The 56,006-nt window shown below is 33.5% G+C and overlaps 7 protein-coding genes and 1 long non-coding RNA gene across 13 annotated transcripts; 1 reads left to right on the plus strand and 7 right to left on the minus strand.

The window, feature by feature from the left end:
- Positions 1–2,482: 2,482 nt before the first annotated feature.
- LOC140983755 (uncharacterized zinc finger CCHC domain-containing protein At4g19190) lies at positions 2,483–5,330 on the minus strand. Its single transcript, XM_073450883.1, has 7 exons — positions 5,075–5,330; positions 4,842–4,904; positions 4,616–4,755; positions 4,332–4,445; positions 3,997–4,198; positions 3,230–3,344; positions 2,483–3,144 (listed from the first exon to the last, which is right to left on the minus strand). The coding sequence occupies exons 1-7, from the start codon at positions 5,282–5,284 to the stop codon at positions 2,720–2,722; spliced, it is 1,269 nt and encodes a 422-aa protein (XP_073306984.1). The 5' UTR covers positions 5,285–5,330; the 3' UTR covers positions 2,483–2,719.
- A 3,644-nt stretch (positions 5,331–8,974) lies between these two features.
- On the minus strand, positions 8,975–11,998 carry LOC140984884 (ABC transporter G family member 14-like). Its single transcript, XM_073452562.1, has 5 exons — positions 11,641–11,998; positions 10,559–11,351; positions 10,032–10,211; positions 9,763–9,950; positions 8,975–9,674 (listed from the first exon to the last, which is right to left on the minus strand). The coding sequence occupies exons 1-5, from the start codon at positions 11,803–11,805 to the stop codon at positions 9,030–9,032; spliced, it is 1,971 nt and encodes a 656-aa protein (XP_073308663.1). The 5' UTR covers positions 11,806–11,998; the 3' UTR covers positions 8,975–9,029.
- Positions 11,999–26,668: 14,670 nt separating this feature from the next.
- On the minus strand, positions 26,669–29,074 carry LOC140983758 (pentatricopeptide repeat-containing protein At1g03540-like). The gene has a single exon (XM_073450887.1). It carries the CDS (start codon positions 29,027–29,029, stop codon positions 27,185–27,187), a length of 1,845 nt encoding a protein of 614 aa, XP_073306988.1. The 5' UTR covers positions 29,030–29,074; the 3' UTR covers positions 26,669–27,184.
- Positions 29,075–32,608: 3,534 nt separating this feature from the next.
- LOC140984058 (lysine-specific demethylase JMJ32) lies at positions 32,609–34,801 on the minus strand. Its single transcript, XM_073451219.1, has 4 exons — positions 34,015–34,801; positions 33,219–33,394; positions 33,059–33,129; positions 32,609–32,976 (listed from the first exon to the last, which is right to left on the minus strand). The coding sequence occupies exons 1-4, from the start codon at positions 34,696–34,698 to the stop codon at positions 32,759–32,761; spliced, it is 1,149 nt and encodes a 382-aa protein (XP_073307320.1). The 5' UTR covers positions 34,699–34,801; the 3' UTR covers positions 32,609–32,758.
- Positions 34,802–36,995: 2,194 nt separating this feature from the next.
- LOC140984244 (acyl-CoA-binding protein-like) lies at positions 36,996–40,027 on the minus strand. The gene is made up of 4 exons (XM_073451511.1): positions 39,859–40,027; positions 37,711–37,828; positions 37,544–37,606; positions 36,996–37,263 (listed from the first exon to the last, which is right to left on the minus strand). Exons 1-4 carry the CDS (start codon positions 39,868–39,870, stop codon positions 37,190–37,192), a joined length of 267 nt encoding a protein of 88 aa, XP_073307612.1. The 5' UTR covers positions 39,871–40,027; the 3' UTR covers positions 36,996–37,189.
- Positions 40,028–40,879: 852 nt separating this feature from the next.
- Positions 40,880–43,825, minus strand: LOC140984633 (anamorsin homolog). The gene is made up of 7 exons (XM_073452184.1): positions 43,596–43,825; positions 42,987–43,134; positions 42,178–42,338; positions 41,992–42,072; positions 41,659–41,818; positions 41,435–41,568; positions 40,880–41,083 (listed from the first exon to the last, which is right to left on the minus strand). The coding sequence occupies exons 1-7, from the start codon at positions 43,614–43,616 to the stop codon at positions 40,880–40,882; spliced, it is 909 nt and encodes a 302-aa protein (XP_073308285.1). The 5' UTR covers positions 43,617–43,825.
- A 610-nt stretch (positions 43,826–44,435) lies between these two features.
- LOC140985428 (uncharacterized) lies at positions 44,436–44,970 on the plus strand. The gene is made up of 3 exons (XR_012176758.1): positions 44,436–44,701; positions 44,789–44,857; positions 44,947–44,970. It is a non-coding gene; the product is annotated as an uncharacterized lncRNA (long non-coding RNA).
- Positions 44,971–45,463: 493 nt separating this feature from the next.
- On the minus strand, positions 45,464–51,837 carry LOC140984129 (protein Brevis radix-like 1). Of its 6 annotated transcripts, XM_073451337.1 has the most exons (8): positions 51,638–51,837; positions 51,409–51,481; positions 51,220–51,302; positions 50,103–50,332; positions 46,830–47,164; positions 46,325–46,454; positions 45,830–46,155; positions 45,466–45,748 (listed from the first exon to the last, which is right to left on the minus strand). In XM_073451337.1, the coding sequence occupies exons 4-8, from the start codon at positions 50,223–50,225 to the stop codon at positions 45,664–45,666; spliced, it is 999 nt and encodes a 332-aa protein (XP_073307438.1). In that variant the 5' UTR covers positions 50,226–50,332; positions 51,220–51,302; positions 51,409–51,481; positions 51,638–51,837; the 3' UTR covers positions 45,466–45,663. The 6 variants fall into 6 exon arrangements, with proteins under 6 accessions (XP_073307443.1, XP_073307441.1, XP_073307442.1 ...); XM_073451339.1 differs by lacking the exon at positions 51,409–51,481 and having other exon boundaries at positions 51,220–51,294; XM_073451338.1 differs by lacking the exon at positions 51,409–51,481.
- Between the last annotated feature and the right edge of the window lie 4,169 nt (positions 51,838–56,006).

Genomic DNA, 56,006 nt, shown 5'->3' on the forward strand with positions numbered 1-56,006 from the left:
ATATATATAGACACACACATATATTTGAGGAGGTTGGAATTTTATTATATTTGAAATAATTGTGAGATGACGACGACGATATGAATAATTTTAGTTTTTCATTTTTTGTAAAAATAATAATAATAATATTGTGATTTTACCGACTTATTAAGATGGACATAATCATATAATGTTACTCTAATGTTTGTTAATTTGATTGATTTATATATGACTTTAAGTTAAATGAAGAAATAAATTTGTGGTTAGAGGTTCATACTTAATTTTTTAAAATTCAAATTAAATAAAGTTAATTTATTTAATTCATAGATTGATGCAACACTATGCAATCTTTTTTCCCGCTATTAGTTAACAATTGATAGATTTTTTAATTTAATTTAATTTCATTAACTTATCTAATTGATACGGAACTAAGCATTATGTTGAAACATTTTCGTTTTTGTGATTGGAACCAAACTAAATTCTAGAGGTAAACTGAACTCAGTAGTCTAACTGATTAATAACCTAATTGATAAATCAGTATGAAACGTAAGCTAAACTTTTTCATGGTCGACTGATTTAGATCTACCGAATATTTATCATTCCGAATAAAATCTTGTCACTTTCTTGTAAATCAGTCCGATCAGTGATTAAGGATCAAACTCAACTGTTTAAACTTTTCGTTTTTCACCGATCATTGATTAAGTTTCAGAGCTGCAGTCAGAATTTTGAATATATTAGAAAGGAGGACGATCTGACAACAAGGACATCCACATGAGTAGTGAAAGAATATATTTGGAACATGTTACCGCTGCCAATTGAAGGTATAAATAAATCTATTGACTTGAATCAAGACATGGTTCTGACTATCAATCATACAAAGTAAACTGATCATAATCTCTCGATGAAGATTTTAAATCCCAACTAAAAGTTAGTTCACCCAAATAATTCATTATCAAATCAGTTCTAGGATCACTTTCGTGCTTAGAAGTTTTCAATACTATTTGTAATTGAAAATAAGAAGTCTTACTTCTCAAATTCTTTAAATCATAGTTGTACAGAGTGTTTAAGTCCAGACGAACAATATTCATTTGATCGATGTAGATATACGCTAAATTTCAAAGTTAACATTTGATATTTTTTTATTGTGAAAATTATTTGCATACCAATAGATCAACTATTTTGATAAATAAATTTTTGTTAAAAAATATAAATAATTTTTTATAAGATAATGTGATTATCTGAAAATTTTGATTTTTTTAAAGTTATAATAAAAATATAAGAATATATGGAATAAAATATTAAAATATAAGAATGAAATATCACTTGATTCGAAAAATGAAAATAAGGAAAAATTAAAATTAAAACAAAAATAACAATTGGTAAAAAATTAAAAAAAAACAAATGTAACGATTAGTTTAATGAATTATATTTGCAATTTCTGTTTTGTTAAATTTTTGCATATTTTCTACATTTCATGTTTTAAATAACTTAGTTTAGGAATTGAGATCATCACGGATAAAAATACTCAAATAGAATAATCAATAAAAGGACATCATTGCCAAGATTTGATAATTACGCTCCATTTGTGAATAAATTTGACACATATTTTATACATAAAATCGAGTGTAGATAACACAAAATAAAGTGTAAATATCATCTCTCATCATTGCCAATATATGCTATAAAAATTAAAGATGAAATATATTTAACAAAAATTGAAGTGTAAATATCATTCTTCTGATAATATATATTAATTATTATATACTAATATAAATATAAATAGACAAACTCAATTAATAGGAGTAGATAGTCTCAAGGTAAATAAAAGGAATACGTGTTTGTAAATCTGGAAATAAACTTTATGAGTATTCTCAATGTGTAGCAATTTATATGTTATATGATATAATAAGATTGGAAATACACATTCAATCCCAAACTCATTCTCCAGTGGATCTTTCGGGGATTAATTTAACTGGATTGTAGAGATGATTTTGAAAATCTTGTATTTCTTTGTTGAGTTCATTGGACATAATCAGCTGGTGTTTAATGGCATTCCATTATCACGTGACGAGGTACATGACCAAATTATCGCATCAAGGTGTTTAAACTTTTATCGCGCTTTATGTACGAGAAAACAGTACTCCAACGGGTCTTTGATACGAAAGATTACTTTATTGTTAGGATATTAGGGAGAGACCATTATGAGCATTTGATCTTTGCTGAAAGACTAAGTTTGACGGTCTGCTTCTCACTTCACTTGGGGGAAATGCTGGTATTCAAGGAATAATAATAATAATAATAATAATAATAATAATAATAATAATAATGGAATACTTATTTATTAATCGTATTATGGAATACTTATTTATTAATCGATTCCAAGATATAATTGGTAATTCGAATTAAATTATAGGAATGGAATTGGATTAAATTATTTGTAATTATTAATCGATTGGTTCATTTTTTATAATTTGCAGGTTTAAAAACATGGACATCATCAGTGAACTTGATTGGTCACAATTATTACAATCCATTAGAGAGATCACAACTTGAAGTTAACACAAATTCTACCAATGGGCTAAGACGAATGCCCCAGACTAGAGGTGGGCGGGCCGAAAACAATTTTGTATATTCTATGCCCGTAAAGATCTTTTAATAAGACAAAATGTACATAAAATTTGCATATATTTAATAGATTTCTCTCCCACTCCATTCCCACGCACCAAATGCAACTCAGAGATTAATCTGACGATGAACCCAAATGACGATGCCCGTGATGGCGACGATGATGTTGATGCCGGTGTCTATGTCGGTGCCGGTCTAGATGCCGACCGTGTTTAGCTCTACGCTGTTCATCAGAATCTGAAGCCTCTGAAGAACTTGAATGACGAGACTTGTGCCTGCGGCTCCTCTTTTGATGCCTGCCATCTTCTGAGCTTTCTGGTGAACTTAATTCCAAATGCTGTTGCTTCTTTCTCTTGTGTCTCTTCTCCTTTGATCTCTTCCGTTTAGCATCGCCAGAAGAAGGTCTACTGCCGTGATCGTCACTTAATTCAGCACTTACTGGCAACGACCTTCTATGTTTGCTCTTGCTAGACTTTTTCTTGGCTTTTCTTGAGGAGAAGTTGGTTAGCAAATCAGGTATGCTGGCTTCTCCAAGGAACCCTGCATGTTGAATGATAAAATTAACATTATCGAACCTTGAAAATTATCATCACTAGGTAGATGCACTAGATTTAAAAAACATCACCTCCATACTCATCAAATATGTCCTCTGCAACTATCTGCTGATTGGGATCATCAGGATTGAACCCTCCGTGTGGAGGACTCATTCCTGGCTTCTGTTTCAATTCCCACTTCAGAGGCTGTGGTGCAGCTCAAAAAAATTAGACACCGAGAGAGACTAATTTATGGAACTACAACTGAGCAAGCTCTAACTAAAATAATAGCAAAAACATTTACAAAATTCCAGAAGCTAAAAAATGAAGCCGAAACGAACATGAACTTCCTTTTTGTCTGGCTTCGATTTCTTAAACCCAAGCACTTTTTCAATGTACCTCAAGGAACAGCTAAAAGATAAGAACATAGAAACGTGAAACTGCAACCTGTGGCAGATAACTGTATAAGAAACTATTTAGGCCGTTCATAAATTCAAAACTCTTGCTATACAATTTCGTAGTGTTCAAAAGAACTAGGATGCAGAACGTCATCTACCTATCATTTTGAAGATTCACTTTTGATCAACCGGCAAAAAACCTGATACATACTCGTGATATCATGTAAGCAAGGGTAATAGGGTATGCTAGATTCTTACTCTGAATGTGCCTAATCATATACTGCAGTTAAGTAAACGTGAACACTGTCTGATATTGTGTGTATAGATAGACTTTCAAACCAATCTAGCATCTACATCTGATAGAAAAAATCATATTTGCTACTTAATCAACAGCAGCAGTCCGGAATTAATATATTTACATGAAGGCATAATACAAGTAAAGCACGGAATTAAAAATTTACCTCACTAGATTCAGTTTGAGCAATGATAGTTGTTAACGGATCGTCCCTTTTCAATCGACTCTCCTCATTTGGCATTATAGCATCCTTCAGTGGGCATTCACGATCACCACTCTGGTGGCCGAAGTTACCACATCTAAGACATTTCACATTGCGGATCTCAACTCCAAATGGCTTTGCCCTGACTAAAACACCAGTTTCTAACCTGGACGAGGATGACATTTTTGTTTTAAGTAGTAAAGAAGGGATCTCGCAATATAACGCTCTAAAAATCACATAAGAATCGAGTGATTCTGCCACATAACAGCCCCTACAGAAGGAAAAGCATGCAAACACACCTTGGAGCATTTTTAAGGACTTCAAATTGTTCTTCTGTAGGTAACGCACGACCATATAGGTCTTTTGGCCTTGATTTCTTTTTCTCCACCGTAGAGGGTTTAGTTTCCACATTCCTAGCAAAGGAGTGGGATTAACTTTTGTGTTTCAACATCAGAAGCATGACTAAGAAACAGCTTAATTCTCAAAACAAAAATAGTAAGATGGATACATTCAACATGATAGTGAGCTATCTATCTCGTGCATGGTACTGGAGTGAGATACAAACATTGGGCCAAACTATTACATTGAAGATGTGGCTGCATCAAGAGATGGATCCTGTTCGTGAGTTTTCTTCTCGTCGGCAACCTCAGCAGCTTTAGCACTTTCTGCATTGTAACCAGGAGGTTTCACATACATAAAGCTCACTGCTTTCATCATCTCCAACTGCACAACGAGTAAATGAAAATTCGGTAGAGTAAAATTCTAGTTTTTACACCAACTTCTGTGCTTCAGTGATAATTTAAAGTTACCTTTTCTTTCTCTTTCTGGGAAATGAGAGCGGTTTGCCTGAGAAACTCCTGCTCCTGTGCATACTGTTCAAGAAAAAAATTGATCAATTTACTCAGATGTTTCTCGGTCATTACAACATAACAATGTTTCATGACACACTTTCACAATTCAATTTAAAACCCTAATTTCAAACTACATTAAAACCGCCAAAAATGAAACAACCGAACATCAGAATGAGCGCATACGCACGAACCTCGCGGGAAACCTCTTCGGCACGGCGCTGCTTCTGCGCGTGAGTCTGCTCAGCGATCCATTTGCGGCGCTGATTGGGGTAAGAGAGTGGATGCCACGGCTTCTGATTGAGGAAGTTGTGTGACCATGCCGTACCGGACTTTGTCCTGTAATCAACTTCCCCTTCTGTTTTCTTCCCCAATCTAAACCCTCCTCTCTCCTCATCCTCCATGATCGAATCGGAATACACACAATTGCTTTTTTTTTTTTGTTATTTAAATAAATGATTGAGGTGGCATTAAGTTACAATTAAAAAAAGAGTGAGTCTCATGTGAGACCGTCTCACGGATCTTAATCTGTGAGATGAGTCAATCTTACTCATATTCACAATTAAAAGTAATACTCTTAGCATAAAAAGTAATACTTTTTCATGGATGACCCAAATAAAAGATATGTCTCACAAATACGACCCGTAAGACCGTCTCACATATCTTTATTAATGAGACAAATAAATCATGTTCATATTTACAATAAAAATTAATATATTTGATATAAAAAGTAATATTTATTCGTGGATGACCCATATAAAATATCTGTTTCACAAAATTGATCTGTTAGACTGTCTCACAAGAGTTTTTGTGAAAAAAATTTATGATGGCTGTAAAATAAAAAAATAACCTTGATCAATTTTTTTAAAATAAAATCACATCTTCAAATATATTTCTGGAATATATTTGAGAAGATTATTTTTTTAAAAAAAAATTGATCAATATTATTTTACGAATTTCCCCGTCAAGAAATTAAATTTATTAAAAAAATATTTAACATCTATTTTTATATCAAAATTGTCTCATAATCGAGTTACCCTTACAATATAATATTGTAATGGTTTCTATTAATAAAATTATACAAAAGATATTTAAAATAGGTATTTTTTTAAAATCCCAACAAAATAGTTAAATATGCGTTCAGACTTTGTTTGACCAAAAATTTTTCTGCAGTATTTGATTCTCACAAAAATATTTTGAACTTCATGTGCCTACAATTATTTTTCGGATGAAATTCGGTAAAAAGATATTGAAAATCTGAACATATATAAGATATTGCAGAACAAATTGTTTTAGGTCGGATAAAAAAAATAAAATTTTGAGTATAAAATTCAAACATCTATAGTAATATCAATAATTATCATGCTTGTTTGTATGCTCAAATATAATATATTATGGCAAAAACTTGTGTGAGACGGTCTCACGGGTCATATATGTGAGACGGATCTCTTATTTGGATCATCCATGAAAAAGTATTACTTTTTATGCTAAGAGTATTACTTTTTATTGTGAATATTGGTAGGGTTGACCCGTCTCACAGATTAAGATCCGTGAAACGGTCTCACATAAGACTCACTCATATATTATTACCCGATATGAAATAGTTTATAATGAAATATCATATATTAATAACACATATTTAATGTTTTGAACTAATATTCATCCAAAAAAATATGTGTCATTATTACTAAAAAAATTTATACATGTTTGGGTACTCAAAAATCATATATTAATGTCAGATCTAAAATATTTAGTACTAAAATATCATATATTAATATTAGATTATCAAGGTTTTGTACAGAACTTTCATCCAAAAAGACGTGTCATTAATATCAAAATTTGTTATAAATACTTGTATACTCAAAAACCATATATTAGTGTCAGATCTATAACATTTAATTCAGAAATATCATATTTTTGTTCCAAATTTTCAATGTTTTATACCGAATTTCATCCAAGAACACATGTGGATCCAAGGAGTGTGTTTTGCCCAAATCTTAGGCAGAAACTGTAGAAAAAGAAAAAGTGATTTGATAAATACTGAATATATATTTAACTATTAAGATATAGATTTATTGATCATTTCATCTTTAAAATAGGATATCAAATTGTAAATCTTATAATAATAATAATAAATAATACAACATTATTAAATAAAAAATATTAAATCTAATCATATAAACGAATATATCTTTGTGAAATAATTCTAAACATATTCGTGTTATTCATATCCGTATATAAGGTTCGAGATATTAAAATTTTTCTCCATTTGAATTTAAATATTTCAAATAATCAAATGGCCAAAAAACCATTTTAGATTTGAGTGGGTCTCTTGTGAGTCGGTCTCACAAATCTTTATCTGTGAGACGGGTAATTTTCTTAGCATAAAAAGTAATATTTTTTTCATCGATGACCCAAATAAGAGACCCGTCTCACAAAATATGACTCTTGAGATCGTCTCACACAAGTTTTTGCCTTTGAGTTTTTGATGGATGAGTGGTGAGATTGTTAAGACGATTGTGTAACATGTGTAGAATACAATGTTCATATTAGGTTAATGATATGCTAGCATTATTGAAGGGGCGTAGCTATAATGAACACATCCACAGTCTTTTTCAATTGCGAGATATGGTTTGAATGGATTTTCACTTTGAATTGGTATTTTCTCCATCCTTATTAGGTTCGACTACTATAGTTATTCTGAATTCACAAACAATTCCGACCAGGTTTCATAATTTTTCGAATGAAAAAAAAGCTCGAATGGTATGACTCCAGAAATTTTCATTCGAGGGACGGACCTAATTAGATATATTTGAATTAGTGGAATAGGTGAACGTTTGATCAATAATTAGGAGTTCGCTAACCCCTACCTATATCTTCTCGACTGATTCTGTCGCATAGGACTTGTCCAGAACAGTTTACTTGGCTAGCTTAGTTTGTAAGCTATTGCATTAGTCAGATTTACTCAGTGAGCATCGGAGGGTAACGGCTACGGTTCTCACGTCATCAAAAGAAAGATATGGGAGGATATCGTGACATATCAATTGATTTTTCACATAAACTTTAACCTCATGGATGTACACTTATGATTAAGACAATGAAGAAGACCACGAAGCCCACAAATATTTCCAAAGAAGTCACAATGGTATGATGTATATAATCATTGTTTTAAAGGTGGAACAAATTGATGAACGAGATGATTAATTGTGAACATAGTTCCAAAGTAATGTTATTTGAAGAGATTTTTAAGAATTTTTTTCCTCAAGGTGGAGTAGAAAGAAAGACATAATATATGTCGAAGAAGATGAGATGTTTTAGATCTGTTTGGACAAGTACTTTTAAAACGTTTTTATTATTTTGTAAGTGAAAAAACTTAAATTATATGTTTAGACAATATTTTTATAAAACGTGTTTGGAATTTTATTTTAAGAAAAAATATTTTTCAAGTATAATTTTTAAAGAATAATTAAGAGGTATTGTTGATGTTTTTATTAGAAAAAAATGCGGTCAAACAACAATGAAAATGTTTTTATAGAATAACATTCCAAATATCTATTTCATTATTGTTAACTATAAAAACGTTTTTTAAATAGTTGTATAAATACATTTTGAATTGCAAAAAAAAAAAATAGTTCCCAAACGCCTTAATTTAAAACTTCTATAAAAATTTTGTAAAATTGTTTTGATAAAAATGTTTGACAAGTATTTATCTAGACTGAGCGTTGTGATTATGCTAAAAAAATGAATGTGAATATTATAACAAACTACATAAGAAGTTGTTGATTAAAATCAAGCAAGAACCGGATTGCTCATGTGGATGAGAAAACATTACTGCTTATCGTCATGATTTTTTTTAATGATTTGGTCTGTTTTAGTTGATAAATGTTCTTAGACATAGTTATTATTCGAACAATTTCAAATATTATTTAAATTTCAGATATATGTTTTAGTAGTTAGCTGCACACTTTTCTAGTGTATATATATATATATGTTATATCAACCACTACCAAAGGTTAATACATTTAAGTTTTAGCAGTGCTCTGTAATCAAAACGTGGCCATGGAAAATTTGCATGAACTAAATCCACTCCTCAGTTGAAGAAATAATGAACTTATAAAAATACTTTTGCTTGCGAATGTTAAGCATCCATCATCGCAATCGGTGCAAAGCTAGGTATGCCATAAATCTGTATCCCACCAACATCAGCACCATGATGGAAATGTCCGTCCACAGATGGCTCAAACCAACAGATTTGATGGCAGGATAATCTGCGACTCGGCAATAGGCCCCATTTGAGCACTCATAGTAGTCATTCTCATTGTACTGAATCCCAAGAAGCAGCTTATAAAAGTAATAGCTGTAGCTCAGATATTTTAGCCAGACCATGAATGGAGGGATTTGTCTGACGTAGTATCCTCCGGCAATAAGGAATACCAAAGTTGTAACCGAGGCTAAAGTTGCAGCTTGTTTTACGTCCATGAGTATGGCGCCAAACGCCAACCCGAGACTTTGGGAAACAAGGACGCTTAAAAGAACAATTAGAAGGGAGAAGATAAAGGTGGCAGGGTCAGGTTTAAGGCCACCCATCCAATAAAAGATGAAGGTAAATATGGTTGGCAGCCCAAGTTCGAGAGGAAGATCTCCCACTGTTCTGGCTAGATAATAGGAGGAGAGGCGGTACATCCCAGATGACCTTTCCTTCTTCAGCATGTTCCTTTCTTGGGGAAAAGTGAAAACAGCATTGTAAAGTGGGTAAAAGCCCCAAAACACAGAGAAAAAGGATAACATGGCTATCTGCAATGAAGTAACTCTTAATTAGCATACTCGAGAATAAATCATATCTAGAATTCTACTTTAAACATGGATGTGCTGAAAAGCATACACGATCGTCAATGTGAGACGGTGGAGTATGCCACCATAGAAGACCACCAAGTATCGCCACGCTTAGAACTTGAAAGGTTCTTAACCTGTTGAAGGCTTCAAATCTTCTCTCTCGAAGTCCTCGTAACAGTAGGACATGAAATTGATGCCACCAGGTTGTGCACCATTTTTCGAATTTCACTTCATCCCCTGCATCATTTGAAAACTGTGAGCCTTAAAAGCTTGCGAAAATGCGCAAGTTCTCTGATTTTGAGGGAGAAGAATGGATACTTGTCGAGTTTTCTTTTTTGTAGTTGTAGGTAGTTACGTCTGAACTACACAACTCAGTTTTCAGCCTGGTAGAAATGTTCTTTTCATAAGCAGAGATGAGAAATTCTCTTACAGATGCTGCATCTTGCGGCCGACTGTTATCGCTGTGGTTGCTAGTCTGCTGGAAATCTGGTCCAATCCCTGGAAATATGACAAATTAGAACCTTTCTTTTTTCTCATATCGATATTCTAGAATATGCAAGTGTCTGAATTCATAATTATAATTTCTGGCTAGCCAGAGACATTTATTAGATAGATTAGCACAGCCTGTATGATGTCATTATACTCAACTGAAATATAAACAATCTGAGGGCGGGTCTCATTTTGTTAAACTCCATTAATTATTTTCGGAAAGAAACTTTGTATAGAGTAATTGACATCTTTATGCTTCTTGAGCAGGAAAGTTGAATAAATGGGACAAGGTCCTTTATTATAAACTATGTGCTTGTGCTAAATACTTGTTATGGAAAGCATGATTTTCTAATTACCATTAGCAAGATCAAGCAATAGATCAGCCGGGTTGACAATTATGGGTGTTGAAAACCCAATTGAAGAAAAATACTGCAAGGTAGTTGATGCAGGACCATAGTAAATCGGGCATCCTTCAGAGAGCAATACTACCTTATCGAACATATGATAGAGTCGGCTAGAGGGCTGATGAATGGTGGTTATAACAGTTCGACCGCCACTAGCAAGTCCTTTGACTGTGTTCAGAATTCGTTGAGCTGTGGTGGAATCTAAGCCTGAAGTGGGCTCATCTAGTAATAATAAGCTTGGGTTGATGAGCATTTCTTGACCTATGCTCACCCTTTTTTTCTCCCCTCCTGATATTCCTCTAAAAAGCGGCCCTCCTATCATGCTATTATGACACCTAGTTAACCCCAGTTCTGTTATGACATGCTCCACATGCTGTACTTTTGCTTCTCTGGTCAGACTTTTGGGTAGCCGTAGTAGTGCAGTAAATAAAAGAGTTTCAAACACACTAAGATGTGGGTATAGAATATCATCCTGCGCAACAAATCCTGTTCGACGTCGGATGGAGCCTGAAAAAGGCTGGCCATTGTAAGTGATCTTGCCTGACAAGTTCCCAGAGAGACGACCTCCTAGGGCTGTAAGAAGTGTGGTTTTTCCACTGCCTGATGGACCTAGCATCGCTAGTATCTCCCCCGGTGAAACCATCCCTGTGATCCCATTTAGTATGACTTTCTCTTTAGAGTTTGACGTTCCTCCACAACAAGTTCCTTTCCTCTCATATTTAACTTTGTAAACAATCTCTTTGAACTGAAACACAAGAAGAATATTCAGCAGGTGTAACATGTCGCTAATACGTTCCCAAATTAAGAAAGGTTGTAGTATTTTTTTATCTTCATCTAGCAAACCATTAGTTGTTAGTAGTGACATACTAACATATATATTTTTTGTGAAAATCTGTCCTATCAACTGCCTATAACATTTTTAAAAAATGCAAGCAGGCTGGTGTCTTGCTGGAGTCTGTTTTAATGTGTGCATGTGATTCTCGGTGTGAAACTACTTTTGTTTGTCTAGACGTGTGCGGGTGTGGGGGAAAGACCTTCAAACTTATGGGAAACAAAGTCCGCTGTAGAAAGGATTGTGAATTGTTCTCAGATTGGTAAGCCAGATATGCCGTGTCGCAGGTCTCCAGCTTCTTTGGTAGGCCTTTCTCCAGTTCAGTGCCATCATTTTCTGGGTTTGGTACTACAGAACAGAGGGGCATGGTTAAATCTACTGATGCTCAAACTGTTTTCTGTCGCGGTATATTGTAAGAGGTGGAGATTTGTGTGGTGTATTGGTAGAGGATGGAAAGGAGGCAGAAGTTTAACAGCAGCTTTTAGCTTTGGTTCACAAAGTGAAAGGATCAATACACAAATATATAACAGTGGACACAGACGAAAGAATCTCATACACTAAAGTTTTTTTAATGTAGGCCTAACATCTCTGGTAGGATCTCCCATCTTTTCTAGTAAAAAAAAGGTTCCACTCTAGTTTATGTTAGTTGATTTATATTTTATAGCAATCTCTTCCTTCTCTTTTTAGCATATCTTAATATATAAAGCATCTAATGCTTTATTATTTTGCAATATTTTTTCTGGTATTTTCTTTCCAAAACCAACACTGTTTATATCTTCATGCAAGTGCTTATTACATTGTTAGTGGGAAGTGAGAACCATGCCACTGAACAATATTATTTTCTGAAGCCCCACTGTTCTTTTTGCTTGCGAAGAACAAGTTGATATTAACCTATCTCTAGTGATTATGGAGGAAGTTGGATTAAAGGAAAAAAACAAATATAGCTATATTTTGTGATTTTTAAAGCATTTCTTAGGTGTTTATTTGGTTCTGATTTGAACATAAAGATTTCAAGTCTTGTATTCTTCCTAGTGGACAACTATACCCATTTTAGGTACTGATTAGTTTGATTTATGTATGTTTCTGCGAGTGGATTCTTACTTTATATGCATTTCAGTTCTTGTCCACCGCATTAACTCTTCCTGTTTGGGTAAACTAAATCGAGACCCTTGAAGCTATGCTTGAATACTAAAACGTCATCTCTCATTTGAAAATTTTACTATGGCATCTATTCTTTTCAAGACAGTGCATTTGTTACACGTGACCAAATTTGCGACATAATAAATAAAAATATATTTATTTTTTGAGAAATTATATTGGATATGTTTTTCAAATCTATATTTTTATGTCAAATTATCAATTTAGACAATTGATTTCTCGTGTTAAAATTATTGATTAGTCTTCAAATTATTCCTTAATTATATCCTAATTACTCATAAAGTGCCTTAACCTACCGAATTCATAATGTTTTGACCCACTAAACCACTATCTATTCACGTTTTTTTTTCTCATTCATTGGTGTATAAAATTCTCCAGCCATTCTCATTTACAAAAAAATTGTATTCTTCATTATTTTTTTGTAAAAAAATTACAATTTAATTTATTTTTCCTAAATTTTCATTGTCATATTTTGTCTACATAAAGTTTAACACACTAGTTTTTTTATAAGTGGTCTTATATATGTATATTCGATAAAGTTTCGCACACTTATTTTATTTGGTAAGTGGCATTATGTTTTTAAGATATCTACGTTTTAAAGCGATCTATGTTATGCTTCATTTGATATTCGATCATTCTCATTTTATGATTCGTTTGTTATTCGATTATGCTATGGTGTTGGTGAGATAAGACATGCTTTGGTGTTCGTGATCAAGTAGACGATGATGAATAAGACATGCTTTGGTGTTGGTGATAAAGTTTCGAGATATGAAGACTTCTCGTTTATGTTCTTCTTAAGTTTTGATTCAAGTTATACAACGCTTCCGCACATTTTATTTCGTTTTGGAATTTATCACTGTAAGACAAGTTTATTTTGAATTAATTATGAAATAGACTGTTTTTGGTTTATACTGAACTACGAGGCTTGTTGTTCGGAGATTATGTGATTGTTGAACAACGCCGGCGTCAACTAACCCCGGTTTCGAGGCGTGACATTTGTAACCAACTCCAACAAGAGTTCAATGCATATAGTCGTGAAAGGAAACTATTTGTGACAACTTGAGCTCAACAACCAAAACCTGAGTGCAGAAATCGCCAACCAACAAACTGTACTCGAGCATATGTAACAACTGCTAAATGCACAAGGAGAAGAGGTTAACGAGATTATGTGATTGTTGAACAATATCGATATCGACTAACCTCGGTCGCAGGGCGTGATAACATTTACACCCTCACTGATGTTACAATAAAATGTTGGGGAATTACACCCCCGAAGCGATGCCGACCACGATGATAATATAGCACCCAAATATTGCGAAATAAAATAACCAACAAGAACACAAAAATTTATGTGGTTCACCCAATATAAGCTACGTCCACGGAGCACTGCAACTCTTATAATTGGAAGAAATATTACAACAAGTGTATACACAAATACACTCAATATTTCTCACACTCCCAACCCGAGTATACCGAGAAAATAATTTCTCTAACTCACACAAAGAGAATTCCCGCACTCAAGAAAAAAATACACTCTCTTTTTTCTATGCACTCTCTTTTTATCACAGCTAGAAAGCTTTTGATTTTGGGATACAATAACTGAAGGAATTGAGCTCTATTTATAACTAATTCCCTCGTCCAGCTTTATAATTTTTTCGATGTGGGATTGTGAGAAAGCACATTTTTTTATTTTATTTAATGTGTGGGCCCCACACCATTAAATTTTTACCTAACAATTCTCCCACTTGAAGACTTGATTTCAATCATGTCTTCACACCAACAGTGCAGCAGCTCATACCTCCTTTGTTAGTCTAAGAGACCAACTGAAGTCAAACACAACTTCAGTTTTCCAATGATAACAGCCTTCGTAAGCATATCAGCTGGATTCTTGCTTCCAGGAATCTTCTCAAGCTTCAAGACTCCATTCACCCGATCTCTAAGGATCCCCATTCCAAGGATTTGTTTTGCAGCACCCAAATCCTTCAAAGCAAATTCCTTTGATAACTCTTTCTCGAGTTCATCAATCTCCTCCAGGCAAGCTCCTGCTATCAACATATCATCTACATATATCAATAGTATGATATAATAACCATCAAACTTCACATAACAACAGTGATCAGCCTGATACCTCATAAAACCATCATTTTTCATTACACCATCAAACTTCTTGTACCACTGTCTTGCTTGTTTGAGACCATACAAGCTCTTCTGAGGTTTGCACACCATTTTCTCTTTCCCTCGTACTTCAAATCCCTGTGATTGATTCATTTCTTCATCTAGCTTTCCATGAAGAAACCTCGTCTTTACATCTAACTGTTCCAGATGTAAATCTTCTTTTACCATCAATCCAAGTACACTCCTGATAGTAGTTAACTTTTTCACCAGAGAGTAAATATCAGTGTAACCAATTACTTCCTTTTCACCTTTTACAACAAGTATTTCTTTGTACCGCCTGCTACCGTCATGTTCTAACCGGTACTCCCACTAGCTATGTAAAACCTTTTTATCTTCAGGAAGTTCTGACAACTCCCACATGTGATTGGATGACATTGAATCCATCACATCTTCCATGGCTAACTCCCACTGTTTAAAAGTCTCATAAACATCCGATTTATTTTTCACAAAATAAACCCAAAATTTCCTGCTCGAATCGTCAACAGTAGTGCCATAATATCTTGAGTGATCTCCAAGGGATGTCACAGGAGATGGTCCACATATATCAGTATGTGCCAGCTCCAAATCCGCTGATTTCGGTTCTCTAACCTCTTTTGAAAAGCTCACTGTTTTATGCTTTCCAAAAAATACAGCTGCACACAGCTTGTGTTCAACGATCTTTAATTCCGGTAGCTTTCCGTTTGAAATAAGCATCTTTATTCCATTCTCACTCGTATTCCCAAGCCTACTGTGCCATAGACTTGAATTAGCTCCAGCATCCACAGCCACTAATTTATTTTTCAAACTGGAAGTCATATAAAGTGTTCCAGTTTTCTTTCCTCGAGCAACAATCATAGCTCTCTTTTTCACTTTATGGGAACCATCACCAAAGGTCACCTTATGACCTTCGTCGTCAAGCTGTCCTACTGAAATCAGATTGTGTGTCAACTCTGGTACATGCCTTACTTTGTTGATTTTCCAGACAGATCCATTTGTCATCTTCATCCGGATATCACCCATACCAATTATTTCCAAAGGTTTTCCATCAGCCAGGAAAACTTTTCCGTAATCTCCCGCAATGTAATTATCGAATACATCACGATTACCAGTGGTATGAAACGAAGCTCCCGAGTCCATAACCCAAGAATCAACCGGGCTTTCCATGGATAGTAATAGAGCATCATGTACCTCCTCAGTAACAACATTAGCGTCGTTCTTTGTTGATCTGCAATTCTTTTTCAAGTGACCAGTCTCACCACAGCTCCAGCACTTCACATTCTTTTCAAAGTTGCTTTTGTCTTTTTCATTTCTTGACTTAGATCTACCATGCCATTGGTTAAAACTCTTTTCGCCACTCCTGCCCCTTCCTCTATTCTCGATATTTAGAGCAGATCTCAATGATGTTCCTTAACCCGAATCCATCCTGCGAACTTCTTCAGCAAGAATTTGATCTCTAACATCATTGAATTGTAGCTTTTTTTTTCCAACAGAGTTGCTAACCGCTGCCCGCATCGGTTCCCAATTGTCTGGTAAAGACGCCAAAAGAATAAGTGCCCGAATCTCATCATCAAATTTAATTGCAACCGATGTCAGCTGTGAAACAATTGTGTTGAATTCATTGATGTGTTTAGTCACCGATGTATCTTCTCTCATCTTCAAGTTAAATAACTTCTTCATGAGATGTACTTTATTATTTGCCGATGGCTTTTCGTACATGTCCAACAAAATGGACATCATCTCCTCCGTTGTTTTTGCCTCCGCCACGTTATGTGCCACGTTCTTCGTTAGGGTCAATCATATTACACCTAACACTTGTCTGTCAAGAAGCTTCCAGTCATCATCCTCCATCTTTTCTGGCTTCTTTCCAGATAGAGGTTGATGCAACTTCTTGCTATACAAATAATCAATAATTTGTAGTCGCCAGAACGTAAAATCTGTACCATCGAACTTGTTAATTCCCGGTCCCGATCCATCATCTCCGGCCATCACTTCTCTAGCCTTAGCAAAAAATCTAAAAAATCTTTTCTGATGTGGAAGATCAGATAAAGCTGCAACCACAGAGCATACTCAGAATTCTCAAGAATTTTCACAACAAAGCTCTGATACCAGTTGTTGGGGAATTACACCTCCGAAGCGATGCCGAGCACGATGATAATATATTACCCAAATATTGCGGAATAAAATAACCAACAAGAACACAAAGATTTACGTGGTTCACCCAATATAGGCTACGTCCACGGAGGACTGCAACTTTTATAATTGGAAGAAATATTACAACAAGTGTATACACAAATACACTCAATATTTCTCATACTCCCAACCTGAGTATACCGAGAAAATAATTTCTCTAACTCACACAAAGAGAATTCCCGCACTCAAGAAAAAAATACACTATCTTTTTTCTATGTACTCTCTTTTTATCAAAGCTAGAAAGCTTTTGATTTTGGAATACAATAACTGAAGGAATTGAGCTTTATTTATAACTAATTCCTTCGTCCAGCTTTATAATTTTTTCGACGTGGGATTGTGAGAAAGCACATTTTTTTTATTTTATTTAATGTGTGGGCCCCACACCATTAAATTTTTACTTAACATAAAAGAGTGTAAATGTGAGGCTACACATATTACAGGGGGTGTTGTGACTTTTCAAATCGTGGATGTTTTCCTGCCAATGCAAAATCTCAGGAAACGTGGATATAATTCGACATTTTTATTTTACTAGCGGGAATGTTATTCGAGGTCTCATTGAGATATCTTCATTTAAAAAGTGTGCAAGAACAACAATGATGCCCATCTGCAGGAACTTTTACATTACAGTTGGTCAAATATGCATCAGCTTGTTTTCAACATATGATCAATATTTGATCATTGTGACTGATAACATGTGACACTTTTGGATCAGATCCGACCATGTATGACTGATAACACGTGACACTTTTCTCTATTAGTATTCACTGAAAAGGTGGAGAAGTGGAGTTGAGGTTAGATTCTCGACACAGTTTATCTTCTTAATGAATCCTCTCCTTTTTTACTCCTTTATCATCTTTCCCGTCGTTACATTTTCGGACAATGGATTAGTAAGATAGAAGATTTAAGGAGTGAATCCGTCAATGCATTCCAAATCTTGGCCATAAGAATAATATACGGAGCACTAAGATTGATTACATGAATTGGGGTCATGGTGGAGCCACTTTTCATTGCCTCTCAGTAACTAGTCTTTCAAATTGTATTCTTGACACTGGATGTGCATTATACAGACACCGACAACCATTCGCAGGCGATGCGTGCATGTATAGCGATAGTAAGAGCCATACAGACACAGTTAATAGAAATCGAGTTGTGTCTTGAAATATGCTTTTATGGGATTTCGCATATTCAACAAACCTTTATAAAATTTAAGGACACATCTTTCTGATTAAACTTTTTTGGTCTCCTTAATGTGGATGCTCTTCTCTTAATCAGAAGTACCGTCGCCTGTATACTTAGCTTCGAAAACTCTGCACCATTCCATGTCTTGTTCAAATTCCCTCTCGCTTTGTTCTACTTGTAGCCTAGTTTGACAGATTGTACATATGGGATTCCTATCCAAAATTATTCAAAAGGCTAGATGAACCGTTTAAAATGGTATCACATGTAAAAACTTGCGCCACTAAATCTAAATCTTTGTTTATCCAATTGAAATATCCAAACTGAAATGTGATTTTTACTTAGGTGCTGATGGATGGAGAAGCTTCCAGTAGAAAAACAGTAAAAAAAAGAAAAGGAAAAAAGTTACTTCTATTGAAAAGGTTATAATTTTGGTTATATATTTTTATTTGTGAAATATATTTTGCAGAAGTTGATTTGGGTACGGGATCTATGTTTTCTTGAATAATGGAGGCTTCCCACTTGAGGCAATCACTTCCAAGGAAAGGGAAATAACTTTTATGCTATGGCTTCTCCACTTGTATCTTATTTACTATTTTCTTACATAAAATTTTTCTTTCCAATACAACCACCAATGTGATTGCCCCACTGAATTTTGTTTTGGGTTGATTTTTCAAACACACATGATTCCTTTTATCCACCATTTAGCTCTAGCACCGAGCACATTGAACAGATTAGGTGGTTGTTCGTCCCTACGGTGTAAAACATGTGTAGGTTAATGCTGAGTACGATATTTCTTAGAATACATATTTGATGTTGGAAATTAGTAGCTCCAAGGTAAGATCCTATTAGATATGGACGAACACGTAAACTGTGACTGTATCTGAAGTTATTTTGGGTTCGTCACTTGCATCAAGAAATTCGGATGTCTTGGATTGGATTATAAAGGGGAGAAAAGGAAGGTTGGTGGTCTTCGTCCACCGATCGTCCTCCAATTTAAAAATACATATATTATTTGAAGTTTTTAGTTTTATCATGAGCATTGCAATAACACTATTAAATTTTTATACCATGAGAAGCCAAACATGTTACTTGAAGGAAACAATGGAGATACTATGCCCAAAGTTGTAGTGGTGTCAAAATGCGACACGATCCGTCAACCCGATACGATCCAACACGAAAAAAATCAGGTTCGGGTTAGGGTTTTTCGGGTTCGGGTTGGGTGGATTCGGGTTAGTGCCATGTTAGGCGGGTTTCGGGTTGGGTCAGGTTGGGTCGCGGGTTGACCCGCGAACTTTCTTTTAAAAAAGATTACATATATTTTTATATATTGTATGTTTGAACAAAATTTATTGTATATTTATATGATAAATTTTCATCATTTAATATTTATTTTGTATATTTTTATTTTTTAACAATTTTTTATTTGATTTAGTAAATATACTTTTAATTTTCTACGATTAAACTTTCAAATTTAAATCGAAAATTTTGTTATTATGTGTTTAAATTAAAATATTATTATTATTTTTTATTTTTTGAATTTTTTTCGTTAATTTTTTTTAAAAAAATTAAAAATAAATAAATAAAATTTGGGTTAGACGGGTTAGGCGGGTTCGTGTTCGGGTTGGGGGTTTTCAGGTTGCTTCGGGTTCGGGTTGAAAAAAAAATAAAAAATTTTTCGCGAGTTGACCCGAAATCTGACGCAACCCACCCGATTGACACCCCTACAAAGTTGGAAGGATTTGTCGTTAGTGAGACGACGGAATCGAGTTAAGAAGTTGACACGTGGCAAGCAGTCTTAATTCGTAGTGGGGATAAGAAAAAATTCATTCTTTTTTTAGAAAATAAATAAATTATATATATATATGTGTGTGTGTGTGAGTACGTAGGTCTCTTGTGAGACGGTCTCACGAATCTTTATCTGTGAGACGGGTCAACCCTACCGATATTCACAATAAAAAATAATACTCTTAACATAAAAAGTAATACTTTTTCATGGATGACCCAAATAAGAGATCCGTCTCATAAAACACGCCCTGTGAGACCGTCTCACACAAGTTTTTTATATATATATAGACACACAAAATGCTTGTGAACATGATACTCAGTTCGAATTAGGGCTGGGAAAATATACCGAAATATCGAAATACCGAAATACCGTACCGAAAAAATACCGAAATTACCGAAAAAATCGAGATACCTAAAATTTCGGTACGGTATGAAATTTTCGATATCGGTATCGGTACGTAATTAATTTTTTTTCGGTAATACCGAGAATATTTTTTTTTTGATTATTTTTTTTAAAAAAATTTAAGTTCGGTATACCGAAAAAATGTCGGTATATCGATAATATTTTCGGTATACCGAAATTTTTTCGGTATACCGACAAAATTTTCGGTATCGGTACGGTATCCGGTATGAACTTTTGCATATCGAAAATTCGATATACCGAATATGCGGTATACAGAATTTTCGGTATCGGTATCGGTATGGAAAAATTTCATATCTATATTTACGGTACGGTACCCACCCCTAGTTCGAATCATGCATATATCTTTGGTGGATTGTGGGATGGGATGTCCCTACCCAATCCTTATCTTTTCAATTTTTAATCGATTGAGATCTCCCACCTACTGTTTTTGCACATTATCTTTATTATTCATCTACTTGAGTAAATATTAGGAAATAAGATATTATTATTATTATTATTACAAAAGGGATGAAGACTTGAACCTTAACCAACCTTAATGATGAGACCAAATGGACAAAGGTCCGAATCTCTAGTAAGAGATAAGATTAGCTTAATATTTACAATTTGTAATGACGAAGACTTGAGAAATAGGAGTGACCCTAAAATTTTAGGGACAATAAGAAAAATGTGGAGTATTATGTTTGGCTCAAGTACAAATTAATTGGTAAATTTTGCAAGTGTAGATTGATAGTGTATATTGTGGATGGAGTTAGTTTGTTGAGTCACAAGTGCATGTGTCCCTTATAATGGGTTTGGAGGAAAAACTTAGAAATATTTAATAAGCTATTTATCTCGACATATCGTGATATGTTTGGTACGAAGCAACCGAAAGGTGATCAATCATTAACCACAAGACAATTAGCAAGCCAAGTGTTGGCATGATGAATCCTTGAAAGGGCCATTTTTTGGTGAATCTTTTAGCATTATATACATATAAATGAATTGTCATCTTCAAAGTGATATGCGTGCTTCTATTAAAAGTGGCTAAAAAAAGCCTCAAAATTGGGTAAAGAAAAGATTGTGGCTTTCCAATATTCAATTATATCGTTGTTTATAGATTAAACGCCTTGTATAATTAATACACACTTGTCAAACAAGGGCAACTTCATATCAAAATGTATAATTTACAAAGAGTTCTTTTGATATGCAGCATACCACCGTGCATACTTGTGTGAGTACCGATGATGTGACAGTCACTTATTAAATGTGATGGAACATAGAAAAATTGTGCATCTAATAGGTGAGTGTCACTTCATCGGTATTTACATAAGTGTCCACGGTGAGTGTGTAACATATCAAAACTATATATATTCAACTTAAGGTTTATCCTCGTGTCTTTATTTAACTTGTTAGGCTGTATTATTGATGCCACTAGAGAAGATTTAAGTATTTAACTTAATCTTTATCGATGTATTGTTCTCCATGTTGATGAAAAGTGAAAAAGATTAATTGTATTTGATGGAGTTTTAAAGATGCTAGTTGTTCCAACATTTAAAATCGAGGTGAGTTGGTATAAATCTCTCCCAAGTTTTTTCCAAATCTTCTATAACCTCGACGGGCATACGGGCAGCTCCATAGAATGGGCTGCTATAAATACTAATTCCATTAATTTTTTTTTAATAAAATAACATAATATCATCATTTAACTATAGTTAAAAACATACAAATATTACAATTTTATATGTTAAATTGTGTGACAGAAAATAACTTTGAACTGGAAAAAATAAAAAGGGATAACTAAATGGACAAAAAACTTCCCAAACTAATATTTCACAAATAGTAGGTTTATTGTGAAATGTCTAGTCAAGCATATTNAAAAAAAAAACAGCCGCATGCATCATAGATTTTTCCTAAAGTGATTACATAATTGATTCATTTTCCATGCCAATTAAGCCTACTCTATCCCTAGTCGAGTGTATAACTATTGTTTTTATATGACATGCAATAGCCAAATAATTTTATTAAAGTTAACCAAAATACTATTCGATGAAAAAGACTCAAGAATATAAATATATACGTCAAACTTGTAACCAAACCGAATTTTTATTATTATTACAATACGAGAAAGGGTTGTCACCATGTGTGAATATGAATGGCCTCTCCAGCTGTTAGAGTAGGTGCCCGACAAACCAATTTGTGGCTCCCAACGGCAACGGAGAGAGGATAATGTCACTCCAACCACGAGGTTTTCTATGTCTTTTAAGTTATTCCATGTTTGTGTGATCGATCATTCACATTTTAATGATATCCATGAAAAAATAAAATAACTTTTGTCGTCTTATATACGACAGAAAAAACAAGGAAGAAAAAAAAAAGGAGAAAACTAGTTTAATCTTCTATGCACGCCTTAAATTGAGTGGTGCATGCCTACATATAATACCAACTTCGATGATTTCATATCTATTAGTGGAGGAGAATGACATGCGTGCACTATATATAAAGGGCCATATCAAGATTTGTAGACAAGAAAACCTCGAGTGTGCTTCTTGCTTTAGTTGTATTCCATTTGAAGCACGATAATGCTAAAAACTCGGGAATTCACTAGGATTTGGATTTAATGTATTTTTTTTAGAAACTCGGGAATTCACTAGGATTTGGATTTAATGTATTTTTTTTAGAAAAAAAAATAAAGGCGGAAAATAAGGGCAAACTTCTAATTTTGGAAACCTCGAATAAATTAGTAGATGACAAAAACTTGTGTGAGACGGTCTCAAAGGTCGTATTTTGTGAGACAGATCTATTATTTGGATCATCCATGGAAAAATATTACTTTTTATGCTAAGAGTATTACTTTTTATTGTGATTATCGATAGGGTTGACCCGTCTCACATATAAAGATTCGTGATACTGTCTTACAAAAGACCTACTCTTAGTAGATTATTTGGTCGAGAGAAGATGCTTGCTCTTATACTATTATTAAAAGTTGAATCATGTGTAATAACTGACTCGATCCATCAATGTGATACCAGACTAAATTTATATATTTAACCCTCTTCATGTATAATAAATGACTCGATCTAGCAGTGTGATACCAAATTAATCAATCAATCATCGGGACCACAAATGACTATGTTTTTAAGGGTCACGTAATGCCAAACATAACATTGTGTTCACAAACCCCATAATCAAATCCAATCATATAAAGGTATCTAAGGATCATAGCTCAACGTGCATGTCATGTATCGATGAATTCATCAAATGATGTGTGGTAACAAAATATTTATTGTATACATCGATATACAATCATGAATGTCATGTACGTCATATCAACTCAACAAATAAGACATATAGATACATAATCTCAATCAAATCAATCAAACATATATCATATGACATAGATATCTGTCGTATATTAAATTATATATTTAGCCCTCTTATTTCAACTAAATTAATTCAAATCGTAACAAAAAGATGGAAACTGGATGATAAATTAAAAAAAATATTTTACCACCAAAATCTTTTTTCAAAAATTAAATGCATAACTGTGTGAGACGATCTCACGTGTCGTATTTTGTGAGACGGGTCTCTTATTTGGGTCATACATGAAAAAACCTGACGTGTAATCCAAAAAGTATTACTTTATATTATTAATATCAATAGGATATACCCATCTCACAGATAAAGATTCGTGAGACTATCTCACAAGAGACCTACTCAATATTAAAATATGTAAATTCTAATAAATTATTTGATATTGTTTTTACAATATATTAGTAACGTGAACAAAATGGACGTCAATTTATAACTTTGTGCATTAAAAAAATTTAATTTCTTAAATAAAAAATTAAAAAATGGAATTGAATTACTTTAAAATATTATGTTAAATTAAATTTATTTAAAATAAAGTAGTAAAAATATTATAGATATATCTATGCAAAAATTATAGTGATAAAATATAAAATAATGAAATTATATGTTGATGTAAAACAATAATTTTATGAAATTGTTGGACCAATTGGCTTTAGGCTTGCTCTTATCTTATGTCATTTCCTTTTATCAAATAACCAAAGATTAAGGCATTAAATCTAGATGCTCGCTCAACTAAAGGGTGTCCTTCAAAAATGAAATTTTTTTTTTGTCAATAAAATAATTTTTTAAAGGAATATTAATTTTTCATTAAAATATATTTTTTCTTTATTTAAAAAAAAAAATAGATTTTCATATTAAGAAACTCTTTTAAACGAATGCTTAACGACGTATTTTCTCCAGATCAAAAAAATATGTCTTCTAAATTTCATCATTAACTTTTTATAGTAAGATTAACAATACTTTTTTAAATAATAATTTTTGCTTACACCTTTTGTTGAGATCATAAATGTGTTTAGAAGAGATAAATAAATATTTTTAAAATGTTTTATTTCTAAAAGAATTACAATAGTTCGTTTTTGAAATGTTCAAAATTAAACCGAACATCGATAAACTATATTGAGTTCGGTGCTAAACCAAGCAGAAGAAACTCAACATGACCCTCTAAAAATCAATTAAACATTTTCTAAATGATTTGAAAAGATTGCAAGTTCAAATAATAAAAACAGTTTGGTTTAAATATTTTATCAATTACTTTGTATGCAACATTTTGACATTTGAAATACCATATAAAATGCTTTAACAATATCTACCAAAACAGTAACAATAATTAAATGCGATAAAATAAAGATGCACAATTTTTTTAATTAATGTTCGGAGATTAATATGTCACATCTTCTTCCATTTTCGGAAGATATCCACTAAAAAACTTTGATTTGTACAAACTCACTTCGACTTGTGACTCATCTTTCATCTAATCGAAACTCCTAGCACACACTCGATTGTTAGCTGCAACATCACAATCCGGGTAATGTTTTAACATCTTTTATGTCAAGACTACAAACACGATACTTTAACGTCTTTGTGTAAAGACTATCACTCAACTGTTCTATGAAACACATATCTCTTTTGCGTGAGTGGTCTCTCTACAAATTATGTATTATGAAATATTTGAATATGGAAGATTGTTCTACAAACTTGATTGGTGTAGATGATTTATCATTGAAAGCTTACCTCTCTTTTTATTCCTCACATATCATTTTCTTGTGGTTGCTTTTATTATAGCTTATTTTTCTTGTATGAGATATGTCTATGCTTTTAATACCCAGCAAAAGTTGTTTGATCTTCAAAGTATTATATTTATGACATCCAAGAATGATATGAAAGTTATAAACAAGAATATGAATGTAAAATTATGTACAATTTCTAACATTAAAATAATCATATTCGTGTTGCTTCCTATTATGAGATCGAGTTGATTTTACTGTTGATCTAGTTGTTCCAGATCGAGCTGGTTGATCAGCTTGGTTTGAGTCGAGCTGATCCAAGTCAAGCTGATCGCTTCTATTGATTATAACTCTCGATTCGTCGATTTCTGGACAAAGTGATGAACATGAACATTGTATCCTTTCTCTTAGGTTTCTATAGAATTAAGAATTACTCAATTTCAAGTTTGTATGAGAGATATATGCTCAAAATATTAAGTTGTATATAAGCTGAAATTTGTTTTTCATTCAGTGCAAAACCAACAACTTCATAGCGGTTTTTCATCATTTTAGATCCGATCTGAGCATTGACTTTGAAAGATGATTTGTAAATTATTGTCTTAGTTTAGTAACTCATATTACATCGTTCTATTTCGATAATCGAGATAGGAGATGTAAGAACCAGTTATGTCAAGCTGATTTCAGAAAATAGTTTAAAAAGTTTTATAGAACCAAGTTTTTTTTTTTTTCATGTAGCAAACAAATGAATGTCGCAGGGTGCTCGATGGGCCACGGAACGACCGAGCATGTAGTTTTCTTGATAGAGGCATGAGATTATATTTTTAAGAAAATTTTGACAAATTTAAAAGATGGTTCATTTAGGATGGGACAAATTCTTTAGCTTCGTGTGGGTCTTCAAGGGCTCCACTGTGAGTTTATCCACTGCTACTATTTTCACAATATCTTCACAAAATGAAATTTGTATTACTTTGGCAAGAGATTTGGACATTAGACTTTGACAAAAACTTGTGTGAGATGTTCTCACGGGTCGTATTTTGTGAGACGAAAATCTTTTTTGAGCCATCCATGAAAGGTTTTCTCGGAGCATCAAGCAAACACAATTTAAAATTTTTTTAAAATGAAAACATATTTTGAATCTACTCTCACATTCTCTTTAACAGTCATTAATAATTCAAGTTTTCTTTCCTCCCAAAAATAATTTATTACTATATTATATTGTAAGAATATCCACTTATTGTTGAAAGTTGAATAAACTCATCTGTGACATAACCCTTACAGTATTTAGAAAATATAACCTACCATTCATTACATTCTTCATTTCAATTTATGGAATGTTTTCTAGAAGGAAAAAAATTACTTGTGGTGCATTTCTTGTTCCCTCTGTTGTCATCCCTTTTCCTTAGCTCAAATTGCATCGGATATATGACATCTGATAACGAGGTTTGTAAAATTGAAGTGCTTTCGAAGTGTTTATATTCACGCTTTGTAATTCTGTATCCACTGAAACCCGTAGCATCTACATCGCTGTCCACAATCTTCCTTGGAAGATGGCCAGTTCAATTCAATCCCTTCTCTTGCATTGTTTCATTTTCCATTGCATTTCGCTTCATTTTACTCCACCTTCAAGGCTCCTCACAAATCGTCCAGAAAATGATCTTTACATCTATAAATATTTTGAAATGTAATGAATGATAACCATACACCTTGGTGGATTTTGAATTTTCTCGCCCACTTGGAATAAATTATGTCTCGTAAAAGTGGAAGAAACTCCACAAATCAAAATCTCACTGTACATAGATCTCTTCGGGAATATCAAGAGAATTCACAGAAAGGCATGTGTTCTGTATACTGTTATCAATCCAACTCCTTCCAGGCGTTTTTTTCACCCCTCTTTTCTGCATTCGGTTCAAAATTTTATGAGAATCTTTCCATCGACCCACTGCCTTGTAAATGTTAGCTAGTAGTACATAACTCAAGTGAAAATCAGGTTTCAGTTCAATCATTTTCTCAGCGATCCGTTCTGCAACAGTTGGATCAGTAGAGGTAGCACAAGCTCCAAGAAGAGAAGCCCAAAGTGATGAGTCGTTCCTGAATTCCGAATTCATAATCAATTCTTCAGCTTCTTCTATCTTTCCACAACGGCCTAAAAGATCAACCATGCAGCTATAATGTTCGATCCCAGCATTGATCCCATAGTTGGGCATTGAGATGAAATGTTTACGCCCTTCATCAACCAAACCACTATGGCTGCAAGCAAATATAACTCCGATGAAACTTATGTAGTCCGGTTTAATTCTTTCTTTAATCATCTGATCGAATAGTCTTACAGCTTCTCCACCTCTCCCATTCTGAGCAAATCCACTGATCATCGAGTTCCAAGTAATCAAATTTTTAACAGACATGCCCAAGAAAATTCTGTGAGCAAAATCCACGCAGCCACATTTAGCGTATAGATCAACCAAAGCTGATTCCACCACCACATCTCTCCAGCCACCCCTCTTCAAATATTGGCCATGTACCTCCTTCCCAAGCTTCTCAGCAGCCAAACCGGAACAGGCACGCAGAACCGTACCGAAACTGTAAAGATCCATTTCCATATTCCGGAACAAGTCAATAACCCTTTCGAAGTTGCCCTTCCGACAGTGTCCCCCGAGCAATGCGCACCACGAAATTGAGTTCTTACCGTCCATTCTATCGACAACTTGTTGTGAATCTTCCATCGACCCACATTTTGCATACATATCTACTAAACTACTATCAACAAAAACATTCCAACTAAACCCACCAGTAATAACTTGCGCATGCACTTCTTTTCCTTGCTTCAGTCTTTCTAAATTCCCCAAAGCGGTCAAAGCACTCCCGAAAGTAAACCAATCTGGAAGAAACCCGTATTTCCTAGACATCAAATAGAACATTCCCAATGCCTCCCTGTACAAATCGCTCCGGGTGAAGGCAGAAATCACAGAGGTACAACAGATGGAATCTGGTTCAAGCATTCCATCGAACAGCTTGTGACAATCCCCCGGCTCAAAACTCCTCCCGTACATATCAATCAAAGCACCAACAATAACACTGTTAAACTCAAGCTCACATTTTATCACCAACCCATGCAAGCATTTCCCCAATTTCAACTCCCCCAGCTCTGCACAAGCTTTGACCACCGCTGATAAAGTGAAAGCATTTGGGCCAATGCCATAATCCAACATATCAAGATACAACTTAATAGAATCACGGGGTTTTCCTGCACGAATGTACCCGGATATCATCGAGCTCCAAGAAACGACATCCTTGTTGTATAACCCATCAAAGAGTTTTCGAGCATCGTTAAAATCTGAGCCAAGTTTGAAATACATGGCCAAAAGAATGTTACCGACATAACGATCAGTTTGAAGGCCAGACTTTATGATGTGGCAGTGGAGCTGAAGGCCGAGGGTGAAGTTGAAGGATTTGAAGGAAGAGTGTAAAATCGTGGCATACAAGACTTGTTGGGAGACGATTTTCTTGCGGTTGGTTAAGGAGTTCAGCAAGGTGATGGCATCGGAGATTAAGCCAGCTTTGCAGAATTGGATAATTTGAGATGGTATGGATTGTGGAGAAGCGTGATTTCGCGCCTTAAAGAAGAGATTCATCAATTTCAATTTCTCAAACTTCGGAAATGAAATGCAAACATCTCATCCTAGGGATCGCAATTTCCTCCGAACTCGTTGGAGGATCCGATACCCGAACCAAATAAATGAGGATATAGAGGGATTTTCAGACCCGATTAAATAATTGGGTAATCGGATATGAGGATTTTCGAGTTCGAGTATAGAGACGGGTTTGATATAACCCGACTCGAATACCCGTTTAAATTAATATATATAAATATATATGTATGTATATTTGTATATATATAGTAATTATATTTATTTATATTAAAGATTCATCAGTCAATCCACCGATTTTCGGAGTTTTCAATACATATAATCATAAATTTGAAAATTAAAGAAAACGATGCTTATGAATAGTTTTTCTTATTGTTCATTTAAATAATTTTTTAAATATTCATATCTTCACTGAAACAATTTAAATTTCAAAAAATTCAATTGTATATGATAATTGGGTATTTGGGTAGGGGATGGGTGTCCGATAATCCGATGGGTATGGGGATGGGGATGAAATTCAATACCCGATGGGTATGGGTATGGGTATGGATATGGGGATGAATTTAATAAATGGATATGAGGATGGATTTATGAAATCCGACCCATACCCTACCCATTACCATCCCTACATCCCAGATTTTTCTCGGAGTTTACAATTTCCCACTATTGGTCCATTAACGCTTCATATTACGTTAAAGATATATATCCTTCGTTGTGTGAATAAATTGTATACGTTCAACAGTTATATAATAATAATAATAATAATAATTGCATTTACTCCCAGAAAGTGATAAATAATAAATAATAAATGATATATATATATATATAAATAATAATAATAATAATAATAATAAGTGCATTTACTCGCAGAAGGTGATAAATAATAAATGATGTAAGATCGATCATTTGTCGTTTTACCAAAAGTTATAGTTCGTGGTAATTATGCAACTCAAATATTTTAAATAGTAGAAGAATTCAAACACCATGTTAAGATTGCTCTACCCAACATAGACAATTATTGCACTCACAAATCTTTCTCTCAATAATTACACTCCTTGCAATAAATAGAAATCAAACTCGTGACATTGGTTATTATATCAATTGTAAGACCGAGCGCTTGTCGCTTTACTTAAAGTTATAGATGATGATAATTGTGCAATTGAAATCTTTTAATCCACACAGCAGCTCGAGTACCACGTTTTAATTGTTATACCCAATAAAGACAATTATTGAACTCAACACATAATATCTTTTCATCGTCCTTTAAAAAATTAAAATACGATTATTATCATATCATAAAATACTAATTGAAATCCTATGCTTCATGTTTTCATACACATCTAAATTTAGTAACTAAATATCTTAATACTGAGTGCTACTCAAATTAGCCACTAGCAGTTTTTCCAAGGCTTCTATCATTTGTCTTCGTTTGAAATGTATTATTCTTCTGCTTCAATCATTTTCATTTATCTAAATTTAAATAAAAAACTACGTGATTTTTATTTTTTATTTTAAAAATAATCTTTTATATTAAATGTGAAACAAATATATACATAAACAAATAAATTTAAAATTATTATTATCGTATTATACAATTATATAATTATTATAAAACAATAAAACAATAATAATAACTGGAAAAAATAGCATATAACATAAATTTTTTTAACATTTTTTTAAAAATAATAATGATAGTGAAAATTTATCATAATAAATGATTTTGAATTTTTTTTACAAAAATTAATAAAAACTAAAAAATCACGTAATAATTAAAATTGTAAAAAAATTAAATAACACGACATAATTAGTCTAACATAAATTATAATTTCATTTATAAATTTAATATTTAACGTAAATAATTTATGTTAGTATGCATACCTTAATATAAGTTGGAACAAAAATGTACCTGCGAAAAAAAAAAACAAATTAATAAAAATTTGTATGAAGTGAAAAACTAAATTCAAACATTTACGAGAACTTACCGATGAAAATATGAAAGAGATAAATGAAGTGAATGAAGTATACAATTTATAGAGAAAACTATACGATATTATAATGAATTCGAAATTATTAAAACTATGTTGTTGCAACTTTTAATGCATGTGCTTGTTGCAGCTTTTAATACATGTGATGAGGCGTGCAACTTTGAAATAATTAAAGCAAGTCACTTGTATTATTATTTTTTAAAAAAAAAGATAAATGTAAGTCACGCCTATTCAATTGGCGTGACTTGCTTTTTTTTTTTTAAAAAAAATAAAAATTAAGCAAGTCAGACCATAAGAGATGGCGTGAGTTGCATTTACAAAAAAATGTAAGTCACGTCTCTTGAAAATTCAAGAGACATGACACATTACTTTGACAATTTCATTTTTTCTTATTTAGTTTTATTAAACTATTATAAAATTTGCTGTAAACGATTAAAAAGTCCATTTTTTTCATGTCTTCCTTTATTGTAATCAAATAGTATCTACTTGTATAATAACTTATTAGATTAAAATTTATTATTTTAAATAGTTTTTATTTATTTATATAGAAACAACATGAATATATATATTTTAAAATCAACAAAATCTTTATTTATTGGAAATTACGATCGAGACATTGAAAAAGATCACCACAAAGCCCCCAAAACCTAAAAAATTTCTAAGGTTGAGACAATGGAATGATGCATGCAATCATTATTCCTAAAATGTTATAAAAACGATAAAAAGGTGAATTACCTGAATTACATCATATTAAATGTGGATATAATTCCAAATATTGTCATTTGAAGAGACTCCTAAACATTTTTGCCAACAGTAATGAATAAATAATTATTAGATATTTATTTAACCTTATAGATACATGTTGACAATTTTAATGCAAGATATGTAAATATGAGATTGTAAGGATCATGATTTTGAGGAAATTGCGGAAACATTCACTGGTTCTTTTGTTGAAGAGCATATTGTTTATACATATTTTTAGTCGCAAAGGAACACATATGAAAGACTAAAAATACTTTTCTTAATAATCATAGTAGATGTTCGTGAAAAACCGAAAAACCATTCGGTAATAAAACATACCACGGGGAAAAGATAACCAAATGACAAAACGTAGGGAAAAAACGACGACCAAACTACGAGCATGTCAGAGGACCGTATCTCCTAGAGGAAGAGTGGAAAGAAAGAGAATATGACATATTTGGCGATTATACTATAAAGGTGAAGAAGAATATTTTAACAAACTACACAAAGAGTTGTCAAGATGTCAAAATCAAGCAAAAACCGAATTGTAAAATGTGTCATGTGAATAAGATAACATCTCATCTATTGCTTATGGTCATAATGTTTTTAGTTTTTGTGGTTTAGTTTGTTTAAATTGATAAATGCTCTTACCAAGTTTTTTTCGAATGTCTTTAAATATTATTTGAATTTCATTGGTATATTTTCAGTAGTTATCTGCCCACGTGTGACACGCGTATACTTTTCTAGTATATATGTATATAAATGAAAAAGATTTAAGTGTGAGAATCAAGTTGGGAGAAGAATGATACAGCACAATATGAATGTAAACTCGAGTGGACCAAAAAAAGCATTGGCGTCTGGCGAGCAAGGTGGCGAAAGCTCCCAAAAAAAAGATTTAAAGAGCTTTTTTTCTCTGAAAATATGAGTTAAAAAGTATAGTAATAAACTCAAACTACTGGCCAAAATACATATATAACATATTTTCCGACTAGGATCGAAGATATTGATTCTCATCCCTATCATCTTGGTTCTTCTCCATAGATGCAGCAGTAACATCTGATGAATACCCTGAGTCATTCACCGACCCAAAATCATCATATTTTACATTACCATTTTGGCAGAAAATCGGATCCTTGGACCTCGAATAAGGAATAGATTGCAGGAAGTTGAAGTAGGCATATTTGATGTCGAACCCCATATCATACCCTGCCATACAAGCCAGGTTACATATATAGATTTCTCCAACCACTGAAATCAAAACATTGAAGAAATTTCAAGATTTTAGTACAGTAATTTATCGCGATGGTGAGTCCTCGCTCGTCTGAACTTTGTCTAACATGATGAAACCACATGCTAGGCCTGCATGGTATTCAGTAAACATTGTTATCGTGCAAATTCAAATATCTGCAAGAACAAAGGAAGAAAATAAGAGAATCACTAAAGCTCACAAGTAGAGCATCTCCCCTGCCTTTACTGTCACTTCAAATGGCTTCGGTCCATTGAAATATAAAGGAAATTTATTGATTTCTCTCTGCTTTTCGCAGGGTGAGGGGTATGGATTCAAACTACACCATGGCACATACCGAACTGGATCTTCTAGCTCCAGTGTGAACTCTCCCCTATCCTGTGAAGTAACATAGTATTTAGAATCAAAAGTCGACAAAGATTACCAATGAAGTAGAAGGAGCGGTCCAAGAAAATGTATGGACATAAAACTTTACGTGTGTAGAAAAATGCATATGAAATTTTATTTGGAGGGCGATCTCTTCCTGCCCATGATTTGGCCCGTCCTGGAAGTAGGCATCCGATTCAAAGCCAATACTATATTGAAACTGATGATTCTCCAAAATGATAAACCTTACATCTCTCGAAAAGTTTGTAATAATTCTCGAGCTATGATATCTTAAAATCTTCAAAGGTGGCTCGCTGAGGCAACAATATGTCATCCAAGAACCAAGAAAATCGTTCCGAAAAAAAAAAACAACTCTTTTCACACATTATGAGTAGTTAAACGCTAACTCAAACTCAATTTCCAAGAGTATCAAGCTGATCAATCTCAAACTTGAAAAGCACGAAACACTTTTACACATTAACAGTTATAGAACTTAGACCAAGCTATCATTAGCGGCTAAGCTTGCTTAGCATGCGTGATATATTACTATTTACTCGTAACAATTTCACACCAAAGAAAATAAGTATCACCAGCAATGATGAATAAACCAAATTTTATGGGAAAAATGGCACCTGGTTATAGCAATAGTGAGCAGCTGGATACTCTGTTATGTACATTCTATGAATATCGGTAGGGGGAAGAAGAAGGAAACGCTTCTCTCCGCTAATCACTACATACAGATTCTCATAATGATCCTTGTGAAATGAAGTCTCAGAGAACTGGTTCCCGATCCACAAATTCACAGCATCCGGCTTGCACCCCAGTGCCTCGCTCGCCCACCAAATATCTTCCTCGCAATCACCGGCCAGCGCCGCATATTCACTGCGGAAGCAGTCATTCTGCTGCTGTAAATACGCTACTCTATTGTCTTCACCAGATCGTAGAACCATTTCTAGAGCCTCTTGAAAAGGGAGGTTCTGGACGTGGGCGGAGGCGAAGCAGAGGGAGGAAGGGGTGATGGGATGGGGAGCAAGGGAGTCGGCGTGGCCGGTGGGAGTGAGATGGAGGGAGACGGGGCTGGAGGAGGAAAGGGCGTCGAGGAGGTAGGAGGTGGAGGTCCATGAGGTAATTGCCGGCCAGTGGGTGACGGCGTCGGAGATGAGGCAGGGCTTGTTTGAGGTGACGTAGTGGCGGAGGAATTGGAGGGGAGTTGGTGGCGTGGGGAGGTGGTCAATGTGCGGTGGTTTACCTAGGCTTAGGTCGCGAACTTCCTGCCATAGACTCTGTATAGCTGCTTCAACTTCTTCGTCTTCCATTAATGGAGGCGGGTAAGACAACGGCGGCGGGGACGGCGGAGGAGGAGGAGAAGGTGTCGCTGGAGAGTTATGTGGCCACGTTATTGTACTCTAAATTTGGCCCACTTTATTGCAGGCCAAATGTATTGGTCCTCACTTTAACTCAGGGCCTTAGTCCCAATAAAATTGTGGAAGGGTTTCATAATTAGAGTTTAGTGAAGGCCCAAACTCATATCCCTAATATAGTAATATGGGTAATTTGTTCTCTTAAATATATATAAGAAAATACTCAATAATTAAACTCAATAAAATTAAATAATTTGGTGATATTTCATTGTAGTTTTTTCTATTTTTTTAATCTTTATTTTTTTATTGTGACTTACACGATGTTTTTTTTATATAAAAACATTGTCTTTTCAAACAACGTTTTTATCTTGATTTTCTAAAAAATAATCACGATTTTAACATGATATCAGTACAATTTTTTTTCTTAGACGAAAATGAGAGGTGTGTTAGATATTCCACGTCAAAGCTAACTTAGTCATTTTGGGTCCATTATAGTAAAGCTTTGGTCACTATATCGGTGCTGAATATTTATGTATGGAAATTTATATAATGTCCAAGTAGTCAGACGAAAAATGGTCCAAATCAATGGGTCGAGAAACTAAGAAACATTGTATTGTTGGATATACAAGGATCGAGCAACAAAATTTTTTGGTAACTAATAAGTCTGTACCGAGTAACCTATTAATTGTACAGTTTTATCTCAACAATATTATGATATGTTGTCGTTCTAACCAGAGCGTCTTCGGGGATAATTAGGATTTAGGAACAGAAACTGAAGTTCTGTCTAAGTGGTTCATTAAGTATGAACATCATATATTATAGTAGCTATTTGGTGTCGTGGTGTAATTTTGACATACAAATATACAATCTCTTTTTTATTAACTTTCTTAAAAATACTATTTATCTTTGTTAACTAAAAATTATCTCTACTTTTTCTCCATTTTTTTATCTTGTGATATCTTCTTCAACTTTACTATATGTCCACTCTGTATTCATCAATGATGTGACACTAATCTATTGGATGTACAATTTTGATATACTTCATCGTATTCAATAGGTGAATGTCACCTCATTTATNATATATGTACCTAAACTTTCTTGTCCTGCCGATGCTTCACCTAACGTTTTAAGTTAATATAAAAACATTAACTAATGGATAATCTATCCTGTACTGAAATCTTCTTTATTTTTCAAAATACACATCGACATATTTCCTTCTCCAATTGTATATATTCATGTTGTTCTAATTTTCTAGTACAGAGAAGCGCGACAACAGTTTTCTTTGTGGAACCTCCAACTAGTTAATAAATAAATAATTTTATAAGACATTAATCTGACAGCATTTATATAATTTATTTAAAAATTCCCCTAAAAAGATTTATAGGAATTACAAAAAAAATTATTGGAAGAAATTTGCACGGCTGATGTAAACAAGTGGTACTACCAAACAACTATATTGGTTAACCAAAACATTGACCGAAATATACCAACCAAATATAAAATACAAGAAAATCCCACTTATTATATCCCCATGACCACACCATTCCTAGGCAAACACAAAAAAACATGGAACTTTTCTTGCATCACATGAATAAAAACACATCAATCCCTCAATAATCACCATCCATTTAAAATGGCCGAAGGGCTATCTCCCTTACTCCCCCTACTTCTAGTGGTGGCATTAGGACTCCTCCTCCGAGGCAACGTCACCTTCCTAGTCGTCGACACCGCCTTAGTACTCTCCAAGACAGAAAATGCAGTCTTTTTGTGCGTTTTGCTGATACCCTTTATAGTACTTCTCGCAATTTATTCGAATACTTCTACGATTGCAATGCCGATTCTATTTGCGATGGTAATATACACGGTTACTACGACTCTTCTTGGCCCTCTTGTTCTTATACTTGTCGTGTACTTGGTTTTTGCTTGCTTGCCTAGTTTCAATTGTAATGGGGAAGAACTTGGGTGGGTTTGCTTGCTTGGACTCGGGTTTTTGTTATTGAAATGGATCGTTTTGGATGAGGGCCGACAATGGGTAGTGGTTGCTTTGGCTGTAACAGTATACCTATGTTACCATTTCTTGTCATAATAATATCATTTAGTATGTTTCTGTATGAGATATAGCAGATGATATAGCTTTACACGTAGAAGAAATATTTGAAAGGAAACAGTTGTGTTGTATTGGCTACAAATATTCCGCAATTTTTTGGATAGAGGTATTAAACATAATAGATAAACTGAGTCAAGCCAAGGAATTCGACGGACCAACTTCAAATATTTTCATGTGTTATATATAATATGTTTGCCATAATATGGATTCAGAGTACATGAAACAAAAGCACAAATAAGTAGCATAAGTACGGAGACTTGAAACATTAGAAACTTCAACAATTCGGAACTTCTGGTATTGGTAGATCATATATAAGTACTGCTTAATTGGAGTTATTCATCATGTAGAAGCTTGTTCCTTCAGTTGCTTCACCTTGGTAATATAGTCGCTCATCGCTTCCTCAAACGATTTTCCTGCCACAAGTTATGATATACGTTGAGCATGAATCATGCTAGAGTTATCAAATACAAGCATTCGTCGCACCGAAGCCAGCTCAAGCTCGAGTAAGGTTATTCTCAAGCTCAACTAGATTTAGCTCATATTTGCCATTTTGTTCAAAAAGGGTAATCTTCAACAGAGAATAAAAAAATTTATCTACTGAACCAATACATCAAATAATTCAACAATTATCTCGCATCACTTGTTTGTTAGTCATGTCATCCAACGTCATAAATGAAATGTGAATTTGAATACCTTCAACGGCCTTCCAAGCATCCCACTTTGCTCTCTCCTTCATGCTGAACATACCAGGACGGCCTGCGTTGTGAAGGGTTAATTTTGTTTTTGCATCAACACAATAGTAGAATTGTGATGAATGCAGGATTTATTTAAATTTTAAACTGAATTTAGCGAAGCCTAACTTGTGTTGACGTTTCCAACTGTAGCTTTCTTGTAGAGTCCATACAGAATCAGCAAATTTTCGTTGGTCGTGGTATCTGGCAAGGTCTTAGCTAGATTAGCATGTTCCTCAAATTCCTCCTGAAGCCACAGAAATGTATGAACATAAGTTTTAGCAGTTATTGTTGAATAAAATATCCCTAAATGATAAATGAAGATTACCACATGCATGATATCTTAACCAAGGACATCCATAACAAAAAACAACCAAGAAGTTTATAGTTTTGAATTTTGATTTCATTAGAAATCCCTACTATTAACAATGACTGCCCAAATGCCATTACAAGAACCAAATGCAAGTTCAATATGAAAAAATTATTTGAGTAAGTTAAAGCACAGGTCGACTCATTTTATCAAGATAAACACCAGATGAAGTTATTATAATATATTCTTTCAATAATTAATGACTTATTGTGAAAATAACCAGATGAACAATCTCAACATTAGTTTAAGTCGTTCAATGGATAGTACTTGGTCGGCCGTTGGCTTGGGGGAAAATGAGGAAGAAACGATTGAAGTGCAAAGTATATGACATGTTTTGCACAGGTATTTGAGTTCTTTCTCATACAATTTTTTGAAAGCTTTTAACGCACTGAATAAACACAATTGATTGCAAATAAGAGATCAAAAAAGTTTGAAGCCGCTAAGCATGCTAATTAATATATGTAATAATATTATGTTTCATTTTCTTCTCTCAGCAATACCATTTTGGTCCCGTAAACTAGACATTATATATTATCGTCTCAATTTTTTCAAGAATCCTAAAATGAAAAATCCTTTTTCTTAAAAATACACTTATTAATTTTATGAAGATGCAGCGTAGCATAATAGGCTTTATCTTGAAAATTAACAACAAAAAGATCATCAGACATGGTATTGTTCCGACAATTGAATAATGCATCTGAAATTGAAGAAATATCCAACTAACACCATTTTCAAATCCCACTAAATCCTATGTCACCAAAACACAGTACAAAGAATTCACTCAAGGGAGGAATTGATCACTACATGCAGACTGTCCTATACCAAGTTGCTGCAACCTCATATGGTGAATATATGCAACTGCTGTCCCTGATAAATGCATTGTCAATTTCATATACCTTAAAGTTTTCCATTTGGTATTGGTGATCACAATTCAATTTTTGATGGTGTAATTTCTGAAGAAAAAAAATTGATTGGGAGGGGATTTAATTCCATTTTAAAAGCTATATATACACATTTCATCAAGGCACAAACTGACTTAGTAGTAGGAGCGACAGTTGAATAATTGACCGCATTAATGTGCAGGCAATAATTCTATTGTTGCAAAATAGTGATCACATGAGGCGCGATGCATTTGGATTGTTGTAAAACAGTTCATATTTCATATGGATGGCTACTTGCAGTAATCATGGAGATGCTGGAAAACAAGAATTCGCGTTATAATTACAAGAATCATTTTTTTGTAGCTTGTACTCTGTAATCAATCCATATGTCAGATCATAATCACAATAAACAGGGATTGAATAGACCAGCAGGACAGTAGATCAGAACGATCATTTTTCACGAATAATTTATTGAAAATAACATAAACTTTGGCTTCCAAATTTTGATTATACACCGAAACATTTTTGGCCTCCTAAATCGAGAACAAATCAAGCTGATTATCATTATACACCAGGGGCTACTTCAAGAGTTCTAACAGCATGCCACTTGTGGCAGATGGGTGATCATCCCCACATAAAAATCTTTAAATTTTGTCTATAGCTTTTTGACAAATAGAATAAGCCACCCATCATCCAAATACAACGAACAAAGGCTGAACATTTCATGCGTTGCAAGAACATTGATCAAGAATCTTAAACAGGAAGGGAAGAAGATCTTTTTTTTTAGGAGATTCAACAACAAATCATGTTGCTATTAAAATCCATGATCTCCCAGCAACAGATTAACCACCCAAGACAACTGTATACCCCTTGTAATGAATTACTCATATGACCAGATCAAAACACATGGATCAGACAAAACGCAAAAGGAAATCACACCCATGTTCGAGAAAATTGAATTTCCAGCCAAAAGTGAAAAAACAAACGCGAAATTCTCCATGCATATGCGATAAGCAATCACCATACCTTCAAACTCATCTTTTCAATGGAGTTTTCTTGAATCACAGAGAACTTTTGACGTTCTTTCGACACGCAAGTTATGGGAAGATTGTTTATATAGCTGAGTATTCGCCACTGACGGAGCTTTTTATGCGCATGCACTTTACAGCAAAGTTTAGTGCGGGAGAAGTATATTCGCTTGTTTAAAAATAATAATAAATAAATAAATAAATAAATTAATTAAATATAAATTATTAATTAATATATACCAAATGGAAAATAATATTCTAAACTTAGCCCACATAGAAAGTGATAATTCTAACTTAGCTCATTCTATACGCCTAACTCAATACAGCGTCAGGAACGGCTGGAATAGCTATTCATAGCGACTTTCGGTTCAAATATAATGTCGAAAAAAAACAGAAACATTTGGAAAAAATTATGTTAAAAATAAGGATCTTCTCTTGTACATAGATAGATACTCGCGTATATATATATATTAAAGGTAAAATTCACGTTATTATCAGTTCTTAATTTATAGGTTTAAGCCATTAATTTTTTCACTATTCCTAACTTGATATATGAAAATTTGTCAGAAACATCCTCAGACTCCCTATTAACTCATTGTTTATGTTTACACGTCACTTTTTACATACAAATGGGTCAATTAAAAAAATAGGAGTGAGAGAGAAAGTATTTAAAAAACAAGGACTCTGACTTTTTTTTTAAGAAACAAGGAGTTGACTCTTACTTATTACATTTACTGCAATTAAACTCTTTAACTTAATTAATTCTCCTCTTTTTTTCTTCTTGGTCGACACACATTTTTCCCCAATTAAAATTTACGAGTCACCTACCCTTTTTTCCCCAAATTGGGATCTGTCGACCAAAAATCAATTTAATCGACCAAAAATCTACTTTGAGAAAAAATAAGAGTCCACCCAGAAGAATTGGTCGACCAAAATTAAGTTGGTCGACCAAGATTAATTTTCTTGGTCGACCAATTGATTAATTTTCTTGGTCGACCAATTAATCTTGGTCGACCAACTTAATTTTGTTGGTCGACCAAGATGAATTCTTGGTCGACCAAACCAAGAAAGNATATGTCTAGATCCCCGGGAGTTAAATACAATGAGTATAGGAATTGTTCAGTAAAGTTGGATATCAGTAGAGGTACCTTCTCGCCTAGTTTAAATGCTGGAAGACCCTTGTAAGGGCATGTACCGCATCGAAAAGCATCACCAAGACCACACTGCACAGACAGCAATCATTAAATGAGGTTATATGGGTGAAAAACAGAGTTCCTTATACAAACAAGCTCCATGGCCGATGAAAAAAGTGACTGAAACTCGCAAGCACCAAACACACACAAGCATTCATCATATTTTGTACTACCTTTTCAAAGCCAAACGTTAATTAAAAAAATGTTTGCATATTGTCACTGTTAATAAAAAAAGTGATAAAAGTGATCAGCTTGAAAAAAAATAAAAAAGAAAATAGCATACACAAAAAAAAAAACAGTAGTACCTTATTATTTTCAGGAAGTGTGGCATTTATAAACCCAGAAACTAAAAAAAGGATTTTAGAGTTGAATTGAACTAACATTTCCACAAGCAGATTGAGGATTATTCAGCTGGTCCATGGTAAGTCCAAGCTTCAGCACTTTTTCCTCTTCCTCAGCCCTTCCACAAGTGCAGTTTTTACAGGCTTTCCTCGTACTTCCAACTTCACAATCACCTAACAAGGGTCAATATTTTCAGAATTTCTACCTACCAATCACATATAAAACTATAAATAAGCAATCATACCGCAAGCATAAACACTAACCAAGAGGCAGCTGAGGTTTTTTCAGATCATCTTCTGTGAGGAGGCTATCCTCATCAATTAAGTCCATATCATCAACAAAATGAACTTTGGGTAGAACAGGCATGGATTTCTTAATGGAAAATGATGAACCAATATTCCATGAGGGCTTCTTACCTACAATCTGGCGGCAGAAGACAATCGGATCAATTTTAGAAATTCCATAAAGCCAAACATCTAATGGCTCACAGCATATAAATAACAAGAGAATATGACAAGCATATGACCAGATCAATACAATACAATGGCAATCAGTGAGAAAAAATAAAGCAAAAAGCGAGGGGTATTGATGCTCACTGCAAGAGATTGGCTACTTTCAGAAGTGCGTACATCCAGAAACCCATTCAGCAGTAACTTGCGCTCAAGGGAAGATTGCATCTGTAACAAGAATAGCACACGAGATCATTCCGACATACATCGAGAAAAAACTATTGTCGCCGAAGACTCCAATAAGCAAGATATTTCACCAAGTTGCAAACTTACAGCATGCCCATTGGCAGGTTCCGAAGTCAAATAAACAAGAATAGTTCCACCGGGCCTTAACACACTATAAATATTGACCAGCAAATGATCACTGGGAAACTCAAATGATTTACAAACACAGATAATATCATCTGTAGATGAAGTTTCCTCCCCCAACAGACCTGCCACGATGTATGAACTCACATGAATTAATGAACTCCAAAGACCATATGGTAGGTTCAAAGCCCAAAATGTTATCGACTCAACATTGGATCTATAAATTGGAAAGGATTGGATAAACTTAAATTGATGAATTCAGAAAGAACAGGGAGGGCCAATGGCCATTGATTACACGTTTTACGTATGCAAATAGCTGCAGGCAATCTTATGTGACTAAGAAAATGTGAAGGATTGGGGAAACACCATAGTTTCCATTTGCAAACCCGTAGGCCTCGGCCTCCTTCCGGCTGCAAATGGGTAGCAGACCAGCTATCAAGGAAAAGTGCAAATCCTACTTAAAAGGGAATACAATGCTCTCTATATCGAGGAAACATGACAGTTGCACCACAGATTGCCTTGTTTTAGAGTCATATGGATATAATAACAGTAAGAAGAAATTCAGCTTGATGAGTAAAGAAAAATGTCAAAGATAAAAAGAAAATGATATTGATTTAATATAATCTTGAGATAAACAATAATCAACTTCACTAGATGCTATCAGATAACAGTAGGATTTTTTAGGGGTGATCATCATTTGTACTTAGACTAACAAAAAGTTTCAAGCTTATTATGAAGAAAAATATTGATGCATAAAAACAAAAAATAATTACAGTCTGAGGAAGCTTGAGTGATGATCAAAGGATCAAGCTTTTCAAATCCCTCCTTCCCCGCCACCTTGATTGCCTCCCAAACAGTGGAAAGAGACACTGCCACTTCATCAGTCAGTACCACCAACTTATCCTGCCCCATTTCTATGCCCTACATTAGAAAACAGAGGGAAAAAATACAGATTAAGAGCTACCTCTATCAATTAGCCAGCAAAAACCCTCTAAACCATAAATCTTGGTTTCATACTCCTTGATTATATTCTTTTCGTCTCAGAAAACAAAAATAATGTACATTTCCGAATAACCTAATTCTAGCTCATACTTTCCCTTCATCATTTGCGGAGAATTTACGAATTACAAGTGATGTAAACAAGGATGCACAACCCCCTCCCCCAAAAGAAAAAATTACTCTAGGTCTACACAAATTCATTTTGATACAAGATAAACAATCAGCTAAGCGAAAACCAAACAGAAAAAGGCATTCAACCATGAGAACATATGATTTACAAAGGGATCGAACTACATGCAAATTGCAATCGATTAAACCGGGAAAAGTGGATTCCAGCCACAAAATCTAACGCAGATAAATCAAAATAGGGAGACAAAAATTACGGCACAGAACAGAACGGGCATTCGGATATCACCGAAGATAAGGTGGCGCCTCCAATCGAGAAACAATAGGCGGCGGAGGATCGAAAACTGCGGAGGTATTCTTCGGAGAAGCCGACTCAACTCACTCACAAAATGAATTTTCGAATGACTAGACTGGGGAAGTTGCCGCTATATATCGTCTCCCTGCCGACTTACTACGGTGTTATGTGGCGGAGCAGTTCTTTCTAACGACTTTATGAAGTCGCATTCCACTTCTTCCACTATATTAAGTGCGATTTTATACAATCACGCGTTTGGCTGAATAAATATGAAAAATAATAAAATAAGTTAAAGTGAAAAGTGATATTTTTAATATAAAATATTATTTTCATGGATGGATCGGATAAAAGATTCGTCTTACAAAATTAATCTATGAGACGATCTCATAAAAGTTTTTGTGATAATTTAATATCTATTAATATTAACTATATAAATGTTTTAATATTCTGAAATACTTTTATAATAATCAGCGGCACAAAATTTCCGAGCAAGCGACTATGAGCTGAAACATAGCTACCGGTAAGTATACGACACAAATTAGTTGATGATAAATTTCTTTTTTTCTTGTGATATTGTGATATTATATTTTCTTTCTGTTTGGTAGATATTTGGGCAATGTTAGCTATAATGGCTGAACTGTTTATTCTTCGCACTCTGTTTTCAGGCTCAAGGTACATACATTCGTCTTCCTTGTTTGAACTTTTTTCCTTGTCCTTTTTGCATCAAGACTATATATTACAATTCATGATTTACCTCTGAATCATTCAGCACTATGTTCTCCTTTGGTTTTGGCCTTTTCGATGCAATGAAGTAGATGAAATTCATAAAATAAGTTGCGTAATAGGGAGCCCAACCAAGAGTGAATGGCCGGAGGGCCTTGAACTCGCTAAAGCCTTGAATTACAAGATTCCGCAAGTGAGTGTTTCATTTGCTCCCTAACACTATTTTTATGTACTTTACATATACATTTTTTTTGCTTTTTTAAATTATATATATGTTAGGTTCCTGGTACCCATCTTTCGCCATTGATGTCAGGCGTTAGCTAGGACGCAATTAATCTTATTCCAGTAAGTGTAACTTTTTTTATATCGCATTTGTTTTTAAGTTAATATCAATATCTGTATTTACAAGTTTTTCTCTTGTGCCAAATATAGTCTTTTTGTTTTTGGGATCATTCCAAGAGGTCCAAAGCGATAGAGGCCCTTAGACACCCATTTTTTTAGGTTTTGTTTCTGTTTTTTAAAGTTTATCCTGAAAACTATTTATTTGTTAAATCAAAATGAAGTTCGAAATCTTCTCTATAATAATGCAGATTTGCTACTACGTCCGGCCATTTATCATTGTGTAGGCGATGCGATTGGATCAACTTGTTAGATGGTATTATAATTTGGATAGAATTCTTTTTGTTTGTTCTTTAAATAGAATTGGTTGTCTTTGTTTAACTTAGATTATCTATAAAATTTTGTAATTGAACTTGTTGACTAGAGGTTTTGACCCAGTCCTTTAGTTTTTTCTATCTTTAGTAATTTCTTTATATTATATATTGTTTTTAAGTTTTAGAAGTTGTTTACTTAATTTCTGAGTTCTTTACAAGGGAGAAATTTCTGAAGTGCCCTTTAATTGATTGGAATTTGTATACAAAAATGATGATGTAAACGTAGAAATTATATAACAGAGTCAACTTAGCAACAAGTGATACATAGAAAATTGTTAATACACATGAAGTGTAAATACAGTGACAATGTTATAGCTTATAAGAAAAAAATCTATATGTATACATATATAATATGTATATATATAGAAAAAATTTGATGAAGAAAGCATGTGATCAATAATTATGACTTTCTAGAACAGTGGTAAGTGATTAATAAATATAAAAAAAACATGCGGAGATTTAAGTTTCAGCCTGTAATGGTCCTAAGAAACTTCTCTAGTAAGATAATATTAAGAATGTAAGATTGCTACACCATCAGAAGTCTTTCATTATACCAGAATGTAAAGTCCATTTTAATAAGTAGACATCATAAACTCATTGGCAAAGGTATTGAGATTGTATTCTGTTTCTGTTAGTTTCCCACCACAATTTCGCGTGCACCTCTCCAAATCTTTCTCGACTGCATGGAATCCATCAATCATTGTCAGAATAAAACGGCGAAGATTGTAGCAAGTTTTATGAATCTAGAATTTATTTTTACCTGAATCTCACACGACGTAGCTCTCTCGTGCCATCGACTAGTTGTCTGATGGTGATGTAAACACCGGGTTCATCTTCTTCTATCCATTCCGAATCAACATCACTTGCATTACTTATGGAAACTGAAGCCTCGTCTCTAGAGGAAGTGGTCGTTCTCGATGCTTCCATTGATGAGAAATCACCCTTTGGCCCGCCACATGATCTTGCATTATGATGTTGGAGATTGTCTCCAAAATGTTTGTACCTGGGAGTCCACTCCCTGTTTAGTGCAGGTGTCATCCGAGGGCTTTCCCTTATAGAACCGAGCCTTGAGTAGGTCGAGTCTCTCTGGAGCCACATGAATAAAGGATTTGAATTAGGATTACTTTATAGGAATAAAACTTGAACATCCAGACCAAAATTCGATCATAGTCTCTGTAATCATGCAAAAGGAATTCGATGGTAGTCCATGTAATCATTCAAACCCCATGAAGTCAGAGTAACAATAAAAATTTACCCCATCCTCAGATCTCCCTGGAGTATTGAGAGCTTGTTGATTGAATCTCTGTACATTGTAGAGCTCCATTATTTTTTCGTAATTTTCGCCCCACCATCTCTGAGCCTGCCACTTGTCGAACATCTCCCGGCTTCGGACACATTAAAATGGCATGTCACTTCTCAGATGCAAATTTCATTCACAGATCATTACAAAAGTTTGAAGTGAAACATGCAGCTGTCTGCTCATGGTTCCCATGAATCATGAAAGATGAAATTAATGGGATGGAGTTCATGTGTAACAAGAGGTAAAAAAAATGACGGCCTTATACAAGAAATAGAGGAAGTGTGAATCAATATTTCATTCTATGTCACTACCTGAATTCAAGAAATGTTAGAAAGAGTCTGGTTAAATATTTTGCGGTTGATTTGTGGCAACGGCTGAACCAACTTCCGCGCTACATTCAATGATAATATAACGTAACACGTAGTTTATTTGGGTTAATGGATGTATTTGCAAATGGTACCTGAAGCGGATGCGTTTAAGATCGTTTCCACCTCTAGGAAGAGACACAAAAGTGATGTGAACACCAGGCTCCACTTGTGCCATCCATTCTTTAGGTCCATTTTCCTCATCTAGCACAACTTCCCCTGACCGTGCTGAGACAGATTCAAATCCAGCCTGAGTTCGAATACCACCAAATGAAGAATTTGAGCTTCTTGGAGGCACATATGGATATGGAACCCCCTCTGAGATAGTATCAAAATCAGGATACGGGTTTTGCCCTTTTTTGTAGTAAATTTCTGCCTGTCCAGGCTTGCATTTGTAGGATCCTGAGACCTTCATGGCCATATCCTTTATCTGTAATAGAAGAAATTTTAATAAAATAGGTCATTTCAAGAAGGGAAAACAACGATAATTCCAACTCAATATTGTAAGTACTCGTTGATGCTATATAGCTCAAGAGCAGCTACAGTTGTTCACGCATATGCAAAACATATATATTTATATAATGTTAAACTTTTGTTATACGATCCAGACTTCATGCAGTTCGACTTCAATGAATCAAATTGAAATATCAACGCGGTAAAGTAGCATTCTTTTCTTTAAGTATATAACAATTAATCATGGAGCTTCTAAAGATGAATGGTCATAATGCATGTCTAAGAAAATTAATCGATTGGCAGCTCAGACAAACTGCTAGCATGATGCCAGTTGGCCCTTTTCAAATGTCACAGAATCTTGATAGCTTAATTTTGTTTTACAGAATTCTCTATTATCCAATTTAATGTAACAGACATAACCATATATATGAATATAAGATGATAATTATGTAACCTCCAAGCCTTTAGAGTGTACATTAGTCTTATACTCAAATTTTGAGCCTGTTTAGTTATATCATTACGCAGATGATATCCAAAACTGAACACTTGACATCTGCACTATATTATAATTATAACTTAATAAACAGGCAACCCTTTTTAAAAACACTCTTGGACAGCGAAATATATGGTTCCTTTTACCACATTCCCTACGCAAATTGCCGCCAAAGAGATTTTCACTGGGGTTGAAATGAAGTCCTACCCGTACCTGCAGCCGCAGTCTGTGATCTGGAGCTAGCCTTAACGTATCAGATTTACAAAAGAAACGCCTAGAGGCGTGTATTATTAGCTAAATTTCCACTTAAAAATTGAATGAAGGTCCCCTAAAAAGCTGCCATCGGCGGCTCTTTACTGCATTTTGCAGTACAAAAACCGGTGCTTTTGCAGTACAAAGCAACTGATATGGCATATTAATTAATTAACTATCATACTGAATCACTAACTTTTCAAGTGATCAGTAGCCATTCCATAACTCACCAGCGCCAGTTTTGAGAGTCGGAACACATTGATGGACAGGAATTCAATGGTGGGTCATGGAAAAGATCGAGTCTTTTCAACCATGGAGTCTTGTCTTTTTCTTTACTCAATAAAAATCCCGAGATATTTGGGTTTTTTTTTAAATAAAATAAAAAAGCATCACATTTAACCATAAAACAATCGATTCAAACTAGCTAACTTGAATTTAAAATACATATAATTCTGAAAAATCCTAAAGGTTTTACAATCAAGATTTGGATTCACTAATCTTGAGCCTAGACTGTCAAATAGGAGACCAGTTGCATAGGATACAGATTAAAGTAATCCATAGCTCAAACAATCATTAATGATGATCACATTTAACTACAACTCAGAATTTAAATCCCTCGACGCCACCTGGTTGCCATATAAAATTGGTTTTTCGTGGGACATGTTTGCTTCCCACGAAAATGATGTGACCTAAGTTTGGCAATCCCGATGTAATAAAGTTATCAAACTTACTGTCCTATAAAAACAACAGAAAATGCAATAAAATATATAGATCTAAGTGGGATTTTGATTTAGACAAAAAATAAATTGTGGTGCATGCAACTTGCGATGTTGTGGACCATATAATAATAACAACGCATATCCACGTGCTTGCTTCTTCTGGGATTATTAAACTATTTGCACTCGAAAAGACACCAAAAAACAAGTCACCCCATCTTATTTGTTTTATGGTTGGGTTGAGATTTTAATATGACTAATTGAATTTGGTGAAATTTGAAACTTAAGATCATTAGGATTTTGGATCTCACTTTTGTCACTAAGACAAAAAGATCATTGGCTACAAAATCTTAAAATATAAAAGTTGTGTAAGAATTTCCTAACATTAGAAACATAGAGGACTAAAGCACAAGTCGAAAATTTCAGTACAAACGATATTTAGAATATGATGTAAAAATTAATGTAGGGATGATTCATTTATTTTCCCTTTGGTCGATACTTATGTATCCCATGCAAAACATCGTCATGTTAGATATGAGATGTTAGCAAGGTCGAGTCACATGGCAATTTAGTAGTTAGTAAGGCTGAAGGACAAACATTTTGGGACCAAGAATTTGACACATGATCCAAGGTGTGGCGTGATGATGTCTCCTCCCTTTAGTCCTTTTCTTTGCCAGCCCCAAATTGGGCTCTGGGTTTTTCAAGTTTCTATTTTTTTCTTTTAATTTGAAAGTCCATATTCAAATTAAATTCTTGATTAACTTACCCGATTAATGTAAGCTTCGATGGAGCCAAAATGGTCTTCGTTTCACTATAGGAATTCAATTTTCATCCTTCTCATTAACAGACATATATACTTAAGGCAAACAAAGAATTAACAAACTCTGAACTCAGAGCTAGGGCAAAGTAAAAAAAGCCAGCAAAAAAATAACACTAGACCACCATCGGATGGACCCCACAAAAGAATCTGAATGTGGGCCCCGCCATCGGGAACTGGTAAAGCTACTGAGTAGTGAATAGCCATTTTTGTTTTTGTTCATAAATAAGGAAAAAGAGGAAAGCGAAGCAGACTGTACAATGGCAATTGGGATTCAAACTAAATGATGTAGCCGCGATTAATGAAGCTCAAAACTTGGATAAATATATATAACCTACGACACATTTTTGGTTTAGACTTCAAATTAACGTTGGCATTATCCATTTCAAAATCTTGATCTTTACATCCATAAATAATAATAATAATAATAATAATAATAATAATAATAATAATAAAACATAAAATATAACAGATGATCGTAAGACTCTGAAACTAATTACACAGAGTAATTTGAAATCCATTGTGATCGAAAATTTTTTTAAAGTTTTTAGTTATGTGTCTCGAAAATTCTTGGCTATATATTATATATATGAATATACAAGATATCAAAAGGGAGGGTGGTTGTGAGGTGCAAAACCTGTGAAGTGAGAGCTTTGAGGGAGTCTTTTGTATTTGGAGTCCCACGCGGGGGGTACCCCTCATCCTCCTCGTCACCTCTATCTTCCATCCTTTGCTTTGAGCAAGTAATACATGTCAACATCTTTCTTTACCCTTAGCTTCCTTCTCTTCTTCTACCTACAGCTTTTCCTTTTCCAGCTTCTTTTCTAAATATCAATAATAGTAGCTTGCTCCCTTTTTTAATATCACCTGCAAATTATTAAAGAAAAAGTATATATATACATATGTACACTTTAATTAATGAATAATATAATGTGCTTCGATTTGTCAGTTGAAAACCTTGAAATCACTTTAAAATATAAGATAATTTGGTATATTATAATGATTTTTCATCGTTTAATGACTCTAGCCACCCACAATATTAATATTAAGAAGTTAAAAAAGACAGAACTAATTAATAGATAGTACTGACTAAAAAAAAAGTAAAGAGAGAAATGCGACTTGGGATCATATTGTTATTTCAAATTTCTTAAAATCCCTTGTGAAAATATAATGTCTTCTAAAACCAACTTATAATTTGAAAGTTTATTGAAAAAATTCTCGTGAAAATTTAATGTCTTGCAAATTTTTAGCTGATACCCTATGAAAAATTAACATGCTAAAACCCTATATATTATTACATTCATAACCCAAAAAAAAAAACCCTTAAACTTTAATTTAACATATTTGTAATAATATTTAATTTTCGACATAATTTTATGTAAGACGTCATAAAATTTGTGTGAGTTCTGCAAAAAACAAAGAAAATGCGAGGATTTTTGCAGAAGTTTTTTATGCAATTCAATGAATTCGAAAAATAAAATTAAATAAAATAACACCCAAATATATCATTTATGCAATTTTAGCCATTGTTATATATATGTACAAGTTTCCTTTATGAAATATATATACCAAATAATTATAAAAAACGTCTTTAAACCGGTAAAATAATCATATCCTTTCCCTATTCTAAAGCACAATCATTCTCTTTCCGTTTTCTTCAGTATAGCATAATTTCAAAGAATTTATGATTTTGCAAAGAAAAGGATAAAATCTTAAGAAGGAAACCGATAAATTGTCCAGTTCTGAAATCTTACCTTTCGCAGCAACTCATAGGCTGAGCTAACCTATCTAGCTACCATTCTCCCTAGCTATATTTAGTTTCTCCCTCGCTGTTAATCTTCAAAAAAAAAAAAAAAAATCCATGAACGAATCACAGTGTCAGTCCAAAAAAACAGAATCCTTAACGAATTATACAGAAAAATGTTACGAAATCAATGTTTTACCTCAGAGAACTAGTCAAACTTTAGCTAAAACTCGACAAAACTTGAAGATCAAATATATATCGAAAGGCTGAACCTTAAGAAATTAACAGTGACAGTAAAGCCAATGATTTTAGGGTTTATTCAACTATTATACAGCTTCGAAGCATGCATCAACAAAGCAAAGCAAAATAAAGAAGGAACGAGGAGGGTGGGGGGGTACAGGATCGGTTTAGCAGAAGAAAGAACGTACAGTCAGAGAAATAACATCTATTCCACTCCGCATGCAGCTGTAATCAGAAATCAGCGGAAGAGAGAGCAATATCAGGCGAGACACTCCGGCGGTTGTTCTGGCGGAGGCGCTTCACATTTGGGGAAGTTCTCTGAATCTCCGCCGCGGGATTTACATTCATAAATGTGTATATATAAGGAAAAGGAATCGAAGATGTGGGGGTGGAGACAAGGAAAGGGGACGAGTCAGTGGTGTATATATACAGAGGGATTTGACGCCGTTGTCTCGCGTCGTTATGTAACGGAGGACGTGCGAACTTCCTTTGATAATTGGTTGTACAGCGTGCTTCGACGGTTGTACGTTTTGGCAGCAGACATACGCAGTTAGGGGTCGATTTTGTAGATAATTTTTGTGCCGGACAAAAGGGCCCCACGTGCCGAGGTTTGTCGAAGCATATACGAACCGTAGATCGAAATGCTACTCATTTGGCTTGTACAATTCGCGACACCCTTCGATCTAAAATTTTCTGCTACATAATGACATGTTATATGTTTATTAGAGTATATAATAATAGAAATAAGATATTTCATTTATCAAAATCTATTTATAGTGTAAGATGATAGGGATAACATATATGTTAAACCCGTCATGTTTGGGCAGATTAAAACTCGATCAAATGGATTTTGAGGTTCGGTCGAGTCAACCAGTGGGTGAAACTGACTTGTATATATATGCATACTATATATATTATATACCCATATGTACACTATAGATGTGTGTGATTAATAATAATTTATTTAAGTTTTAAAATTAAATGTATAGCGAGTCGACGTTTCCAACCCGGGTTAGACTTGTCATGTTTTGAGANTATATTTGAAAAATAAATTTGGTTAAATTTGGTCATGTATGTTCATCTCTTTGAAATTTCGATCATATGTAGTGATATTTCAGTTTTAATTTGTGAAAAAATTGAGTTCTTTTTCCGTGAAAATACCGGTGTGGTGTTGTACATATTATATTTATATGGACATCACATCTGCGACATTATGTATCAACGACCTTTCAAATGGGTCAATATACACTGCCAAAATTATAATTTTTCTTATTTTTTACACTTTGCATAGATATTGTACTATAATCTTCCTTATTTTTTAGGTCGTACATGCATGAGATAATTAATTTAAAATTCATTGAGTTATCTTGAATTTTTCTCATGAAATACGTTTGTAAATTACTTATAACTATCGTCTGTCATATTCTTATTTTTAACTCTAATCATCGTAATAATCAACTCAATTATAAATGTATCGCGTACTTGCAATTATTAGTAAAAACTGGGAATTATAAATGTATTGCGTGCTTGAATAAAGAAAATTACTCTATATATTCTATGAATAAAAAGAAAATTATTTATTTTTAGTGAAGTGGTAATATTACTTCTAATTAAAAACCATCAAATTAGTTTTAATTTTAATTTCTAATTCAGAATAGAGGTAGCCATCGATTCTTACGTGTGTTTTGTCTTACCTCGCGACTAAGTAATGACAATTTGCCATCAAACACTGCAATAAAGAAACAGAATCAGAATAATATTTTTGTTTCAAATTAAAGTTATATTATATAAAATAATAATATATCATATAATTAATACATATTTATTAAAAAAATATTCTCCAATTTCCACCCCTCAAGTGTTGTTAACTCTTAACTGCTGCTGTCGGCTGTCGGCGTTGCTTCGTATTAATAATTTATCATGAAAGTAATATTTTTTTGTATAAAAATATAACTTTCATGAATGAGTCAGGTTGGATATTCGTCTCACAAATATGTTTTTTATTTCAAATATGTTTTGATATGAAATGTATTGTTGATACTACTGCAAATGAATTATATATCATAAAGCGTAGCATACACATAAATCTTTACGAAATACGATACGTACGTCCACGTGATCCAAAAATTTCGAGAAAAATGGTTTCGAAATGGGCCAAAAAGCTCAATCGTTTATCAATCTTGAGCGGTAAAGAATTTTCTTTTAGATCGTTGGCAAGATCAATGTGTTCTAGAATCTTTAAAACCAGTGGTATGTAGTGTCCTTTTTTAGCTTTATTCTTGGAGCTGCTTACCTCTTTAAAGCAAAGAAATATGCTTGAATTTTGGGATTATAGAAATATAGTAAAAAAATCAAATATAAATTGGGAATTTGCCACGTGGAACAGCGTGAGGGCTCGAGCCTTTTTCCCCCTCAAAAAAAGTTGTGAGATCTTCCTACTTCTTGGGTAAGAAGAAAGGAATACTTCCAAATATAAGATTTTGAAGTGTCCTATAATTTAATATATTTTCAAAATTCAAATTTATATTTTCTAAAAACAGTATTCACTAAACAAAAATATTTTTTTAAAAAAAATGTTAATTTGCGTAACTATTATTTTCCGTCGTAAAATTGTCGAAATTTTTTTTTCAAAGCTTTCTTCCTAGCTTTATGGTCTTTTTGGAACAAGTTTGAAGTTCAGAATCCGTTATTGTGAAATATATCAATGAATCGAGAGAAAATATTTCTGTTATTCTTATATCTTTTCTTTGTTTTTTTTTTTTTAATTTTTATTTCTTGGCCGGGGTGGTTCTAGAAAATATTCGCCGAAATGAGCGTATACCTTGTATTGTGAAGTTATATTCATAGTACTGCCTTTTAAAAAAAATTAGAACTTACTATTTAGATTTATGGATTTGAACAGTATTAATGAACAACCTCTCAATACTCAATATGTTTTTTTTAAAAAGAAATGTTTGGTATATAGGGTAAAGAAAGACGTATCGAAAGATAGCGACTTCAGGTTTTATCGTAAAAAAAATGACTATAAAAGAGAATTGACGATCATCAATCAATGTAATATGTAAAGTAGGACTACAATCTCAATACCAAGTCTTTCCCTGTTCCCATTAATATATGGATGCATAACTTTGGTTTATTGTACATCATTTTTTTCAAAAAATAAAATAAAATAGGCCAAATATATTTAATTACTTTTCGAATAAAAAAATATATTTAAGAAATAAAGAAAGAGTGGTTTGGCAAAAAATCTGAAAAATAAAAATAATAACGATTTCGATATATTAATATTAAGAAGGTATATATTCTAAAAATTCAAAAAAGATTTCATATTGGATTTTTATTTTTATCGAGAATATATGTACAAGTTCAATCCTTGGCAGCTAAGGATTGTTAAAAGAGAAGATGGATTGAAGACAAAAGATATGAAGGGGAAAAAAATGATAATATTACTTTATGTGTGATAATTCCTTTACATTTTTTAAAAAAAAAAAAAATTTTAAGTATACTTTTGGCCGTGCGCTTTTTCTAGTTTTGAAAATATATTCCCCCACTTTTAAACTCTGAAGCAGAGTCTTCAAATCATGCTAAAATAAGATTTTATAAAATATGTCGGGGTACCCAGTGTTTTTTAAAACGATCTAAATACTGTCGAACAACTTATAAGGGGAAATAACTATGTAACAGTGTCTAATTTAAGATCATACTTGGATGATCAAAAGAAGAAAAAAACATTGATAGAATCAAGTAGATCTCCTTCGGTGCAACATGATGAAATGAAAAGAGTGCTGCATTATTATAGAAAGCATCCAAAAAGCAAGCAGTGACATTATTGGTGTTTGAATTGTACTTTTATTATGGAAGTTGTTCTTCTTTTTGTCTTTGATTTGAATGGTTATGGATTAAGTGGTTTGATCGTTTTAATATGGTTATGGATTGTTATTTTCTTGTTCATGTTCATGTGTTCCTGTGATGAAATTTTGGATTTTGGACGTGTTCTTGTGTTCATGCTCAGGTGAAGGTGTACTGTCTCATATGTGTTAATCGATCGGCTTGTTTTTTGCAAATTTTCATTCCTTATTTTTAAAGATTTAGGTAAGTCATGTAACCATATATTTTCTGTTTCTTGGATTATTCTTGCCATTGAATCAGTCTTAACAGACATGATTTGCACTATGATGCAAATTCTCATGTCTTGCAAAAAAACTAGATTATGATCAGGGGCGTAGTCAAGATTTTAAAATAGGATGAGCTTTACATTGAAAACGTAAATATTATTTAATGTATTTTTTAATTTTTAATTTATATTTTATATAATATGAACTAGATAAATTTTAAAAATCATCTTAATAATTTAATATATCAAGATATATGATAAATACCATTTATAATAATGAACTTTAAAAAATTTAATTTACATATGACATTATTCATTCAAATAATTTAGTTATACAATTTTGTACTCTAATAATTATCACTTATTTTTATTATTATTTAGTATTTATATATTTTTAGTTTATTCAATATATTTATGTAAATACATATTTATAATCAGAACAA

This window comes from Primulina huaijiensis, chromosome 9 (assembly GCF_012295235.1).
Source record: "Primulina huaijiensis isolate GDHJ02 chromosome 9, ASM1229523v2, whole genome shotgun sequence".
Taxonomy (NCBI): Eukaryota; Viridiplantae; Streptophyta; class Magnoliopsida; order Lamiales; family Gesneriaceae; genus Primulina; species Primulina huaijiensis.

Bases quoted from the DNA above. Each gene is read 5' to 3' on its own strand.
- LOC140983755 (XM_073450883.1), bottom strand. From the start codon at position 5,284: ATGGAGGATGAGGAGAGAGGAGGGTTTAGATTGGGGAAGAAAACAGAA. The intron at 4,905-5,074 runs GTTCGTGCGTAT...TTTCTTGAACAG, and splicing joins CCGAAGAGGTTTCCCGCGAG to TATGCACAGGAGCAGGAGTT. The intron at 3,345-3,996 runs GTAAATTTTTAA...GCTGCACCACAG, and splicing joins CTCAAACTGAATCTAGTGAG to CCTCTGAAGTGGGAATTGAA.
- LOC140984884 (XM_073452562.1), bottom strand. From the start codon at position 11,805: ATGCCCCTCTGTTCTGTAGTACCAAACCCAGAAAATGATGGCACTGAA. The intron at 10,212-10,558 runs GTAATTAGAAAA...TCATATTTCCAG, and splicing joins ATTGCTTGATCTTGCTAATG to GGATTGGACCAGATTTCCAG. The intron at 9,675-9,762 runs GTATGCTTTTCA...ACTTCATTGCAG, and splicing joins CGTCTCACATTGACGATCGT to ATAGCCATGTTATCCTTTTT.
- LOC140983758 (XM_073450887.1), bottom strand. From the start codon at position 29,029: ATGAATCTCTTCTTTAAGGCGCGAAATCACGCTTCTCCACAATCCATA.
- LOC140984058 (XM_073451219.1), bottom strand. From the start codon at position 34,698: ATGGAAGACGAAGAAGTTGAAGCAGCTATACAGAGTCTATGGCAGGAA. The intron at 33,130-33,218 runs GTGAGCTTTAGT...AATACCATGCAG, and splicing joins GCAGGGGAGATGCTCTACTT to GCCTAGCATGTGGTTTCATC. The intron at 32,977-33,058 runs GTACTAAAATCT...CTTGTATGGCAG, and splicing joins CACCATCGCGATAAATTACT to GGTATGATATGGGGTTCGAC.
- LOC140984244 (XM_073451511.1), bottom strand. The intron at 37,607-37,710 runs GTTAGGCTTCGC...TTCACAACGCAG, and splicing joins AGTTGGAAACGTCAACACAA to GCCGTCCTGGTATGTTCAGC. The intron at 37,264-37,543 runs GTATTCAAATTC...AACTTGTGGCAG, and splicing joins TGCTTGGAAGGCCGTTGAAG to GAAAATCGTTTGAGGAAGCG.
- LOC140984129 (XM_073451339.1), bottom strand. From the start codon at position 50,225: ATGTTGACATGTATTACTTGCTCAAAGCAAAGGATGGAAGATAGAGGT. The intron at 46,455-46,829 runs GTACCATTTGCA...ATGTGTCCGAAG, and splicing joins CTTAAACGCATCCGCTTCAG to CCGGGAGATGTTCGACAAGT. The intron at 46,156-46,324 runs GTAAATTTTTAT...ATGTGGCTCCAG, and splicing joins CAGGGAGATCTGAGGATGGG to AGAGACTCGACCTACTCAAG.